The 72,089-nt window shown below is 41.5% G+C and overlaps 1 protein-coding gene across 1 annotated transcript; it reads right to left on the bottom strand.

Annotated features, from left to right (window-relative positions):
- Positions 1-38,190: 38,190 nt before the first annotated feature.
- Positions 38,191-42,944, bottom strand: smtla (somatolactin alpha). Its single transcript, XM_037775919.1, has 5 exons — positions 42,929-42,944; positions 42,623-42,813; positions 40,043-40,156; positions 38,569-38,748; positions 38,191-38,382 (listed from the first exon to the last, which is right to left on the bottom strand). The coding sequence occupies exons 1-5, from the start codon at positions 42,942-42,944 to the stop codon at positions 38,191-38,193; spliced, it is 693 nt and encodes a 230-aa protein (XP_037631847.1).
- Between the last annotated feature and the right edge of the window lie 29,145 nt (positions 42,945-72,089).

The following is a 72,089-nucleotide window of genomic DNA, read 5'->3' as shown; positions in this document are numbered from 1 at the left end:
TCAATACAATGTCCGCGCTGACACAGGACTTTGGTACACAGGGAGGATGTAAATGAAAGACAAATATGTGATTTAAAAATGTCCTCATCTGATAAATTAGGTTTAAACACATGCAAAGATTACACTACTATTTGACTAATGTCTGACTGGAGCTCTTTACTACCAGTGGCTTGTGGCCATGTACCAAATTATTTATATCAACTATAAATGTGTGTTAGAATTAGATGATACTCTTAACGCACACCATCCCTCTCGGAGCAACTACAGTAGACACATATGCATACGAGTGCAGGAGCAGCAGGAGCAGCAGCAGCAGCAGAGATAAGAGTCATCCCTGGGGTCTGCTTGTAGAAGCAGTTTATAAATTACAACATTGAGGCCAGGAAGACATTAATGCAGAGCATCTGTGGGTGTCAGAGGGTAGATCTATGTATTTCTGAGCACGGCCATGTTTTTTTATTTACCTGTGGATGAATAAAGAGATGATTTATCAATTCACCTCTTGTGCTCCCCACTCTCTCTCTTTCTCTCGACCCCCCCTCTCCTCTCCTCTGGGGAATTAATCAGTTGTCTGACACAAGCACCGAGGCAGACAGGGAGGCAGACAGAGGGAGGGAGATAGGAAGAAAGATGATGGCGGGGTTGAGGGGGATAAGGGTGGCAAAATTGGAAACATATCCTTTCAACATGTTCTATCTGAGCATTTTATCTGTGAAAAGAGGCACAAGGGGGACGACCCCCACGGTTCAAGGGCCTAACTCAATTCAGTGGTGAAACCGTGGCCAGTTCCTCGCCAGCCGAAACAACTGCAACGGCTGCTGAGAAATGGAAGCGTGGCGCAAAGCTCCTCTCCCAGCACCTGCAAACTATCCGTAGGACAGAGATGAAGTGTGAGAACACCAAGAGGGAGACAGGGAGAAGGCTTCTTACAGTCTTTTTTTTTTCATTTGAGCAGCCATATAAAATAAAGTGAAAGTAAAAATAGATTATTTGAAAATGAAGAGGATAGTGTGGGTCAGTGTCAAGGACAAACGTGGACCCACACTGCTCTCCTCCCCCTGACACCTTTGAAGAAGAAGGACTGGTGTGCCTATGGCCCATCACGAGGCCTCTATTTTTATCTGGGACCAGGTGGGATTGGATCCAGATGGGGCACCTGATCACCTCTTTTTCTCTCTCTCTCTGCTCCAGGCTGGAGTTTCCTGCGCTCAGATCTAACCCTTTAAATGCCAGTCACACTTCATCCCCTAGAGACTGAGAGAAGAGCTGGGAATTGAATCAAGCGGTGAAATAGTGTCTGCATGTGTGCATCTGAGCGAGTGTGATCTCTATAATGGTATGGAAATTCAATAACTGTTTGACGAGTGAGATTTCTTGATCATTCTTTACCATGCAAACAAGACATTATCCGTTACACCACGGCCAGCCTGGATCGTCCCAATCCACCTTGCAGAGCAACTTCTCTCCAGGTGGTTTATGTTTCTGTTAAAAGCACAGTGCAAAAATACATTAAAATACAGCAGAAAAAAAACCTGTTCAGTGGTGACTTTGCAGCTTGACTGCATTATTGACCCATTCATTTTAAGTGTTAGGGCAAGAGGGGGTCGTGCCTCCTGATCCAATGGCAGGGTAGAATACCCCAGACCCAATGGGTTAACCTAACAGGAAACCTGGAGGATACACCCTATTAGGCCGGTACTTCCTGCTACTTTGAGGCATGTACAATTTATGAGCCCAGAGGTACGGTGCACTGCTGCAGATCTGATGGATTTCCTCTCTCGTTCTCCAAAAAAGACCGAGCCGGAGCATTTTATGAAAGAAAAATGAGAAAGAAAGAGAGAAGGCGAAAAAAAAGGCAGATAAGGTGAATAAAAGAACCATCTGCAGGGCACTCTGCAAAGCTTTGTGCCAAACGGTCTGGAAAGAATCACACATCCTGGCAGTACATCCTATAAATATGCTCTGATCCTTATAATTCAAATGAAACGTAGGAGGATATTAAATAGATCCCATTGCCTGAAAGCCAGTGTACATCAGTGCCAGTGGTGTGAGTACAGTAACTCACCAGGAATAGACGCTTATACTAGAAATAACTCAAAATTGATAACAGATTTACATAGAGGGCTTCAGACAGGTTACAATTTCCTTTGCTACATCCATACTGTGTATCTCACATCTTTGTCGCATTGAACTGACAGACAGTTATGCTATTGAACTGACAGACAGTCATGCTTCTCTGTTTGTCAAATGTACTGTATTTGTCTGTACATTTCCAGGTGGTTTTTGAAGTCTGCGTTCTCTGGAAATGGTTTGAAATGAACAAGCAGGAACGATGACATAACTGCACCTTCACAGTGACGCAGAAATGAAAAACCACAATGTCGTATACAGCAGTGTAAAACCCCATTGGATTATAACACCATACTTACACATTCGCGTGAACCATATCCGTTGTATTACTGGATATTGACATGTTCTACTTCTTCTCATAGCAATCATTCTCTTATAAATGTTTTTTATGATCGGCGGTAGGAGAAGAAAAAAAAGATCATCATGAACCGCTGTGTGTCTGAGGTGAGGCAGGGTTCTTGGTTTGTTTGTGTGTGTGGGTGAAGAGAAGTGGCACTTACGCATTTGCCAAACCATCAAACAATGTCTCTGTGATCTGTCTGCAGGCTTCAGACACTCATCTCATGATGTAATACGTGTTACGGCTTCTCGTCTTCAGACTTCTCGCCTTCGCCTTGCAGAGCTGCAGCCTAGCGTGACAGGCACCTTGTGCCGTGCATTCCAGCAGATGTTATTTTTCCGAACATAGAACAAGTTAAATGTGCTGTGTTTTACGTTCAAACACAGCATGGGTGTGTAGGGATTTGTGACTTGTATGTGTTTGTTCTCTGGGGCAACAAACAGAACCTGTAATTAAAAGCTAATAAAATAATAATAAAATTTAATTAGCTGCAAATATGGGCAATAAAATTAATGTTTCTGTGTAAGAAATGATTATAAATTGTGTTTAATGTCCAACTTAATTTGAGCTCGTTCCATCGCTACACCAGTGTTGGTTCAGGCAGCAGGAGGATGAGGAAAGACAGAGAAAATAGGGATGAGAGGAAGTAGGAAGTGCAGGAGGAATGGGGTTAGGATGAGATAACGGGTGGTTTAGCAGGGGAGGAGGGTTGGATGCAGAATTGGAAGAAGAAGTATATCAGGAAGAAGAGGATGAGACAAGAGATAGGCAAGCAGTCTCCACTGCTGTCAGGGATGATAGAGTAACTCAGCATATTGTAAGAGACTGTCTCCAACTATTATCAAGCTGCAGTAAAACACTGATCCCTGCACTGCTCAGATACAGAGTTTGTAGTTCTCAGTTTTGTTACTGAAGCAGAAGATCAAAGCCTACAGGCCGATCTATGGGGGCGCTTTAAACAGCAATAGTGATTGGTCAAGACAGAAAAATGTATTATTTCATAACCAACTCCATAACACTGGACATGGAATAATATGAATGTTTTAGATTAACAAGTGAGCCACCAATGAAGCTAGAACCTGAAGAAAACAGGCTTACTGTATGGGTGAAAGATCCTATTTCTACTTAGGTGCTCTATAATTTCAATGTGTGCTTACATGTCTTGCATATAGAGGCCTAAACCTGACATTTACCTTCACAGTAGGGTCAGATATCATTTAGATCTGTCCAATTATGATTCTGCTTATCGATCCCATTTCTCTTGAATTATGGTTCAGATTCTTGCCGTATTGTTTGAGTAAGAAAAGCAGCCAAATTATGTTGAAAACACAAACCACATTCATTCTCAGCTCTCAAAGTTAGGCTGCTATAAACAGTGATCTATCATGGACAACAAGATATTTTGTAATTTTTTTGGGAGGGTTACAAAGTAAATGAAAGAAAATATAATATAAATCATCTCTATGTTGCCATAACCAAGTAAAAAGTTCACTGTTTTACAGTTAGTTGTTGAATCTCTATTTTCTTGTTTCTAAGTTGTTTTTACTTACTAATTATAGTTCATTATGACTAAAACTGGGGGCATCAATTATTATGCCATACTGAAGGAGAACTATGTTAGATATACTGCTTGTAGTGCATGAAATTATTTCACATATGGTGATCACATTGTACAGATTATACTGTTGTTTGTGAGGCTTGGCACAACACTACACAGACTAAAGACCATGTGTTGACACATTGCACAATGGGCATAGTAGTTGTAAACACAGAAGGGCCAAACTAAATCAAAAGGCATGTCTCTGAAATCTGTAATAACAATTTTTGGCCACAAGGGGCAGCAGAAACAAGCTGTAATGTTTGCTAATGTGTTAGCAAGCAGTTGGCCTGGTGTAGCCGCTGCAGAGTTGGGTGATAACTATCTGTGGATTCATCACATGCAACACCTTTCACATGCAATCATGTGATCCATTTTCAATAAAAAAATATTGATTTTACCCGCTTTAACAAATCTCCTTATAAATTTGGATTCATCACAATTCTCGACTGGTTCTTGACATTGAAGTCTTAATTCGGACGGTCACATAATGGCCGCTTTCTCGCTGTCCTTAATCAGCGGACCATGTCCAGTGTCTCTCCACACTCATCTAACAAAAATGCTGAAGACGTTATGCTACGGTGACTCACACACGGCTGTGTACGTGTCTACACTCTTGAATGTTTATCACATATTGCATCAGATATAGTGATCGAGTTATTGTTCACATTTCAGTCTGGAAATGCATTTAGCGGAAAGGTGACTCTCTTAAACAAAACAAAGGACATTATTAGGTACTAAAATAAACCGTGAATGGAGTCACGTAGGCCTGAATGACTAAACTGCAGTTGGCTGATTATCACATTTGATTGACTATTTTAACCGGGCCTTAGCCCGGTGGATAGAAAGAGTACAGTTACATAATGTCCTTTGGATAAGAAAGTACTTAGAGAAAAACCCTCCCATTTGCGCCTCTTGAAGGCCAAAGCACTTGCCCTGTATCAAAAATAACTCGCCTCTCCCACAGATGATGACATTTGGAATATGATTTAGCCTTGTCGCCAAGTTACTATCAGTGTGGGGCCTTAGGTAAACACATTTGATGGGACCCAAAGGTCTAGCAGCAACACTGGGCTGAGAGGACAGGCAAGTGCGCATGCAGGCCCTTGGCCCAGCTTAGAATCAGCAGAAGCCAAGCAGGAAACATCTGGAAGACCCAGTGCAAACAGATGTCGGAATGAGATAAGAGCCCATGAGCTGGAGTTCAGCCCCCCATGTCTGTATGATGAGGCTTTGTAACATCCAGGTGGGCCGTAGCCTTGGCTCCAACAGCTCAAAGGTCCAAATAATCAAACTACAGGTTTTTTTTCTCACACTAGCATCTGGTCGAGGCTGTGAATGTTGTCAGTAACTTGTGTTCCATTGTTCCTGGTCTCATTTTGATCCATTGTCAGCCAGACTCTCATGAGACTCCCTTTATACAATGTTTTTGCCTCTCCAGGTCACCATTTACATCATTTCCTGCCATAGTTTTAACTTCGGCCGGGCAACAAAGTGAAGTATGCATCAATGGTCAGCCATTCACTCGCATTGCCCACGCTTCAGCTCAGAGATCGTTTGATATTGAATTGCAGTGTCAACTGTATTGTTTATTTTCAATTGCTCATCTAAACACTTGAGGCCATAGTCTCTGAATAACAAAAGGCTGGCACACAACTGGAAAAACTAAGTATGCATGTGATTATAATTTGGAGTTTAAGCTGTAAAGTATCACTGTGTTCCAGTTTTTAACCCTTCGCCTTCGCCATCACCACAAAAAAACATACTCACTTTTCCCTCATGACTGCTGATTACTTTGCGTGAGGAACATAAAACAGAAGAGAAAATAACGGAGATAAATTATGAAGAAAACTATGTCATTCGCACAGATGAGTAGAAGCCACATGGGAGGGTTGGTTCCTGTTAAACTATAAAAAGGTCTCTCTTGGGACACGAGATCTGAAGTGGAACTCACAGATTGTTCTGCAATCAGAGGCGACTGCACACCACCAGCCTGGATCTTCATAAATTGATGAATAATGGGTCCTTGGTGGCAGGAAAAGTTACAGAAAAGTTAGTCAGAATAAGAATGAGAATAGATAATTTCATATGGATGGTATAAGCAATGCTGTTTAAAAGTTAGCTTCAGCTTGTTTTTGATTCTACCAAACAACACTGATAATGTTTCAAAAAAGAGGACTTTCCAATTTCTGAATTGGGCATTTTAACCCTGTGAGGGTTGAATGAGCAAGTAGATTTCAGCAAAGGTCAGAGGATTTCACACATTCTCATCCCAACTAATACGTTAAGTATATAAGTAATAATACGTTTTTCGTAAGATATCATACGAACCGTTGTATGAGAAAACTTTGGTTTGTTGGGCCCATCCACCTACTGGGTTTATATTGTAGTTAATGGAAAGCCCGGTGCATCTCATACCGCCGCTAAAGGGTGCGTTGTGCGGTGGTATCGAACGGCAACGGCGACGGCCGACCTTATATTTGTTGCTCTAAATAGCACATCAATTTCAGTTAAAGTAGGAATATCTTGGAGTCAATGGTAGGTTTTTTAACCTTTTTTACCCACTGTGTTCGGATTAAATATTGTTTTCAGTGCAAACTATTGAAGAGACTGTTGACATGTCGTCACATAATTTATTTAGGATATGTAATGGAAACAGCCTCATATACCACTATGAAGAAAATATTGCAAAAAGGAGGTTAGGAATAAAGCATAATATATTGGCACACTTATTTTATTGGAAAAGTAACAAAATGACCTTAATTTTTAATATTAATCTTAAGTTATAGCAAGCATGACACAGAACATGCAGTTTTCCTCATGGACTGATCATATCCGACTGCTACAGGAAGCAGTTAGAGCCATTGATCCCAAGGTTGGTGGTTCGATCTTGACCTCTTCCTGTCAATGTTTTGGATGGCCCTTGAGCAAGACACTGAACCCCAAACTGTACCCAATGTATATGTTTGCAGAAAAATAATTAAATACATTTAAAAAATGGACAAAATCATCTTCCAATTGAATGTAATGTAATGTGCAGTACTTCACTTTGGTCCGACAGGATAAGGTGATCATATTAGGACACATCATAGGGGATCCAGACTTCCTCCACTCTATGCAGCCTCCACCACACCCTTTTACCCGCAGTAATTAAGAGGATTTACCAAACTACCCTTGGGATGACCACTGGTCCGCCGCACAAACAGGAAGTAGAGAAGAGGTCAGTGAATGAAAGGAGGAAGTGCTGGCAAACAGCAACAATACAAGAGGAGGAAACCCCCCCATTATAAATAGGAACAGACCCCTGCGGTGGGGCGTTCGGGGTCACGACTGCAGGGATGGGAGACAATAGAGGAGCAAGGCCGCTGGCTGACCAGCGTAGGTGTGATGTGTCTGCGTGTCTGAGATAGTAGAACGTCAAGGGTCATTGGAGACGCAAGCAAGCAGTTGCAAAACAAGACTGAAGCACATGATGATTCAGGACTCCATTGTCGGGAACAGTCAGTAAGAGGAGAGAGCTTATCTTGTGATTGTTCAAACAAAACAATTGTCTATTGCGTCATAATTACAGTATGTTTTGGTTCTAAACAGTCATGTACATATATTAAAAACTAAAAATAAGCTGATGTAGCTAACATTGAATACCACAAATCGTTTAGAATTAGTAAAACATGCCAGAGAGACCACCGATGAATTGTACATTACATCCTGTGTTTGCATGTGTTGAATAGAAGTTGCACACATGGGGCATCACTCATCCAACTGGCCTCTCGCTCTGCATGCGTGTGTGTGTACACCCACCTGTATGTAAGTGTGTCTGAGTGAAGAAGATCATCCTGCTCTTCACCTAGAGCAGCCTGTTGAGCTGTAAAGCGACGGACCTCCACCCAGTTTCAATGGAGCATCATCACAACTGCAGCCAGACACTTCCCAGAGGAAATCCTCAGCAAGGCCAGACACAACAGTGCAGTTACTATCACAATGTACCATCTGCCAATGCTGTTTTGCACAAGTTGAGTCAGATTGAGTGCATGTTTAAAAAAAAAGTTGTTTTAGCAATCGTGACATAAATGAAGAGTGATGTGAGTGTGTGGTTTGTTTATTATGGGCACGGCTGTGGAACAAAATTCTTTGCTGACAAGCCAAGATGACAGTGGCAGTAGTGACATTCTGCTAGCTTTTTAACTTTCTTGATCAGGATAATGGTGATAATCTCCTCTCTGTTTTTGCATTAGAGCTAATTTCCAAATATTGTGATTTTCATAAATGAGCTCTATTATATTCAATCTATTTATCATGGCTAGGATGCCATGAATCACACAATACTTAACTCCAGATGTTTTCCAACAAGAGTTTTCCTGAATATATAGAGCAAATCTTTAAAAACTAATATGATTAACTGAGAGAGGGGGGTGAAGAGTCAAATGGAAATGACAGAGGAGACAAATCACACCTGTGAGAAAAGAACAACTGTTATCTTGAGAGGCATGTCCCCAGATAGAAAATGACAAGTGTAATTTTGACAAAAAGAGCAGAGGGTCTTCAGGCTCGCAACGGATCACACATCAATTACCACGTTCGGATTGATTTTGACAGGTTTAAATGTGGTACATAAGCAGATAATGGTTAGCGAGATAATGGAAAATTTCTCTGAGCTGACACTGTCAAAAAGATAAATTGTCGGGTCGGGAGAAGGGCTGAAACAAAAGCTGAACACTTAGTTGACAAGCATGCATATATTTGAATGATTAGAAGTTCACTTTCTCCCCTGCAATCCATCATTATGTAAGGAGGAAAGAATCTAGATGGCGGCTGGGTGACTTACATGACATGTCAGAATCGAGTAAACACTGCTGACTACTCCCTTCAGACATTCAGGTCAGTGTTAATTATCAGTAGCATAAAGATGTTGAATTATCTATGCATTTGATGCCATACTTTTGAAAAATGTGTCCAATTACATGTTGACATAAAAAAGCTAAATGCCAGTTTTAAATTGTGCACATACAGTAATATAATACCATGGTATCCCTAGAGCTAGGCAGTGCACGCCAACAAGACAACCCCAAGGAGCAAGCTGAGTCTCCCAGGAGTTTGCTAAGCCACGGGAGTATGTAACACGGAGGGCTTAGGGCAGCGTCCGAGGCCTTTCACCTTGGAGCTGTTAACAGTCAGGCCTGTGATCCCAAGGCCCCCGTTAAAGACCCCCTTGGGTTTAGGACTGTAACCAGAGAGTTGGAATAACAGAGGAGGAAAGCACCATGCAGCGGGGCCTCATGTGGCGTGGTGGGCTCAACCCCACTCCCTGCTCAGGGCCTGGCGAGAGGTCACAGGGTAAGAGAACTCTTTCTCTCCCTCCTTCTCTCTTTGCGTCTCCCTCTCTCTCTCAAACATAGATCAGCCAGGCAGGAGGAGGTCAAAGGGAGGTGGACTCCCTGGGGCCTGGGGTGGGTGGACACAGTGGCTAAGGTCAAAAGAGCCCCCCGGTTGCAAGACATTTATCACTGAATGCCTCAGAACCAGCAAGAGTGAGGTATATTTGTGAGTGTACAGTGTCAGTGTGCATCTAGGAGTGTGACTTTATGCCCAAAACAGCTGTCTGGGCGTGTGGTAAACACCACTGCATGGGCCTCCCTGCTACCTCTGGTTTTTGAGTTTGCTGTTTTTACCAGAAGGTTGAATTGTTGTGTGATGATGGAATAATTTAGTATGACCGTCCGTGTTAATATCAGAATAATTCAGCACTTTTAAGAATGTGCAGCACCGTGTAGACAGCTCTGTGGTGGAAACACTGCCCGGCCACTGTCTGCAGCGTCGAGCTGTGCAAAACCCATTAGCCTCTCTTCCAAACAACCATCAGGACCATTGTCCAAGATTATATGTGTCATTGTCAGACTGACTGTGCGTGACTTTCTGATTTGCTCGAAGAATATAGACCCAGTTCCTCTAATGCATTTCTTCACTTTATGTAAAGCACTTTGAATTGCGTGTGTGTGTGAACGGTGATATAAAAAGAAACTTGCGTTGTCTATTCAGCCATGTTCATCAGTTTAAGTCAGAAAAACAGCACGCAATACAGCATCTTAATGCTTATTAAGACCGTAATGGAGCCAGTCCATTGCAAACAAGTCAAATTTCACATAAAGGACAAACAAAAAACATGTATGTTAGTATTCTAAGTAATAATATTATCAATCAATAAGTGAGATGTGCAAAAGTAGATCTACTTTCTAAATTTGCCATTTTGATTGAAATGTTATCAAGCTCTCTGCAAGGTTACTGTAACATCAGCTGAAATGGCAAATTATTAGTTATATTTCACAAGATGTTGATTGTGAAGAGGCTGCGGTGTCTTAACATCTGTCATTTAAATGAATGGTAAGCGGTGACTGCTCTCGGTTTCATATCACAGAGAGAGGGTTGATGTTTGTGAGGTCTAATCACACTGTATCTACTTAGCATAGCTTTCAGCTCAAACCCTGATGCATCAGCTTAGTAAAACAGAGGAATGGAAAAATTGAAAGGTCAAGTCGAGTGGCGGTTGCTTCAGAGCACACAACAACTTTAGTAACCTGATTTTTCTCACCCTAGTGCCTGATTTGCTTGTGTGAACCGAACAGAGGTTTAAAGAACCATTTTTAAAAAAAAATCTCACACCTTCAAGAGGTGGTGGGGGGGTAAACAAATGCTATGGATCCCATGGGTGCGGAGCTCTGCGAACCGCAGTGTCTTATTTGCTCCTGCTTGCCTCAGCTTGCGGCTGTGTATTTCGGTCCCTCTGAAGATGCAAAGGTAGCATGCTAGGACACACATCAGCACACAAACTGCAGACACACACACACACACACACGCACAAACAGAGGCACTTAAACACACAGCACCCTGCAACAAAGCAACCAAAAATAACAGGCACCTGTTGCTCAAACCACAATGTCTACAATGAAGCCAAATTAGAGCGTTTCCTTGGCAACAGTAATTTCAATCACAAGCCGCAGCAGCGGCCTAGAAAATAGCTACACTTAAACAATGCGGCTATGTGAGTCACTGGTAAACAACAAACTAACATGCGTGCGTGCACATGCTCATATTTTCACATTTTATTAAAGTTGATGCACAATCTGATATTGAATGATGTGTGATGGAAGACCTCCAAGACCCCTCGGCTGTTTGAGGGTTAGAGGAGACCACAGGAACCATCAGTGGTTGGAAGATGATTGAAAAGTTGATTGCAAGAATTTCACTGAAGTGTGACAAATAAAAGCCCCCCTGCTACAGACTTCTACACCAGCAACTCTTCTGACTGTTAGTCACCGAATAGAGACGGTGGTGTTCATGTGTCGTAGGGGCTCCTCTAGTGGTGACAACCAGAACTTCACAAAGTTGGTGATTTTGTTAACACCTACAGTGTGACTCTCAGTGGGCTGCAGTGCAGTAACAGCTCCCAAGAGTCAAACACTAATGACTCAGATATAAACATAATCATGTAATTACAGGGAGCCTGATGTATAGAGTCAATTGTCTAGTCAGGCTATTAGCTGTGATGTGACTTAGGATGAATAGATAGTGGTGTATGTAAAGAAATGAAGACATTTTTGACAGTAAACATTATACACTTAAACACTTCCTCATCTGAATCTCCTGTCAAATACAACGATTAAGTAAATCCTCTCATTTGATCCATTACACCTAAATCCTCTTCATCAAACAAACAAAGAATGGGAGGCAGGCGTGGACATTGAAGTAGCGACATGACTGATGACATGAGTTTGAATTGTGCCAAAGTGTGTAACTCAACATTGAAAGGGTGCTCCTAATGTTTTGTACACGTAATGTGTTCATGTGAACTAAAGTGGGGGTGTGTGAATACAAGAAGGAGGCGGTGGTCTGAGGAGCCTCACTTCTTCACAAAAGAAGGCCTAATTGGAAGCACATGTGTTGCACTGTGCAGCATAGGATGGTCGGGGGGTATAGCTATTGTGAATGAGGGTGTTACTGATGGGAGAAAGAGTGGAGGGGGAAAAAAAATCTGTTCGTAGGGGGTGGGAGCTGGGGGTCTGGTGGTTGGGAGGGCATGAGAATGTAAACCTCGACGTAAGTGAGGCGATTTACTGAAGCCTGGGAATACAAAGAGGGGAGAGGGAGGGGGGGGGGATAGTGTGAGTGGACTCAATTTAAACCATATTGTCCAACAAACAAAGTGCTATCATAAATAAAGACATGTCCACCTTCCGTGTCTTTCTCTTCCATGTCACCACGAGCACAGTGATGTACAGCTATCTAGCATCTGACACTCAAAGCAGCCTCGTCAATACGCAGATGGCTCAAATATCAGTTTTACACAAGCCATGCTGTCATGTTTTATTAATGGTCACCATGGGTTTCAATTTGTGTACATGGAGCAAATGTAAAATAAGGGCTCTTTATGTGGGTCTACAGCATGAAAGGGCTGGAATATATAAATCAAAGATGACGGGATTACATGGATTTATGTTGTAATCATGTTCTATAATCATAGTAATCTTGTAACTCCCATTATTCTCCTTAATAAATCGACCGCTAAGGCTCAGACATGCATGAAGTCGACCCTTGTTTTCGGATGACACATTAAGCTACTGTACCATGGGCTCTTCATTTGTGCAGTTTTATTTCAGTCCTCCACCCCCCCGCCACTGCAATAAGAGACCAACATGAGAACAAAAGGCCATGGGACTGAGCATATACCTCCCCTCTGTGGCTCGCTTAGATTTATACACTTTCATAAAAATGGGCCCAAAATGTCTGGGCTTGGGGCCCGATATCCCATCCTCGTGTTTGGATTGCGGCCAGGAAAATTATGTCTGACCAAAAAAAGAGGACAACACTTTTTTTTTTATTTATTCCTATAAATTACAAAGGGCAGGCAGGTGAAAGAGAAGGAGCGGAGAGGCAGTGAAAGAGGCAAGCGACCGGGGCGGGAAGGAGGGGGAAGGAGTGGAAGCAGGAGGAAGACGAGAATAAAAAAGAAGGAAGTGGAGGATGAGGAGGATGGGACTGGGAGTAGAAAGGGAGATAATGTTCTTGGGGATGGACACCCCCCTATAAGGCCGGGAAACAAAGGTTACATGTCTTTTCTCTACCTCCACTTTACCTACAGACGGTCGCTCCCCTCCCTTCACCCCCCACCTCTGCTCTGCTCTGGCAGCACCTGAATCCTGGGTCTCATCAGAGCTACCTGCCGGGGATTAACTAGAACCTGTTACCCCTCAGTGTCAGATGACTGGGCTCTCTCTCTCTCTCTCTCTCTCTCTCTCTCTCTCTCACCCACAGCAACACACACACACACACATACACGCACATGGTGAGAGTCTTTAATAGGAACCAGCTGGGCTCTCAAGGCCATGCAGCAGGCCAGACAGGCCCATTCATAACCCTCTAGTGAGTTTTAATGAAGGTGGGTTCTGGGGCAGCGGCGGTGTGGAGGGAGCAGGGAAATGATGAAAGAGGCGGAGACGGTTGACTCCTTCTTCCTCACTCTCTATCCACTATACCTTCCAACCAATGAATGTACTGTACCCAAGGCTGTATGGGAGAGAAGTTCACCATGAATCCATTTATTTATAGTGAGCTTCTGTACTGTTTTCTAGCTCCCTCAGCTGCTGCCCTTTTGCACAGAGTGGATGGATACCAGCACGGCCTTCATCGTATAGAGATAAGAAATGAGATGTGAGGCTATTTGCTTCTTAAAGTGAGAAAAACAATGAGATGAATGACGCTTTTAGAGTTATACATCATCCCCCACACATAGTTTCCCATCGCTCTACACCCATTAGGTTACTTGTGATGCTAATGCGCATGAGAGGAGGCTAAAAGATCGCCATAGTAATGGGTCGGTTCTGTACCCTGTGCTTCAATAGCTTGTGTGAATCTTTCGAGACGAACATTTCAGTAGACAAGGAGGGTGTCGTGGTGAAGTTCAGAAACCCGACCCATAAATACCGAGTAATATATAGGTGTCAGTAACTTTCACAGTCCTGCAAGGGCCTACAATGTCCATTATTGGGCTGAAACACCACACCACAGGATATCTCTCTAACAACTGCACTTTTGGGGACTGTACTTGCAAGGACGAGCACATGTATTATAGTGTCAAGTATCCCTCTGTCCTAGCTTCTAAGAGGTGATTACAGGTCAGGGGTCAAATGTGAGCTGACAAGATCAATTCCAGATATCTCTTTCTAAGGTCAATACTATATAACTACTACTTACTTAGGCAGCTGTGTGTTCGTTCATGTGTGTATTTATTTGAAAGGCGTGATGGGAGTCTTGAGTGAAGAGTGCATTTGGGATCTACCTTAACTTATATTTGCCCATATATAACAATCCAAAAAGGACGCCAAATGCTATGTGGTGTTGTGGAGATTTGGTGTATTTGCATGTGAGAGACTGCTTCAGGCAGTGGTCACCTCAGTTTTGCTTTCTTCGAGGTTGGATGGTTGATGTGTAACCTGAGCTGGTGAAGTAACGGTGAAGCAACAGCCCTTTACACCCTGAGGTCAGGCTGATGTGAACACCAATAAACCCGGCACTGGCACACATTCCTGTTCTCAAAAACACAGAGATGCACATACAAACAAAAGAACCTTGAAAGTTGACACAAAATGATCCAGATTTGAATTGACTTGGCACAGTCCTGATTTTGATTTAACAATGTAATAATATTGTTTATTTTTATTATGAATACACAACATTTAAAAAACTATTTACCTACATTTCATATGGCCTCACTGAGGATTCCCCCCAGGAGGAGTTTGGCTGCGGGTGTGATGATGCTCCATTGAAATGAACTGGAAGTCCGCTGCAAAACAGCCAAACAACCTCATTAGACGCAGCATGGTGTCCTCTCTCCTCGCCATGCAGACATGCACACAAATACAGTTCATGCATGTTTTTCGGTGGGCAGATGGAGAGAAATCGGGGGTATGTCACAAACCTCCCACGCTCTCCGCTTCAGCCCCGGTGGCCACACAGGCTTTGATATTCCCCACATAATAACCGTGTGGTTTTTCAGCTAACCCCAGGAATGTTCATATGAAACAAATAGCACAACACATGACTGCATTATGCAGCGTCTTGCCAGCGTACAGTAATGATCCAGGAAATATTTCAGTCATGTAGAAGCTTGATTTAATCTGGCCTTCACCTCCGTAGACCATTGCGGAATAAAACCGTAGTTTGTGCAAGCATTAGGCTTCCTCATTATGAGCAACGGTAAAAGAAACCTTTATTGATGCTTACAGAGTAAAAAGATGCAAGCATGAATGGCATAGCAGGGCACTGATGGGTCAGCACAGCAGTTCGTGACATGATCACTAAATTGAATGAATTGATTTGTGTACATAGACACGAATTTCCCTTTTTTTCGTGATGGTCAGCATGAAATAAATTCTTATGTAATCAACATAATTGGGAACCGGGAAGAATAAAGAGCGGTAAATGCCGCATAGGGAGGAGGTCGGGGTGGATGGGTGGGTCATAAAATACCAGACTTTCGCCCAGGAGACCGGTGTTTGTGTTCCGCATGAAACCAGAAGTCAACGTTGATTTATTTGTCACATAAGTTACATACTTAAATTACAGCACGGGAGTTATGTTAAGCCAAACCACGATCTTTTCATAAAGCGAACCAGGTAGTTTTTGTCACGTAATTTCCGTACTTAAGTTACGCCACTTCCGGTGTTATTTTGACCCAAACGGCAATCTTTTCCAAAACCTAACTAAGTGGGCTAGTCTTATTTTGAAAAGACTGGAGCTGAAATTGCCACGTGCGTCACGTGTTGCCGGACATTCGTAGGAAAACGCATGAAAAATACGTTGTATAAGTCATGCTGTGCATCAAAAAATAAAAGGGAAATTCGTGTCTATGTACACAAATCAAACAGATTGAATTTCGTGACAATGTTTTGAATGATGGCATTAGGGTTAGGGTTATTTTTTTAATTAAGATGTTAATTTCTAGTGGGAAAAAAATTATATTGTTTAGCCAAAATGTATGATGATTTGCAACAAGCTTTACTTGGGAATAAACCCATCATATATTGCACAAGCAGAGCAAACTATGTACTGTATGCACAAGCTTGATGGGTGTGGTGATATATATTCCTGGCTGATGGTTTGTGTGTGCCGAGATTTCAGCGGGGTGGAGGTCATCCGCAGTTGAAAGGAAGATGGCTCTCTTGTTCTGTTGGGCTTTCCTCTCTCTGATCACCGTCTGCATACGGGGCTGAATCACCAATCATGGTCCGGTGGCTGCGAGCCAAGAATGCAGGAGCTGCTGGGTGGCGCGCTGGGTGATTTCCTGTCTGAGGGGTCTTCTCGTAGTCGTAACGTGATCCGCCCTCGGTCCAAAAATAACCAGTGTCCCTGCAGGAGATGGCGGTGCAAAGCTTGTGGGGCACTGATGCAGCCTGGCCTGCTTCCTTCCTCAGAGGATGCCCGGAGGATGGAGCTGATAGCGGCTCAGAGTTAGTCGTACTGTCAGCAGCTGGGAGGGCACAGACAAGGCTGTTCGATGTGTGTAAAACAGGTGATACTTCTCAAAGGCCCCAGTCATGTTCCAGTAACATAATAAGCCACACTATTTGTTTTTCTGAAATATTGCTTTCATGTCTTATTACCACGAGTGTTCTGCAGTGGAGTTTCAGAAAGGAAAGGGAGTGAAAATTAAACTCAACACAATCTCTCAAGATTTTAAATGAAACTGACATGCCTCCATGTTTATTTTCACGAGAATGTCAGACTTGGGCGCTGTGGTTTCACAGTTGCTCTGCTCCGTGACCTCAATGTGCACCAGCATCGCAAAGTCAGAATGATAACAAATCAACACTTTTATCGTCGCACAGTGTGCCACAGAGACGCAGAGAGAGAGAGAGAATCAGTGAGGGATGGATTTTATCATAGAGAAGTGCTGCCGCTGGGGGACGGGGCATGGGAATTGTATCAAAGACCGTAAGTGAGGGTAAAGGGGGAAAACAGATAGCACACTTTGAAATATCTGACCCTAATAGGCCGATTATTTCCATGAGGGCTTTGCTTCTCCATAAACAGAGCAGCATATTTGTGCAGGTTCGTCTGTGTTGTTTCAGAGAGCCCCGGCTCTCCTGGTAGGGGACATTTCACTGGGTCATTATGCAGCAATTTTAGGGTGGCTGGGCCAGCGTTTTTCACAGCACCTCACAAACCACAGCACAGGAGATAGCAAAGAGGTGGAGACACAAAAGCCATACACTGGATCCCTTTGAAGAGGATCCACCGGAGAAGCACGGCTGAGGCCCTTTGCTCCACAAGGAGCCAAAAGGAATGAGATGGAGGATTACCTTAGAGAGTTAAAGTGCTGTGAGGGGGAGAAAAAAGAAGTAGAAGGTAGAGGGCAAAAAGCTAAGCGGATGCTAAAAATGAGAGAGACCCAATAATGAAATAAATCTGCCCACAGCTTTTTTGTTTAATGAATGTGGAGCTGATTTATTTTCCGTATGGCTCGGCAGATTTGTCTGGGCGCAGAACAGAGCGTGCTCTGTTCAGTGCCACGCTCAGCGACCAGGTGTGGGACAGACGGGCTGAAACAGTTAAAAGTAAACTGAGTGCAGTGGAAATGGATCTGCTTCAAAATTTTCTGGCCTATTTTTTTTTTTTTTTTACAGGTTTGCCAGGGGAAATAGACTTGCTGCTGCTGCAGTCACAAACAGTCTGGTTTCTGTCTCTATTCACTTCATAGTCACAACAGCCAGCTATGTTTTTGTCAAATATCTGTCATCTTTCTATACAGACCTCCTTTATGTGCATTTGAAATATAAATCAAATATGTCAAACACATATATCAAAGAACAATGAAGAAAATCTTTTCGGGAATGAATTTAGAAAGCGACCGTGCAGAAGAGGGAGATAAAAAGAGTGGGAGGGGAGATGGAGGAGAGCATTAGTTGAGAAGAAAGAACTACAAACAAACAGTGAGGGGGAAAATATCATAAACAGATCTACTGAGACGATCAAGCAATGTAAATATGAAAAATGCCAAGCTCAAGTACACGAACCCTTGCAGAAATGAACCCTCCCCCACACACACTTTGTACCCGAGCAACCTCTGTTTATGAAGACAAGCGAGAACGGGCTCTCGACGGGGCCTTGGGGGACGCCAGCAAGTACGGTCAGTTCTCTGAGTATTTTAATGTCCTGCCCTCCCTCCGTCTTAACCAACAGTGGACACGCACTCAGAATGCGATGTTGATAGATAACGGTTTTCCACCAGGCCACGCCGTGACACATAAAGCCTCACTATCTGTTGTTCCAGTGATCTTGCAGAAGACGCCTTATTTAACTACAGCTAATTTGTCACATTTGTGTTCAGATAACAAGAACTAACACCCATGAGTTCAATTACAGTTCATGCATACACCCTGTCATATCATGCCTCTGTTTCCAGTAAATATGAAACAACTGTTCAAGTTTGAGTGACAGGGTTTTTAACTGTCGGCAGCACTGAGCGGATCGAGCTGTGATCAGAAATGTGCCGTGAGAAGAAGGACACAGAAACCTATTGACTGTCTTTACAGCCTGTCAAAGAGAAGATTACTTTTCACACGGTTGGGTCTATGGGGTGATGTAAACTCTTAAGGGGCACACATAAGGACCATTATTCTTCTTATATGGGAGACTGCAGTTATAAAAAGGTCTCAAGAGGCCAACACAACAATCCGAGAGATTTGAGAGAAAAAAGTGTTATGACAAAAGGTTGATAGTGTCTTTTAACCCCTGTTACTCCCCTTGTCATCCACTCTGTTGCACAATATCAAGATCGCTCCATCAGCATATTTGCTTATTGCTCAAATGAAGCCATGCTCTAAAATGACATATTGTTTCAATGCTGCAATGCGCATGCAACCCCAAATATGGCTGGCAGCCTTTCAAATATGCTTTGGAGATGGAGCGAATGGTGGTTTGGCTCTCCCCAGACAGACAATTTTCAACCAGTGAATCAAACAAGCTTAAATTGGACAAATTAGGCAGAGTGTGATCAACTTAAGTTCATGGCTTGTCTTTGGCATGTGGCTCTGGTTTCAGACCAAAGCGAAGCATGTTTGTTTTTAAATGGCTTACTGCTGCCCTCTGTCAAAAAATGACAGTCACTGCAGCAAGATATGAAAAACAGACACAGTAGCAAAGCTTCCAAACTATTCAAAAAGAAATAAAACCATAACAATGAGATGTCCGTCAAATAATTCCCAGAATACCATTTCAGCCGTGACAGTTATCCCCTGTTTTTCAGCCCGTGGGTCTGCTTCCAGGAATCCGACTGCAGACGCAGCACTTCTGCGTCCCAATGTGTGTTTCATTTGGGCTCTCCGTCTCAAACACACACATGTGGCTCAAATATGTGGCCCAGCGTTCCAACAGAAACAGACCGTGATCCAGAGAGGTTCCTAACGTGCACCTCGCTAGAACGTGCCACACTGACACCAAACTAAGTCAGACAGGGCCACGTGTTAGAAAATTTAACACACATTCTTCAGAAGCTCAGTCACGGCCCTCAGCAGATGAGTCTGCGCTGAATCAGGGCCGTTAAAAAAACAGTCTAATTATTTGGAGGGAAATGTTGACAGCTCAAAGAAGACTGGAAATATTTTAATCCATCTTTATTACATTAGGTGTAAATGCACACTGAATCAAACAGCATACATAACACACATTGAACTGTACAAGCGGACCATTTTTATATAAAAACACAATAAATGATGCACTCAATACCAAGGTAATTTAAAGTTGTTTAATTAAGTTAGAAGAGGGCAGAAATATTCTGTAAAATACAGTTGGAACAGCAGATAAATATATATCAACAATCTGATCTGCTACAAAACATCCTGACAATGCACAGTGGTGGAAGAAGTATTAAGTAGTAGTAGTAGTATTAAGTATTAAGACCTTTTACTTAAGTAAAAGTGTCAATACTACAATGTAAAAATACTCTGTTACAAGTGAAAGTCCTACATTCAAAGTCTTACTTAAGTAAAAGTACAAAAGTATTAGCATCAAAATGTATACTTAAATTTATTTATTTATACTTAATACTTTAAGTATCGAAATTATGCAGATTTATTATGCAGAATCGCCTATTTCGGCATAATAATATATCATATTATTGAATTATAATTAGTGATGCATGTGTTTTTCTATTAATAATCTGAACATGCAAAGTAACTAGTTACTAAAGCTGTCAAATAAATGTAGTGGAGTTAACAGTACATTATTGGCTTTCAAAATGGAGTGGAGTAAAAGTATAAAGTGACATAAAATGTAAATACTGAGGTAAAGTACAAGTACCTCATAATTACAGTACTTGAGTAAATGTACTTAGTTACATTCTACCACTGCCAATGCACTAGTTGTGAACTAGTATTCATTACACATATAGAATACCACTGGGTTATTTATGCTAAAAAAGAGTTGATTTCTTGTCTGATAGGCTCTTATATGGTTTCATATTCTACATCCGTAATGTATCTCTCTTCTAAGGTGTGAATAGATTGCTGCTCTTTCATCTGTTGCTGTCGGAGGCACACTCAGGTCATCTGTAATCTTCCATCCAGAGGGACACATCACAGAGGGAGTGGCGTTCCACAGATGTGGGTGTAGCGTGGCTCTGGGAGGATTCACACAAATCTCCTTGGCCAGATTCACTAGAGAGACAGTCTGTAAATATTAGACCAATTTAGTATGGCATGTTTGCATCTGTGCATGTGTGTGTGTGTGTGTCGTTGTTGCGTGTAATGGCCGGGCTGTTGGAGAGAACAGCACGGCTCTGTAAAGTGACGTGCAAAAGCGGATCCTCTATTTAGATTCGTGGACTCTAAACAAAATTGTGTGTGTGCGAGTGTGTGATATACAACAACCCCCTCAAAAGCAGTTTTTGTTTGTCTTACCTTGTTTACAGCTGCTGGAATGAGAAAAATCATGTTCAAAAGATCCACCCTATCACAGATTATTAACACGTTTCTTCCATAGAGAAAGAAAAAGGGCTACAGCAAAAAAAAAAAAATCTTTGATGTCTTCAATAAACTATGCGATCAACAGTAAGAGACTGAATCCACAAACACAGCATGGGATTTAAGGAACCATGACAACAAACATCCACCCAGCACAAAGGTCTTTGAACAAGCAGCCCAGATCCAGGGGTGCTGTGCTGCGGTTGACCTCAGACTCAGACTTTGTTTTGGACGGAGCAAGCAAAAAGTTTCACTAGTAAAATTAATTATAAAATATTTAATCAAATTATGTCAATACAAATGATACATGGCGCATACAAAGAGTTACAGCTCCTTTGTGTCCGTGTCTGAGAGAAAACTTTTCATACTGTTCCAGGTTAAACTGTCTACCATAGCTACAACATGTGGGAATTCTACTTTTGCATGGAATTTCACTTTAAGGAACTGTATTCCATAAAAAATGTGCTAGGGAGCCATAAGAGAGCTTCCAAACCAACCCTCAAACTGGTCGTATAATTTACAACTTTGACACAGAGTACTGCACATAGCTCTTCAGAGTGTCTGCTCCGATGACAGCACATATACAAGCATTTAAATGTACTTAACATGCTCTTATACACTGATCTGGGAACCAAATAACAGATCATTTTAATATATAGAAAACATTGTAAGCATTTACAGTACAAGATTGGATTGAAGCATGTAATTGCAAAACGTTAGAGCGTATCATCAGTATCACTGTGTTGAAGCATCTATTGCAGCAGGTCAATTGGCCCTATGGCCTTCTGGATAAATCGCAACACTGCTTCACGATCCTTTCTTTTATAAAGCCGATAATCTTTATCCAGGGTGCAGCTACTGGTGTAATCATTGCCAAACTTTACCTTGTTTCCATTTTATATTCAATGAAAACACTTTTGCGAGACAACCAAAGAGAGAGAGAGAGAGAGAGAGCTGGGAAAGAGAGGGAGAGAAAAATGGCTTCCAAGGTAAAGCAGGCTGCTTGCCAGATGCAGTCGCGGCAGCTGGATAACAGATAGAATGAAATTTCAGATCATTCTATAAATACCAGTACCAGCTGCTTCCAGTAAATGTCAGACGATTATTAAAAAAGCGCGACAGATTAACCGTTCGTTATCAGCTATTGAGCAATAATGTTCTTTTCTCTGGACGAACCAGTCATTACTACCCAGGGGGCACAGGGTGACAGAAAGAGGTCTGAGGTAATATATGAGTGTCCTAAACTGATCTGACACAAAATGGATTATGAGGTATTTTGTCTCGGGGGGGCTCCCCTGGGACTCGGCTTTTGTTTTTGTGGTGTCTCTCTTGTTGCATTAGTTTATGTGGAGTTGTACAAGGAATAATATGCGGAGGTCATAGATGTGGGGAGTGACAGCATCTTTCACTGGTCTACCCACCAGCTCCCTCCGCCCGTCCCAAGGGGGCTTCTCCTGTTACCTGCTAATGCCTCCCAGTCTCCCACTTTTTGGGTCGTCTCACAGTTGAACATGCAAACAAATGCAGATGCCTCAACTTCAACCAGGGGGTCACAAAACCAGTGTACAGAACAGCTGCAGACAGAGTAACAGCAACAATTGTACGATATAATGCAATACAGATTGTGCCTTTGTGAAGCTCATAATATAACAATGAATTGTTGTTGAGACAATGTCAGAGAGGCCTCAATGTGGGGTGTTGTAAAATATTTGTATGTTTCTGTTATTTTGTCCAACGTCTCTTCATAAAAAAGTTCATACTGGTTCATACTGTTCACATACTGGTGCAAAACTAACCCCTTGAGCTCTAATATCATTCTCAAGACATCGAATCATTCAGACATGTTGGACCATTCAGCTGAGTTGTGGTTATTTTGTCATTGCATCATGTGTGAATGCTGGAGTTGCCCACAGGCTTGACACAAGTGTCACATTTCACCTTTTACCCGACAGAGCTGACAACAGGCTCTTGGGACTTGCATACCCAAAATGCCACAGCTCTGGCAGGGACAAGCTACAGGTCGAATCGCTCGGAAAACATGGGAATACAAATCAAATGTGCTTCAGGCTGCACTTCGGAAGTGAATGGCGAGCGTCTGCATCAATTTTTTACAAATGCCAGTTAACATTCTGTACAGTTTACTCTCACCCATAGCGATCCATCAGTTTGTAGCATTATGGTTTTCATTAGTGGAAGACATGTTAACTGTCAAGAGCTAAAAGCCACAGAGAAGCCACCCAGTGAATTGTGGTGATGTGGCCGGTTGTGACTAATTTACCCAGAAAGTGACACGTCGTCATTGCAAACCGTGAAGCTCAAAATAGTCCAATGACTGTCGACGTTTCACTCAACTCTTCATTCATCTTATTTTTCACTTTTGCTCCTCATCTGCTTGATATTTTGGTCGCTCGTTCGGGCCGCTTTCATCTTGAAAATGCACATAAATTAATTCTTAAAACCGTGCCAGTTTTCAATCATTGAGATGAAAATACCTCAAGAACCCATGACTGAATATATCGTCACGAGATCCACCTCCATCACGGTGGCCACGTGTTATCCAGCATGACTGACAGTGCGCTGGAGCCTGTGTCTGTGCGAATGTGCTAACATGATGTGGTTTTTCGAGCTCAGTAAAAGCCCAGCTTCGTGCAATTTGATTGATTTTGGCAAACAGCGCACTGTAACCCTCAAACGGCTGTGTGCAGACTTTAACCTCTACCTCACTCTCCACAGCTGTTTCCTGCCCCAAACTGCTAAAACAGTGGTTTAGCAGGACCAGAGGTAGGCCAGCACATACCAAAGCCTCACACATGCACACACATCCATAAGAGCATACCATCCCCATCTCCCTGTGGACTGCTACTGGTCACCTCGCAGCACTTCCTGTTTAAATTGGGTAATTTCCTCTTTCTTTCTGCTGACGGAGGGTTCGGACTTCGCCGATGTTGAAGCTCAGGATGGATGAGGAGAGGACAAGGTTATAGCTTCCTCGCTTCAGTTGCCTTCAACCTGTCTCTCACGCTGTAGAAAGACATGTAGAAAGCTACTTTTTTTTACATCCCAGATGAAGAATCTGTGCTCCGGTAGTGACTTTTAAAAACCGCATACAAGTCCCATGTCACACATTTGGTTAAATTCACATCTGGGCAGAACGAGGCCTTGTGAAACTGTGGGAGTCATATAATTCTAAATAGGGGATCATGGCGGTGTAAAGGGCTGAAAAACAGGCTTGTGACAGGAAGGTTGCTGGTTTGTCCTGGGAGTAGGAAACATTTTTGGGTAATGGCAATGGACCCTTGAGCAAGGAACATACCTGATCCAAGTATGTTAGACGGCTGCGGTTTCACTGGGCAGCTCCCACATGTGCAATTATTCATTGACTGTAAGAATGTGAAGCAATGTGCTGCCCTTTTTGGATGTAGAAAGTGTACATGCAGTTACTGCATTATATGTATAGTAAATGATGAAGATTCACAGTATCCTGGGAAAAGAACATCAAACATAACATTTTGTGTGTCATACTCACTGAATACTCCACTATCTGTGATGACGAATCAAAATAACTCTTAATGGAGGCCGATTATCGCCAGAGACTAAAACAACTGTTTAGAGACAATCCCAAAACGCAGACTGCTTAGGAGAGGGACATTTTCTTGAGAAACACTTCAAAGTGGTCCCAAATGAGCGCACTCATAAATGGTTTTGCCCCTCAAGTGTGCTCAGCGCAATCACTCTCTGGTAGCGAGGGTAAAGAAATGAGGCAGATTGTTTGTGACAATTAGGCCGATGCCAGATACTGCCCGCTATGGCCTGCACAATCACTTGTCCCCATCAGCCAACTCTGTTTATCAGTAATTGCAATTTGGAAAGAACTCGGCTGCGATTAGGCCCAAGGAGTGGTCAGACAGAGAGCTCGCCCAGCCCTAAACAAGAGAGCAGTGTTTGGGTAGAGTCTGCACGAGGTCCCACTGAGAGAGAGAGTGGAGAGGGGTAGGAGAGAGTGTGAAAGGAAGGAAGGAAGGAAAGAAGGAAGGAAGTATCAGGAAGGAAGCAAAGACAGTGACCCCGTCTGCCACACTAAATATTATCTGATCTTTGACACATCCTGTCTGATAAGGAAGCAATATTTTGTCACAATTTGATGTTTTTTTTTAAACCAGGGTAGACTTGCTCCATTTATATTTGTCAGCATTATGCATCCATTAATATTAAAATAAACTTTTCCCTAGATCGCATATGGTCATTTTGATTTTCCTCTAATACCATAAATAATGTGCACATTTAAAGGTTTTGATTAACCCAGAAAATTAGACAAACTTTAAACCACATGTTTTAATAGCAGCACTATGTTCTCCTTTTGACTTTGGAGCCCAAGAAACTTGCATTAACCTCTAAATCACTCCCTTCTACATTCACACACCATCTCACACACACTTCTGTATGACAGACGCAAACAAACACAGACTGGTGATATCATAGGTAGAGGCATCATGTTTGTTACAGTCCCTGTAGTCCTTCTTCCTCCCACGGGGCTCCTTTCTCCTTTCTTATCGATCACAACATGTCCCTTCACAACTCAGTTTCATATTTGAACATTGAAGTTGATATTGTTTAGTGAAACACAACACAAATACTGTGACCTGGCAGAGACAGCGATAGAGAAAAAAGTGTGAGCGAAGGAATGAAAGTAGCATCTGTTGAAGTGATTGAACAGCCATGTGCAAGGGAACGCACCTCTCTCGTGCATCCCTCCATCTGCATATCACATTGAAGACAGCCAAAGTAAAACAGGGCATAGTGTTACCCAAATGTCCCAGATATGTGCATGCGTTTCATTTCTCTACACATGCTTCAAGTCCTTTTGTGAAACCACAGAACATTTAGGGAGCTTGGCTGACATCTAGTGGATGTATTTGGTAGCTGCATGTCACCATAAATATGCTGCATAGTTGTGGTTGGTAGTTGTCATTTCCTGGGATTCACATGGCGTGTTGAGAGATGCTGCAGTGCATTAGCGTACCAGATGGTGTGAAACCTGCTGGATTTGAGGGCTAAGCGCTCACCGTGACAATCTGCTGTTTAATGATTCCAAAACCTGTTTTATTTTTCTCCTCGCACACTCACAGACATCTTTTTCCTCTCTGTTTAACATACACACATAATCACAAAGAGACTACTCCCCATTAGGCTATTCCTTAATGTTTCCTTAACTGTAGTCACACCGGTAACATGCAATTGTGACTGTAATTTTAGTTAATACATTTTGAATATCATTTCGGGCCTGCCTCAATATATGAACTCCTGTATTTATACCATGTAGGCAACAAAAAACAAAGGCTTGACACACCATCTCAGTGTCCAGGTGGCTTTTCAGAATCGTAGCATTAAAAAGAAGAATACAAGTGAAATTCTAAGGAAAATGTCATCTTTAATTGTTTTCAAGGTTCCCAGATGTATTGGTAGAAACCCCCTTCGTTCGTCTTTCGTCTCTTTCCAAAGAAAAGCCAAAAATATGGCACTCATGCTGTTTCATTTTCATTTTTATTACATTTCCTGAGGATGTGGTGTCAGAGTGGGAAGGTGATCATAGGGGTCTGAGTTAGAGTATATTCAATGTAATATGCAGGGGTTATTTAAGGCATTTTGATGACCTTTCTGCCCTTGATGTTCTTATGTAGTAAGCTCAGTCAAAGTGTATCAGTGCGTCAACCTGTGGATCCTTTACTGTAGCAATGTCGCTGCTTTATACTGTTCCTTATGATGGACAACGTATAGGGAAAAGAGAAGACACACATCATGCCAGCAGTCAGAACTGAATCTAACATCCATTATCATTATCATGTTGCAGTTATATGGTGTGCTAGCTGATGCTGTCAAGCTATCGCAGGTAATTATGTTTTCAATTTTGATGTGTTGATACGAGGAGATTCAGCTGGATTGGTTTTTATTTTCATCTGTTTATTACTTTTAAACTAGTTCCACAAGATTGATATGCACCGGTACAAAGTGAGTATTAAAATGTTCCCTGTTGGTGCGGTCTTCTGAATGAGGACCTTATGTTCCCAAACAGCAGTTTTTCATTATATATATATATTTCAATATTGAGCAATAAGTGCTTTGCAGAAAACAATTTGTTCTGAAAGTATTTCAGAAATCACTCTGCACAACAGAACAAATCACAACCAAAATTGGTAATTTAGTGAGGCGCATCAGGTAATTTCAGATAGTTTAGGCAATTCTAATAAAGAGCTATTTCAAAATCAGCACTTTTACCACATAGAAATTGAACCAGAATTATTTCATTTGAAGCAAGAGGCTGGCTCCCTATTTTTAGTACAGTGAACTCTGAAAAATTCATAAACACGTGGCACATTTAAGCCTCCAACCTATAGACAGCTCCCACATTTCATCACTTAGCCTAAACCCAGGAGCTCAGGAGGCTGCAGGCTATATAGCTGCTTCTGACTCAACTTGTGCCAGCTTTGTGTGATTTTGACTTTTTGTACCCAAAACCACAGAGAGAGAGAAAAAATCCTCCCCATAGCCCTTTCTGGAGTTTCGAAGAGATCTCTCCTCATGTTCACACAAACACACACACACACACACACACATACACACACTCACGCACACACAAACAACCAATCAATGTGAAGTTTGAGCTGGAGAAAAACGGTGAACTTTCAATCTTGTTCACACACTAAAAAATCGATTCAATGTCAAGTTATGCTTCAGTGCTAAAGCAAACCAAAACAAACAACAGAAAGACATCAGCAGAGAATTGGGAAGTCAAATAAATCACCCTTATCAGTTTCAAACAGAGGGGAACGGTGAATCATCCTACTGCCAAACAAGGCCTTGTTTTTGTACCTTTAATTAGACATTTGCCTTTTAAAAGTCACCGGTTGGCAGCCATGTGGCCTTGAAACGGCCAAAACAAAAACAAAACAGAGGGATGATGCCCGTAGCTTGGTCCACCACTCCTGACAGAAAATATGGGATTCATTATGTCAAAGCAAGTGGATACAGTGCAGATCTTCGAGGACATTTCGACAGCTAACTACTGTAACGGCAAAGAATAATGCTCCTCTCTGACTGTGTGCCCCTCAGGTCATCCTGTCGACCCTCAGTCCGTTCTCCATCCAATCCTCTTTGTCATTTTTGTCAATACATGCTGCTCAAGAAGAGTCTTAAGCTTCTATTCATCTTCCCAAGATAGCTGGTATGAACATAAAATGTGTTTTCATCTCTTTTCTTTTTTTTCATATTGTACGCTAGTTGATAAAGGCTGGTGAACTGTGTAAACACCAGGGTTAAATATGAGTCTAGGACTTGACTCCGTGACTCAGTCTGATATGTTGCATTTTTATATTTTTAAAAGAAGACAATAAACCAAACCAAACCAGATGTCCTGTGTGCAGCACTTCAACATTTCTTCACCTATACGTCTTCCACCGAGCCCTTTCTTGTATTTACCCCGTCCCTTCCTGTAGCCTTTACCCTCTCCAGCCCTCCCTACGCCCCCCACCTCACCCTCACCCTCACCCTCACCCCACCCTCACTCCTGCATCCTGTCTGCAGGCTGCCAGGCACAGATAAGGTGTCTTGGCAGGGAGTTGGAGTGCTGTCCTTCGCCTCGCTGAGTGGGAATCCAGGAAGCTGTGTTCACGCCACGTCGCTGGAACAATAGGACAGGGAGGGGAAGCAATTGGGATGAAAATGAAAAAAAGAAAAAACGAGTGTGGGACTATCAAAGCCTTGCCCTGCCAGAAGTAGATACCACCAAGCTAACATGGTTTAAGACAACACGCACAGCAACACTTTTCTCCTCTGATTGCATTGTGTTTTATGATGTGTATTCTTAAAAGCGTTTGTCATAAAAGGAAATCCTCAACATTTGCTACACGCTTTCGTTTTTGGTGTTGTAAAATAAAAAATGTAAGTACTACTTTCCAACTTAAATGAATGTTTAATGCAGCCCGTGGCTTATTTTGTGAAGAAGTGGTGTAATTTACTTTTTTTGTTGCCTCTGCTTCTCCTAATCCTCCAGTTTTACTCGTCAATGATTTTCCACTTCTCTCAGAATACATTTGCGCTGTCAACAGCTATGGATTTATATATTATACTTTTTAAAAAATACTTTTTTGTAAATGTTTTATGAGGAAGGAAATGCATTCAACACATTTGTCAAAGTAACACTGAATGTAAACATAACTTTTGTTTGTTTACAAGAAAACTCCACAGGGCACCTTTAAATCAACAACAACTGTATTCTGGTGGATTGAGGCATCTTTGCGTCTTCTTGTGTGATTGCTGAATGTTGGCATGAAATTTCCATATGAGATTTCCAAAGAAACCCCTGCTAGCTGATTCTAAGGGACTGATATCAAACTCTGACATCCACTGTTGATGTTCAGAGTGCTCAAACATGACATACCAGGTATATTTCCATGTGTGTTTCTGGAATGTGCTGCAGTATAGCAACATAAAAAGACATCCAGAAATCCTGAAATAGCCTCAATGTTCTTATGTGTCTGTCTGTGTGTCCGTTACTGTATAAAGCAGCTGCTGAGCTTAGATGTGTAGTGTGGCTACCCAAACTGCCATCACCAGTTCCGCTCTCTGTCTGATTTACAGTCAGACGTTGATCAGGCTCATGTACACAAACACACTGCGGTGTACCTCTTTCACACCCCGTCCACATGCACACACAAAACACTTTCACAATCATAACCCTCCACCCTCCACCTCGCCATGCTGTATTCTCTGTGCCTCTCTTTCCATCCACAGATACCCATTAAGTTCACAATCCAATCAGATGTAAAATGGTTTGAATGCTATCTGAAGGTACTTTTAGTGTTTTTCTTAAAGGATCCAGATGCGTCTTGTGAGTTTTCACACTGCAAGAAACATCTGGCACACTTTCTCTCAGAGGCGCTGTGTCCTTTTATTATTTACATGCCATATGACACCATGAGCCACAAGTGTAGCTGGTAAACACAGGTAGCTTAGATCATGGCGGTAATGACGTGTGTGTGATATGAATTCATTTACAGCTTTTAAATTACTTGTATAAAATGTGCAACCGCAGGTATTTTAATTACCCTTCACCCTTCAGCTACGACCACAAAAATCTTCAACTTTCTCAGTAAATTGTTGATGAAGCCTTGAAAGTTAACATGCACAAACCTTGGCACATCTGCACCCACCAAACTAGTCCACTTCTCACCTTCTTATCCTCAATTTAAATTGTTGTGCTACCCTGACATTCTCAAGCTCTCTCCTCACGAGTAGGACTATCTAGTGACGCAATGTCTCTATTCCTCAGTCTGCTGCCTTCGGACCAAATTTATCACTCTTTTGCTATTATTGTCAAATAGTATCTGACCTCAGTCTTCACCACATGAAAATCGAACCACCCTCATGGGCTGGTCTAAGTGGTTCGGCGCTACATAAACAGTTGGTCAGCAGTAGACGGCATGGGCGGAAGCCACAAATTTGGGGGTAGAGTATAGGGGACCACAGCAAGTAAACATTGTAATTTAAAGCATCATTCGAAGTGGTTGGATGAAGACTGGATGGGTCAATGCCTAAAGCGTGTTAGATACTTTGGGATGTGCTTCAAAATTTGCCCAAAGCCGCCAAACTGAAACTCATCTCAGATAATTAGCAAAGTAATGCTGGAAAGATGGTTATAATCGTTTTAACATCCATGGACTGACATTTGTAAATTGTTATAAATACAGTCTCGTCGCTGGTTACTTCTCTCAAACATTTCACTGTAGTAGAATCAAGCAAATCTGAGCTTCAATATCAGTACTGCTTTCAAACAATAGAGTAAGTTTCATGGTTTTCTCAATTTTACAATGAACAGCTCATACTTTGCATTTACCTTACATCCAGTGGTGGGTAGTAACACGTTACATTTTACATTCTTTTTCTAAGAGTAGTTGTGTCATGGTCTTGGGATTTCGTTTATTCTGTTTCCTGTTCCTATTTTGATTGTTCACTCCTCATGTGTCATGTTTGGTTTCACTTCCTGTCTTTGTGGGTTTTCCCGCCTTTCCTGCCCCGCCCTGATCACCTCACCTGTCCACTTCCCCTGTTAGTCAGTCACTATTAGTGCCACCTCAGTTCCTTTGTTGGTTCGCGTTTTGTCGTTCATGGGTTTAGCTTACCCATTATCTGCCTGCATTTTGGGATTTTCAGTTTGAAAGCTTTTTGTTTATTAAATCATTTTACTGTCAGCCTACTGTTGTCTGCGTTTGGGTCAGCCTGTTCTGCTCTCCAACACGTGTTGGACACGTGTCCAACACAAGTTGTTTTGCGGAATACTTTTTACTCTTACTTGAGTACATTTGCTATTCATTTAGCTATAAATATTTTTTATATTCAGCCGAGCTCACACGCCCGACAGCGATTGTCCGACAGCAAGAGATAAGATAACCTAATAGCTACTAGGTGTGGCCCTATGACCCCCTTCAATTGAGTACAGTTCAAGATCATGGCAGAAGATGAAATGCCTATGTCTCCTTCAGAAGAGGCAAATGCACGTCCCTGCTCCAACATCCAGACCCTGTTTGCCTTTAATGACAAGGACCAACCGTCACATTGATTTTTCAGCCCAAATGATGGACTGACCTTCAAGTATTCCAAATCAAATCTGAGAAAACATGAGAGGACCTGTTTGAACGTAATAAATTGATGTAATAAATTGCATCTAATGAAGTTAACTCAGTATACTTGAGCAGTTTTTTACGAGATATTTAGGTAGTTATTTCTTTGAGTACTTTTACTTCTACTTTAGTCAGTCAATATAATTATAAACTAACTGTGTTTTTACTTGAGCACCATTTTTGTTTACTCGACCCACCACTGCTTCCATCATTATAATGTACTGGTAGCTATTCTTCTGGCAGAGCCTGATGTCAGGAGTTGTGTGAAAACACTGTGACCAAGGGTGCCTCATTCAAATTTAACAGGAGTACAGATTCAGTATCCAAATATTCAATGTCAAACATTTTTAAAAAACACTGGGAAATCTTTATCCAACCACAACAACACCCAAGCGTGATATGTTGAGAATAAAAATCAGAATGCTATCAAACCTCCTCTAACCTTCTCCACTTGCCAGCCTCAACTTTAACACTTTTAATAGTCTTAATGGTGCTACATACTGGTAAAGACGCTCTAAATGAATGACTGAAGTACACTTCAAAGCATTGGTTCACACTAAAATAAATCTCTCATATTCTCATCAACACACTTCAATTTATTTGAAATGCCTTAACACTCATCTAACCTCAGTGTTTCCTCTTTATGTGAGGAGGGAAGGATTCCTCCTGCATACCTTCGACATTCAGGATTGCTGCCACCAAGGAAAGGCAAAACAAACAGGAAAATAGGCTGAAGATGTGAGTGCTGCTTTCCTGGAGCCAAACCAGAGAGGCGGTAAATCATAACCCCTGAGCCGAAACTGAATTCACCACACCTATCAAAACCCATTTAGGATCAGAGGCCAGAGGTCCAACCATTTACTATCTGTGAGCTCCCCCATTTTCTCTCCAATCCTTTTCTTTCAGGGGAAGAAAAACAGATAAATGAAAGCCAAATACACATGGATAATCCCCGGCGTCTTTCCAAAAAGGAAATTATTGTATTTGAAGTTATGAAAGTGCTTCCTGAAGTGAAGGAAATGCACTAGATTTTTTAGGCCTGCGTCTTGATCTAAGAAAAACATAAGCAGACGCACACTGGCAGAAAGACAAATATATAACCTTCCACAACCTTCCTTTTCTCTCACTAGCTCAGCCCCTCCACGTGCATTGTGATTTACAGTATATCTCAAAGCAGAAAGAATTTCTCACAAAAAAGAAAAAGTGGTGGAAAACTCTAAAAGGTCCTTCTGGCCAGAGACGTGAAGGGAGGAAATTGCATTGATTTAAGCTCAGCTTCTTTTGGCATCTGTCCGCCTTCTTCGCTTTTTTCTTTCCTAAAGTGAGGGCGTTTGTTCCACAGCCGCCGGTTTAGATACAGTCATTTAAGATGTTTTTCTTTGTCTGTCATTATATCCACAGTAAGCTGATGAGTGGAAGAGAGTGGCAGCATCTCAACGCTTTATAACAGAAACTATAAACATCAACTACAATCAACTTTTTTTGTGGAGGAGCCAGAATAAACTCACAATAGCTGCTTTCATTCATAAAATGACATACAACATACAAGTGTGTGTTCAAGGCTGAATACCACTCAAAGCTTGTAAAATCATGTGCCATTTGTGATTGAATATTAACAAAGCTGAGTTGAAATATACTATGTTTATAATTGTTTGCACACTTTCATTTACATACATTTGAGAATATTTGGGATGTCCTAACATACAAGAATTGACTGTTGTCATGTCCTGCTCTCCTCTAAGGTTATGTTTTCCTTGTTTCCAGTTTTCAATTATTATTTTCCTGTTTTATTTTGGTATCCTCACCTCTGTCTCTTGTTTCAGGTAGCTTCACTTCCTGCCCTTGTGTGATCACCTGCCCCGCCCTGATTGTTTTCACCTGTCCCTCATTAGCCCTGCTGTCACCTGTCCCTCATCATCAACCTCCTTTCATTGTGGATTTAGTCTGTGTGCACCCCTTTTCCAGCCTTTTCCTAGTATGTTCCTATCAGCATTTAAACATTTCTTTTGTTTTTTTTGACTCCATTTGAGTCTGTTTGTACCAGTGTCACAAATGTGTGTTGCAATGACGTTGTGGTGTTACCAAGGCCTATTGCATGTGTTATACCCCAAAGATATGACGCGTTGATGATGTGTGACATGTCCTGTTACACCCACCTTGGGTGTTACCAGGAAGATGATTTAGGCACACAGGAAGAAAAAGGTGCATACCTAAAACCTAAACATTAAATACACAAAACACCCTCACTGGAAGCAGTTTTGTTGCATACTCCTCCAATTAAATTGTATTATTACTCTAAGTTTTGTATTGAATAAATAAGTACAATGAAACCTAATAATGCTATTGATAAAGGATATGATAAAATCTGTGTATACAGTGTGTGCATATACTGTATATATGTATATTGGCCTGCTGGTGTGAGTAATTCACAATGCTAATTCAAATTATCTAGAAATGCAACTTTTTCTTCAGTGAGCACCATGAGTGCAGCTGTGGGACCGGGGACAGAAGCTGTGACCAAGCTAAGTTTAAAAGAGCATATTTTTAGCTCCTTGTCTGGAGGTTTATTTACAACCCGCTGATGTTTCCCCCTGTTTTCCTCCATGTCGTCACAGCTCTGGAATGCGCTGGACAACAGATCCGTGATTCGCTGCTACAGCGAGGAGCTTCAGTTTGGGACGATTGATGGTCGCTCCCCTGCTGGGTTCACATAGCATGAGCCCTTTTCCCCACAGTCTCCAAGGTAATCGTCTATTTCCCCGGTGGTGTTCAATCGCCACAAACCAAGAGACGCCCCGTAGGGCTTGTTTCACCACGACTAGCGTATTCCCCTATTAATCATAGCTGCATGTTGAGGCATTATCTCTTTTTGTGTCTGCACCACATGCAGGTTACGTAATGGCAACAACCGTGAAAACCACTGTAGGGGGAAGCTGTAAGATAGCAGTGCATTGATTTAACAGTTGGGTAAACAAGGGCACAAAACCAAAGAGTTGTTTCACTTGAGCGCAATTCTGTTTGCTTATCTCTGAGCTCTCTCTAATGTAATTATGAATGTAATGTAATTATCTATCAAAAGAAATATTAATGAATTACTGTAATTTACATTCCGGTATATATGCATCAGCTTTATGGGAATATTTAAGTTTTCACCTTTTTTCAGCTGTCATTCATGGCTTTCTCTTTTGATCTCTATAACATTGTCTGTGTGAAACCTGAGCTAGCTGTTGTTACAACGTGACATCTCCTCACATATTGGAACAGTTAGGATGGCCTTGATCTCCATGACCTCTTGACCCTCACTCACGTCTCGAAGAGATGCCACGTCTGGGGAGCCGAAGGAGAGGTGGAGGGTGAAGTGAGGTTTGACATCCAGAGGTGTGGATGTGTCACTGGTCCACCAGACACGCTGGACTTAAAGATTAGCACACACACACACACACATATGCACACGCTGACAGCTGTGCATGATGTAGCCCCAGGTGTACTGCACTCAGGATTGGTCGGTTGGCTCTATTTGAGACCTTATGCCATTCTTTGATTGCCCAAACAAATTCCCTCTGCTTTGCAGTGGTATGATAGAAACGGCTGTATCGCAAAAGCAGCAGCCTGGCTTGTCAGAAGTTAGGTGCAAAGGAAAAGACCGTCCTCCCCCTCTGCTCATCTCCCCTTTTTCTACTTCTATATAATAAAACATACCAACTCTTTAAGTGACAAGTTCTTTGCTAGAGCCTAAATATGTCATTAAAGCCCAGAAAACGAGGAGGAAGGAAAGGCACCGAGCTACACGGTTTTCAGTGTGGGAGATCATACAGGGGCTGTGAAACTGTTTCAGGTCTTTCCAAGCTGTCGTTTTGAGCCATAAATGAAAGCAAAACAACAGTGTGGGAGCCAGCCGAGTCAGTGGAGGCTCAAGGACTTCGTACTTTGAGTCTCGGTTTCATATCAAGCCAAGACCACTTCCCAACCTAACTCCTCTAGCTCTAGCTGTGTACCTGCCTTCCAGCCATCCATTTTCTCTCCAGATCCAACCTACTTCCCTGCATGTCACACTGAGCTGAGCTGTGCTCTGACTCTTTCGCAGTCATTTTGGTTCTATCTTTTACTCCCTCATTTCTGCTCTAGTTTTTTCTCTCTCTATTTGATTGACAAATTTCACATCACCGCTGAGGAAAAAGAAAAAGGAACAACTGCCCTCTTTACCTCTCTTGGCTTCCATCTCTCAGTCCATTTTCTTTACATTTCCTGCTACTTTCCTCTCCCTCTCCTTTTTCTGTCGGCCTCCTCTGCTCCACTTATGCATCCCAGCAGTCTAGATTTCCTTTCCTCAGGTTATAATAGTTAGACTGTGAAATCACCCGGGCCCCCACACCCCTCCCTTCATCCCCGTGTCCTTCTTTCCCCTTCCACTCCCTAAAATCGTTCTCTCCCTCCTCTGATCCCCTCCCTTCTCTCACTACTTATAGCCAATCTTTAATATTTATGGCCTCAAAGCTTGAGGAGCGGGTGGGGGGGCACAGGGCTTTACCTCGCCTGTGATTACTTGCGTGTTGTCAGGAACCAAACGAGGTATAAGGTGAGGGTTGCACTACAAGGTTGAGGCTGTGAAGCTGCAGTCCTGCGGAGCGGAGCAGAGGCTACCCAATCTCCTCCGAGCCCCCATACTGAAGTGATTAGGCCACAGGAAGCTGAACCTGACATTGCTGACACTAGGCCCCCCTACCACATCCTGCCCCAACATCCACCCACACCGCACGACACCAACACTCCGCGCTGACACCCGACTCACCGTGGCAACCACAGGGCTGATTTACATGTTCTGATATGGTCGCAGAGGATGGAGGAGCAGAGGATGCAGGACACTCGAGAGAGTGAAAAGAAGAAATATGAGATCAGTGTGGGGGAAAAAAGACAGAGAAATGCTTGTGGCGACTGCTTCTTGTATTGTTTCCCTGGCTCATGGTGTGGTGGCAGATATAAACAGGAAAAAGCTGTGCAGCCTGCCAATTTCAAGCCTATTACGTGTAAGTGGGATAACTACTGCAGGTGCTTTGTTTTGGCTGCTGGGATCACATGGATCAAGAGATCTGCGACAGTATGTTCATATGAGACGTTTTATAACAAGGATTTATACGTGGTTACTGCACTCCATTATCCCACCTTTTGTTTCTTATATATCTAAATAAAATAAAGGCGGAATAAACATCATTTAAGTGAAAGCTGCTGGTTGCATTCACCCCAAATGAAGAGGAAAAATGCAAAAATGTTATTCTCTCCTAACATTTGCATCTAATCTGCATTTTAGCTCAGCATTTAGAAATACAAGATGTCTTAAAATGCAGTGAGAGTAGACAATATAGTCATTAAGATAACCTTTGTGAAAGAGCACTACTGCCCTCTTGTGTTTGGGGGTGGAAAGGGCACAATTAAGAACATGGAAATTGCACTTGATTTAATCTCAACTAGAGAAACTCTGCTCCATTTATGGAATCACAAGTAGGATAAAGATGTGGATTTCACTCACTCACTCACCCACTCACTAGAATAAATCACATCAAAACCAATGCTTTTTTCTCTTTTTTCTTGCTTTATTAGCGCCTTAAATCAACAGCGGTTCACTAGAAAGCTTTTCACGGTACATTGGGCTTCTTTTATTTACACATGAGAGTACAAAATAATATAGTTTTCATTCTGCATTACAAATTCATGACATCTAACAATTAAAATGTAAACTGTATCTCCCCTAATCGTTTTAATAACAAACTTCTTCTATTACATTCAGGTTAAGTTAGGCACGTTAAGGCATAGAAATATTCCAGATTCTCTCATGAGCACTCAGCAAATCTAAACCTGTTTCTAACCAAAAACTCCAGATACTTCTTGCTTTTCATTCTAGCTGTTATTTGTTCTCTCTCTCCGTCTCCCTCACTCTCTCTTGCACCAATCAAAATGTGTGTCTTTTTTAAAGTAGTGATTGCTCTCTGTTTGACTCCCGTCTCCGGTGAAAGTGTTTCATTTCACTAATGCAGAAGTGAAACCGTCTCTGGGGGCCGTGGGAATAATCAAAACACTGCGAGAACCGGCGAGGAATACAAACTCCAGTTAAGAACAAAGGAAATGGAAATCAATGGCAGGATATGCAGATTTTTTTGACAGCTCGACACGCAAATAATCTTTTGGGAGTTTGCCCTCTGTTGCCTTTGCCAGGTTAAAATAACAACTGAGCAGGGAAATATAAAATGCAGTATGTTGTAGGAAGGGCACAGCATTACACCTACTTAGTTTTGTGTGAAGGTGTTCCAAAACAATCAATAAAGAATGTGCTGCATCGCAAGTAAGGCTGAATCGCCCAAGGCATGGTCATATCTATAAGTGCACGGCTACCAACCTCATGAATTCATTTAAAGCTGTATTATTTAAAAAACTGCACTACATGTCTTAGGCGCAGTTGTATTTGTCAGTTTGTCGACACTTTAGGAGCTTGAGAAAAGTCTCCATCTTATGGGCATCTTTCTTGAAGCAGCTGAGTAAGGTGTAGTCTCTCATCACAGATTCCAGCATGTCTGGCTGCACATCATACTGGAATAGGCCTTGTTCACTCTGGTTTGCGGTCATCCCCTCATCCAACATCTGCAAAGCAACATTTGGAAACATGACGGAAATATTAAGAAAAAGAAAACAAGAATAAATAGTGTGTATTATATAAGTTTTAAAGTGAAAGAGAGAAGTCAAGTTCTAAAATCTAATATTTTTTACAAGCAGTAAAACGTAATTGTCCTAACAATAACAGTAATCCAGAAATAGGATTTGACCCACCTTCTTGATGAGGACCACCACCCCTTGCTCCAGACTGATCAGTTTCTCAGACACCCACTTGGTCTTGTTAAGCAGCACGTCAGGAGCGGCATCGTAGTGATTCAGTGAGGTCTGCAGGTAGACCAGAGGCTCGAGCCACGACTGGACCAGCATCAGCACAGAGTGGAGCAACCATTTGTCCTGAAAGAAGTGAATGAATGAGTGAATTAAAACACAAGTGACCACAAAGTTGTCCTTTGACACATAAAAAAAATACACTATAATATAAGACAGAGCTACAGTAGATCTGACTTTTCTCTATTCATGTCTCTGTAGGAACATTCATGTATTTAATGAATAGCAGCCATGTGCCCTTCACAATTATTGTAAGATAGTGAATGAACACAAGTGATCAAAAAAGACTTCAATAACATGACATTTGATCTCGGGCTCGCCAGCTACAAAACATCAACAGCAGTGGGTTGAAATGTCACGGCCAAAGCGGTTGAGCCTGCTTAAATTCCCCTAAGCAGAGCAGACTCTAAAGCAGGTGCAAATGACCGCCATACAAATGGCCATTAAACCACGGAGCAGGCAATATTTCAGCAGAAAGGGCAGGAGATAAATTATTAACAGTATATGCAGTATATGCACTTTCAAAGATCACATTTACTATTATGGTGATGACATAATTTTCAACCAGCAGCTTCAATATCGCTAAAATTTAGTCTTTAAAGATATTGCTTTTGCCATATATAGTTGGCCTTTGTTAGTTAAAGGAGGATTATTAGGGAATTTCCCATTAACTAAATTACAGTTCACATCAGCCTTTCTCTTTAAGTGGCTCAATCTAGTTTCCACCCCGATCAAGCTGATATTTGACCTAAAAGGTTATGCCCTGTTGGACAGTAGTCAAAGCCTCAGTACTGTAGGAACAGATAAAAAAAAATGTTTTAAAATGTTATAGAGGCACGTACGTATATTTTTATGAGATTTGAGGATCATTCATTGTAATTAGAGCAAACAAGCCATCATTCAGCAGCTGACAGGGGAAAGCTTTATAAGGAGGGGAGGTTCACTTGCACACTTTAGCGTCGTTATTAAAAAAGAAAGCTCAGGCTCTTAGCACCTCTGCAGCTTCACAGTGATTTGTGAGCAGACCTCTGCATGCAGACAGTCGTGCATTAACACCACCCTAAAGCCTGCACACACACACAAGAGTTATTAACTCCACTCAGATGCACAGAGACAAACAGACACACACACACACAAATCCATAGACACACACAACCATCTATACTTGTATTTTATTTGCTCAGACAAGGAAACTGACTCTGTGCACACACACACACACACACACACACACACACACACACACACATAAACATATAAGCAGAGGTGCACACACACATACTGCTATTGTTAACAGATGAAGATTAAAGCCCTGACAAAGGAAATAAAACAATTGTGTGGTGATCAGCGGCCATGTACTTACAGATATCAGTTGGATTTCACTCCTGGAGCTGGGGATGGGTAAGGCATTGGTGATGCATGCAAAGCCAGCTTGGTTCCTCTGGAGCTGCAATGGGAACGGGATGAACATCTCCTCCTACAAAGCATGATGGACAAAAAATCATATGAAAATACACACACTTATTTATGTTACAATACTTTGACTGACCCATTTATCCTTAAACCTGCAGTAGGCAAAATAGTTTTGGCATCATTGGGCAAAAATTCCATAATAACCTTTCAGCATATTATAATTCAAGTGTTCTGAGAGAAAACTAGACGGGAGACTTTGTCATTTTACAGCTGAACAGTACACTACAAGATGTTTCTGAAAACATTTGAGGCGAGAAATAGACATTACAGTAACAGAAAATTGATTCATATTTGATCAGCGCTCCCTAGTTTGACCGTTTGATTGGAGTTCACGAGTGACTGACAGCTGCTCAGAGACGGCAGACACCAACTCGGCTCTGATTGGTTGGTTTCCTCCAGATGCCATTAGGAGCGCCGGAGGATACAGAGGCACATAATTTTTTTCAGATTACCTGTCTCATACATTACTGTCAGGATATAATGACCGTTTATTAATCATATTTGCTTCAATTCTATGCACTGCTGCTTTAACTCTCCATGTGGAATTAAGACAAGCTTTATTTTTTAGTTTAGTTTATTCTCCATATAAAAACTGAAGGTCGTGAGCGGCAGTATCCTGATTATTGTTTGTTTTTGGAATTCTGTTGTTGTTTTTAAGCAATATGTTAAAATGGTTGCACTCTAGTCCTATAACCATAAAAAAATAGCTTCTTAAAAGAATAGTTGAACAACACTTTAGTGGATTTTTCTAACTGATGTGAAAATCTTCGGTTCTCAAAGGTATAGAATTACAAGAACACATAAAAAGACAGGAAAACAATGACAAGAGCTTCACCGATCTTGGCCACTGGAGACACAGCAGAGGCTCATTTTGTTCCGCAGCATGTTCTCATCACTAGACCTCATGCAGCGTCTTCCCAGTAACAAGTCCTACATCATCCCATTTCAAAGACCATTTTGGATCTCGAGCCGCAGAGTGAAGGGGATTCAACAGGCTGCAAAAACCTGTGCTCTCTCGCTGCTGCAGTGTATCATTATCACATTCGTATTACTCCACTGTAGGCCTGCTTCTTCAATAAAACATCTTTGGCTCCAAGGAGAGATGGAAGATTACTTTGAAGCCTGGCAGCGAGGCGATGATCATGTCAGAATCAAAAGCAAATAACACAGAGTATCTAACAGAAAGTGTCAGTGCTTTTGGTCCAGCGTATTGTGAAAAAGGCCAACAAAAAGTCATTTCGCTCCCATTGTAGAACTCATTCCAAGTGTTGTTAGACTGCATGCTAGATTCAATGATTCAAAATAACATAGCTAGGGAAATGTACGGCTCGCTACTATGACTGATGTATTTTTAATTACTCTTCAGCATTGACATGTGAGAAACAGAAGAATTCCATCGCTCTTTTGATGCCTCAATTTAATGAAATCATTTTTTTGTAGTTCTCTATAAAAAGAATCATGCAGCTTCTCGAACGCAAAATTCTGCATTGCTGTCACTGTAGCCTTCGCCTAAGGCTGCGTTTCTACAGCACTGCTTTTCAAAATGCTGATTTCACATTTCATAACAATATTTTAAAAAATTAACTCATGCCCAACATGAGCGGATAAAAACATCCCTTCCATAGGTGATGGATTTCATTAGATGGCCTTTCAGTCGAATAATCTCTTTCTAGGCACAATGAAATCATTTTCTATTGTCATGTGATGCTCAGTGTGAAGAGGGATTCAGTTTCTCCTGAGGCTATAGACCTTTTCATTGCCTTTTTGTTGCAGCTTTGGTCCAAGTTGACTTCCTGTCAGCTCCAGCACTAACAAACATTGTCTTCGTCCGAAATCACACACTACGCACTGCATACTCAATATGTGTACTATCGTTCAACATACTTTTGTATGAATAAATAGTAGTATGTTTCTTTTCGGACGCGCTGAGCAGTAATTTACGTCGTCACTTCCTGAGAGCCTCCTTGCCGGTTGGAGACATGTAACCACGGTAACCCATGCCAACCTCATGTGACCAAAACAACAGTTTGTGAGAATCAAAGTCTGAATTAATTTTAAAAATATATTACACCTAGCAAAGTGAAATCTTACAGTTAAAATGAAGCGTTATTAATGTTACAAAGCTGTCCGTCAACGTCTGCTATGAACGTTGTCATCCCTACCGCATTGCATTGTGGGATGGGGAGTGTCCAGCGTTGCATACTGTAATATGAAATAGTATTCAATTCACGTACTATTGGTTTCATACTAAGGTTTCAGACATACTAAAATATCTCTCATGCTGTTTTAGCGTACTAAATAGCATGTTAATGTGGAATTTTGGACGCAACCTAAGCAACAGGAAATACAAAGGGGTCCATTTAGAGTGTATATTTAGAGCCTTTACGGTAAATTGTAAGAGCCTGTGGATGCAATATTTTTTCCTAAACAGTGCACAAGTGCAAAGATTTTTGGGGTCATTGTTACTCACAAACAGAGAGCAGGATTCTTCTGAGACACGGTAGATGAGCTCAGCATGCTGGATGACTCGGTCTAGAAGTTTCTCCTGGGAGATGGAGAGGCAGCGGGAGAGGCTACCCGGCTCTTCCCTACAGTCCAGCGGGATGCTTCCGGTAATCAGATAGGGCCAGAGCAATGCTGCCCATATACCCCTCTGCATGACTGGAGACAACCACATACACACAGTTATTATCAGTTACATAAATCAACTCAATTTACATCTGTCAGTACAGTTACAAAACATGCTGTCTTTCTGTCTTCACGTGTGATGCATTACCTGTCACCATGTGCATTCTGTCAGTGGTCTTCAAGTCCTTCCTAACTTCTCCGTCATGCCGACTTCATTTATAAAGCCTGACCAGGCCATGCATAAAGGAAAAGGTCATTTTGGTCTTGCGTAGGTTCTTGGAAAAAGATACTGGGATTCCCAAAGCCATGCATTTCCTTTCTCATGCATATTACCAAGATGGTAACTATAGACAGGCATGCTAGGCCCAAATATCTTTATCCCGGATTTAAAGTCACGAACTGGGATATTTTCCAAAATATATCTGGCAATATGAAATCTGTATCAGCCGATTTAAAAGAAAAAGAAATCCACATAAACCTTTTGTACATCTCTATTCCACCCAGCATCCTGATACCATTGGCCAACAATCCAAGAATGAAGACTGAGACTGATTAGATTTATCGAACAAAAGCTCAAAAAAGGAATGGGCTGAAAAATCCCTCCTTTCAGCGGAGGTAAGTATGTAATGTAGATTTAAACATGCGTGGCAGAGAAGGCTGCAGAGAAGACAGCGTAGAACTGTAACAGACACAACAAAAGGAGGCTGAATGAATGAGATTCAGAAATCACTGAGATCTAACAAAATCTTTTTTTATTTTGACATTCATATTCCATTCTGCTCAGAAAACCACGGGTGTGTGAGAGTAGCTCAACCCAGAAGCTAGGCTTTCCCAATTGTAATAACTGTGTTTAGCTGTCATAGAAGGAAGCACATGTTTAGTAGTAATCCGCGCCTGCTTGAAACAGACTCTATTAAATGCTCCATTTTTCCTCCCGCTGCACTACTTATTTAATCTGTCCTTGTGCGAGTGTAATCAAATTGGAAGATTACCGGAGATGAGTTGTCTGGTAATAAATCCATCCATTCATTTTGGATGCAAATTACAGGACATTTCTGCCTCGCACACATTAAATTGAATAAAATTGTGTGCTATTGTTTAGTATAAACCACAATCCTGTAATCAAACAATTAGAATAAATAAGGATACTAAATAAGACTGTGTCCTTAAATGAATTTATTTTACACAAAAAAACAGGAATAGAGGGATAACATTCAAGAGGTTCAAATGATTCTTCCCTCAGTGAAGCATGTTTAAAGATAAGCTAAAAACAGACAGGGGATCAGAACGTGGCAGCTGATGGGTGTCGTGTTCCTGAAGAGATGGTTTCCACTCATGCATCCTCAAGACACCTGAAGCCTCGTGTCGCGTATGTCAGCCTTTTCCATATGAAACAATGTTCTCTTCTTATAACCTTTCCTTTACTCCTCCACTTTTTCCTCCTCCACCTCCTTGGTGGCCTAGCAGGTTTTCAAAATGTCACCACACCTTTCCAAAAAAAAAAAACATCTTGTTTTCTTCGATTTTCTGATGTTAAATCCTATTAAAGTGTTGTATGTTGCTAAAACATCTCCATGAATGTGATAGATGTGAGGGTATTTTTGCTCAATCTAATCTGATTTTGGATATCGGCCCAAAAGCTATTTGTAGAGTCTTTGTAGCCCAACCTCATACAGGTTTAACCTAATTTCTTGTATAAATTCAGAATTGAGGTAATTAACGTACGTGCAGGCATGATTTGTGCATCCACACTTTGTAAACATTGTTTTTTTTAGCACACATTCATGAAGACATGCACGAAAATAGTGTGCCAACCAGTGTTGTGGTAGTGGCCCAGTGGTAGTGTTAATGAATGTCTCACAGTTTACAGAGGCTGAGAAGGGAAAGGGAAAGTGGTCCATTACAACCAGAGCAGATGTGGTGACAGAACTGTAATTGAGTTATGCTACAGAGATAGAGGCAGATAGATAAAGACCTAAAACAGGACCAATAATACAGGTAATAAATATCAAATAAAACCTTTCAAATAAAACAAAGAAACGAGAAACAAGACCTCACAAATGACGTTGAAAACACAACCTTAGACTAAAGACACCGAACAGGTCATGACCTTCAAACTGATGGTCTGAGCTCCTCCTCTGGTTATTTCTTCCAAAACTGTCTCTGATGAGTTTTGTTATAACCACAACAAACAGGAGACATACCATGATACATTTTTAATACAAGTTATTTTATTGTGCGCAGTTGGCCCTAATGATCCCCCGTCACCAGGTAAAAAGCTTCTTACTGACCTCAATGGAGTTTAACTTCTCAAAAAACAACCTGTGCCTTCCTTAACAGGACATTAACATAATGGTGGGCAGTGGTGGCCTAAAGGTTAGAGAAGCAAGCTTGAGACTGGAAGATCGCTGGTTAAATCCACTGGACTGGCCGGATGGGTGGGGTAAGTGAAATGCAGCGCTTGCCCCTCCCTCATTACCACCACCTTGAGCAACCCTAACCGCTCCAGTGGAGCTGCTCATTGGCCAGCAGATCAGACTGTGGTTTTACTGGGCAGCTTCCAGGTGTTGAATGTGATCAGGGTGTTCCTGAAAAAGAGAGCATTGCTCTCAGTGAACCTCCCCCTGAAATAAAGGTTAAAAAACATACAGTATATGACCAGTTCAGTTGCACATCAGTATGAACACCCAGATATCTGTAGGCAGAGGTGGAGGTAACAAATAACATTTACTCTGACAAAAGAATCCCACATTTTCATCCTTCAGCCCAACACTATTTTCCCATCCCAACCTAATCAAAAGTAACCCAAATGGGGGGAAACCAGCCCAATCTGGCAACATAAGTGATCCAACTCAAACACACCCACAAAAACACACATACAAATGCTAAATGCTGAAATGCACATGGTGTTGTCTCCAGCAGTGGACTGGTTTTACTGGGACTGAGAGGCTGAGTGGACTGATTGAGGAGGCCTTGGCAGTGTTGTCCTTCAGACAGGTGAGTCGCTCAACAACATGCTCAACGTGGCTGTGTGTGTGTGAGTGTGTGCGTGTGACTGCAGTGGTGTTTTGATTGTTTCTAAGCTATATCTGTGTTGTCTGCTTTGTTGATGTTTATTCTGCTGTTGATTCTATTTACATGTGATTTAATTATGTTGCCTAAATATTGCAGAGGTGTCGTCTTGTTATGGCTCATTATTGTTTAGCCTAATTGTCTGAGTTTGTTCCATCCTTTCCTGTTTGATATTCAGTTGGATGCTCAGGCTGCAGAGAGCCATCTATAGAGAAGGAGTAGGCCTATATTGTTGGTTTGGGCAGAAGTTGTCTGTGGTGTGATTGATACATTGACATGGTATTTTGTAGCCTGAAAATATTTTTCAATTTATTAGTTCTACCATATAATATCAACATAATTGTTTCCTTTTCTTATACCTCCATTTAAAAAATGTAAGGCGGTAACGTTTACTCAGAGTACATTTTTCTTTTATCTAAGTACATTTTTACATAAATAATTTTACTTATAATGAGTACCAGTACTTTTACGTCAGTAAAATATTCTAGTAGACCTACAGTACTTTTTCCATCCCTGGCTGTAAGCTCAGGCTGCTCCAGTGCCGTCTATAGAACTTGAATTTACTATTTGGTATACAGTACGGGGTCATGTTGCTGATGTTGTTCCAGTATTGTATATGTTGACATTTAATGCAATGTATTTTGAGGCCAAATGTTCTTTAATTTCAACTGTAGTATCATATATCATCATGATACTACAGTACTGTAAAGTAACAGTGCTTTTACTCGAGAACAACATTCCAGTAGTCTTTCCACTTCTGTTTCCAGGATGAAGCAATCTCAACATGCTGATTTTTCGCATTTTTTATGACAATTGGTAATGGTTCCTCTTTCCAGTTTTTGTAAATCTCTCTAACTAATATTAAGGTTCAGTTAATTATCCCAACGGCTGACAAATCTGTCAACCTCGTCTCTGTATATGAAGTCATCATCACCGTTCAGAATGAGGCCTACAAGGGCAGAATCGTCAGAAAATATTTAAAGACAGCATGACACCTTGCAATGCCTACAGTCAGCTTCTAAAGGATAAATAACAAAAGTGATAAAACTGTCCATAGTTTGCACAAGTGACACTTGGCCTGTGTTCTCCCTGATTGCTGTATTACTTGGCTCTGTTTTTGTAAATGCAGTGTTTCTTCAATTTGTTTTGCCAGCTTTGACGGCATCTGAGTTTTCCAGAGGGTCATTTTCACCCTAAATAGCTCCTCACGTTGAATCCCGTAGGCTACTCAAAGCGCATGCAACTGTCTAGACTATTTCCTTTGCAGGATATAATAATGTCCTTAGACTGCTTTCAGTCTGGTGTCCATGGTGACTAAAGCTCAAAGTGTCTTTTGAATTTGTCACACCAACATGTCCATTTATTCGGAAGTCTTTTTGGAAACCTCTGACAGGAGCACAGTAGCTGTTGGTAATGAAGTCTCTGCCTCTGAGCTGACAGAAGCCCTGCACTGTCTCCGCCTCGCCCTGTGGGTTAGCTTATTGCACCTATTTCTTATCATGTCAGATGTCATGTGTATAATTTAGCTCCAAAACCTCAGACACACCTTTGGCTTCTCTCTGCAACAAGTCATCACACTCACACAACTGTAGAATGTGCTTTACAAGAAAGTTTAATGCCCTCATAATGGGTCTCTGCAGTTTTACAGTACTTACAATCTTTGTGCTATTAAAGCAACTTCAGTTCAATTTCCAAGAACAACTTTTCTCAGTTTTCTGACATCTAGTTTTGCTCCACAACATTTGAAAATAATTATACAGGTGTTGTATTAGCTAGTTAACAACTGCTCACCTAACATTGTCTACTGCGCTTGTGCATGTGTTACACGTTTTCTGTTTTCCTTCAAGTTTTGAAGCCGAAAAGTTTTTTTTTATATATTTATATATATATATATATATGCATATATATATATATACATATCTTTGTAGAAACTTCTGGAAGCTTATTATGTCATTTTATCGGCAAGTCTTGCGCCCCATCTATGCAGCGCTAACAAGCTTATTCTATTACCATTTTCTCACATTTTGTTCATTCTATACTGTATGATTCTAATTTCAAGAGGTTACAATTAGCGACAATTCATGTCAGTGTTACCTTTTCATGTTTCATTTACACATACAAGGTGGATTCACAAGAGGGCACAGCCACGTTGCTGTTTTGGAACCTCATTTGATTTCTGAAGCAATTTCTAGTCCCGAATCTGAGGTGAGAATTGCATTCACCGAAGTGACTTGCAAATATATGCATTAATGAAAATACATGAAGTGGAGAAACGGTGTTAGATGGCGTATTGGCACCGTATCTTTGTTTCTATTTGCAACTCCCCATGTAATATCTTGTCTGGCACCCATAGTACGTAGTGTGTTATCTTAATTTCAAAGCAGTCCATCTGGGTAAGAAACGGGGAGTTGGTGCATGAAATGAGATGAATATGTTCAAATAGGAAACCATATTTATTTATGTCTTAAATCTGAAATAACAAGGACTGTTGATACAGCATGGAATCCCATTACTACATTACATTTGTTTTGTTTCCTTCCGAACAAAAGTGATTGCCATTGCATTAAACTGTGCTCTAGATTCCACAGACGATAAAGTGTTGCAATATTGATATGGCTTTTGCTATTATTCCAAATGGCTCACCATACATTATACTGTACCACAGCCCCTCACATGCCTATTCTGATTTTCTTTCAACTTCCACCAAGGAAGGGTTTTGCTGTGAACACTGTGTGTGCTCTTTGTCTGCAGCAGCCTGCAGAGTTTCACACTTTCACAATCGTAAAGGAGCTATTCATGTCCACTGTACAATTTCTCTAAGGCATCTTACTATACAAAACCAGTCCCCGAAACCTTGAAACTGCTGCTACTTGCTCCTACTATACCTTGTGGCATAGGACAATAGTACCACATTGTCGTAGAATGTCTGTTATTCTCTCTCCAGGGGTCCTTGAGATGCACGCTTAATTGCATTTAAATGGAAAGCCATGCCTCACACAGATTCTTTTTGTTGGCAAACTCTATACACAAAGTATACCATAGTACATGGCTTGTATTAAGTGAAACTTTTGATTGTCCATGTCACACTTATTGTACATAACTTGTGATTTCAACCATAAGGTAAAAAAAAAACTGTTATTTTTTGTTCTGAACAATACCTTGAGAGAAAACATCAGTATGCCGTAGCGGTTGGAAAGAGATTCCCTCCCCATGTTAAGACCATGATTGCATGCCATGTCTGCCATGCTATATTAATGCCTGCAAGAGTAAATGCACTCTATCCCCTCACGCAGTGTACTGGGAAGAGTACACACATGCATATGAATCACTTCGGTCCTGACAGTCCTCTCGTGCTTGCTGATGGTTGATTGGCAGCTCCTGAATTGGGACATACTGCTCCCTTCTTGGATGATAGAAAGAGTTTGAGTACTGTATGTGTGTGTGGGTGTTTATGTGTGCTTGAGATGAGAAGGAAGATGGCGGTTCATAGCTTAGAATGGCTCAGTGAAGACAAGGCAAACGTAATGTCAGGGGTATAATTGTAGTTGCATAAAAGGATGTATTTCCTTAAGATGATGCAAAGAGCCATATCTGTAGGCAGGATGGAGTGGAAGACAACTGAATTAAGAAAACAGGAATAACATCACAGGTTATTTGCCAAATACAATATAAATCCTGGAATTTATTTTAGTATTGTTTCAGACAGTTACATACTAAATTACACTTTTAAAATGCTCAACCAAGTATATTCTATTTCATGTTCTTCTTTCCATCATGTTTTTATTCATATTCCAATGTTGTTTTTCAGTATCTTGTATGAATGAACGTGTACTCAGCTCTCCCTTGGAAATTAGATTTTAATCTCAATGGGATTCACTTGATTAAATAAAGGTGATTTATTTGCAAGACTTCCAGACATGCACAATATTACAGACGCCCTCCTGACTACAGCTTGTTTTGCACAACATAATTTTGTGTCAAAACTCCAGGGGCCTGTACGACGAAGCGAGTTTAACATACCCAGGGTATCTTCTCGTTATCTGGCTTAACTAACCCTAACAAACGTGGTCCCGCTAAGCGGTGCTACGATGCTGGTTATCAACTCGGTAAATCCACCCAGGGTTTCTCAGTCTGGCTATGAGCGTGTTCACATGAAAGGGGCGGTGTTTGCAACATATGACCAATCACAAGCAGAGTGACATATTTTATAAAGCAAGAGCAAACTATATTATTAGACAAATACAAAGAAGATAAACATACAATCCAGACTAAAAGGAACAGTTGAAGCTGCCAATTGCAGGAAGGACAGCTGGCAAAAACCTAAATTGACAATGTGTGAATGCATAACTTAACAGACTTAATTAATTTAACGGAACACTCAAATGTCAGGTATAGCCTAGTCGTCTAGATGGGGCAGTGATATTTATATAAATAGAAAGATATAAATATATGTACAGGTCTATAAATCACACTTCATTTTATGCCCTTTGGTAAAAGTGTGGCATGCATGACTATTTCAGCCTTCTTTCAGCTGCATTCATCTCCAGCGGTGTAAAACGGACTTGGGAGCAAGTAAAAATATAAATATAAAAACATAATTCAAAGCGATAAGCATACAGCCAGCTGTCCTTCCTGCATTTGTCAGTTTAAACTGTTGTTTTTATCCTGGATTATGACTTTAACTTTTTCGTATTGGTGAGATATTATCGCGCCGAGCTCTGGTTGGTCATTAGGTGGTGCTTTCATACGAGTTGATCTCGTATCTGGAACATAACCTGCTCCGGAGCAGGTTAGGTGTTCAGCATCAGTTACCATGGCGATCTACCCCATTAAGAAGTGAACCACCGTCGTAGGACGGAAAACCCAGGGTTAACCCTGAAGTTACCTCGCTAACCCTAAATCCTGCTTCGTAGTACAGGCCTCTGTTTGCCTATATCTCCTTCTGTATGGCAGGGTATATACAATACAAGTTTAATAAGGGCACTTCCAAAGATAATAGCTTTTAACTGGATTCACCTCATCGTCGTATTTCACGCGTGTCCCACAATCTATGTGCAACAGTCAGTAGACTGTAAAACAGTGGGTGTGCATGATAAGTACTGAATGTGTGATTCAGTGTTTAAGATTGACAAGAACTCAGCAGTTTGGAGCAGCATGGTGTACAGCTGATGCCAGCTTTTCTAACCAGCTGTCTTGTTTTTTGATGTGCAACAATGGAACCACTCGTGGCATTAAAACACACAATACTGTTGTCGTCTTTTCAGGCTTCAAAGGAACAGACAGGAAAGTTACTTGTTACTTGTTCAGTCAGCTCTCACCCACACTGTAGCTACCAGCTGAATTGTCCTCATTTGTCTGGGTTGATGAATTATTATCATATCATTTTATATGAGCGAAATCATGAAAAAAACAAACAGTTGGATGATTAGCCTCAGGTCTGTTCCCTGGCTATCTTATTCGAGACGACTGAAATGGAGAAAACAGGATTTTTTTTTTAATGAGAACTTTGAGATACAAAGAGACACTCAATTTTGTAGTGCAATACCAACAGTCCTGGGGCAACGGAGAAAACTCCACATTTGTGTTTTATGCCTCTTCATAACTGTTGCAATCGGGTCATTGTGTGTAAGTGTGTGTTGGTTTGTGTGCTTGCGGGTTTGTATGTGCATACTGACAAGCATGTGTGCATGATTAGTTTATACCCTCTGCATGGAGAAGATACATACAATGTGATAATTATGTGCTTAAAAATATTAACAATTTCTCATAATTTTTAATTAAATATCAGTAATTGCGCAGAAGAAATGTACTTTAATTACCTAATGAACTTATGACTAATGAACAGTAATTCTATCACTTATTTTGTTTGAGGTATTCCACAAATATGACTCATTAGTCAAAGTAGACAAGGTGAAGAACTTGTGAAACGATAATTTTATGTCAATGTGTATAAAGCAGATATTGTATCGTTTTCATAGCAACGCCTACAACAAAAGCTATTTTCTAATCACCTATTGGGATATGAACAAGGACCAGGGACTCGCTCAATTGTTACTCACATTGAAGAGTTGAAAAATGCAGAGCCAGCATCCTGAAAATAGTGCAGTTGATAAGGCAAAGAAAGTCTTTTTAATGCTAATTTCTAGTTTATACCAATTTAGTTTATAATTAGTGTGAAATGTGTGTGTGTGTGTGTGGGTGTTTGCATTTGATTGAGCCTTTAGGCACACTACAACCACTTTTGGGTGAGAAAAGAATGATGAAATTGCCAAATCCTTGTATTTCTCTTGGATTGTAAATTCAGATCAATTGTAATATGCATAAACATCAAAATCCACCTGTTTAGAATATAAATAATTAGGGCTGTGTATTTGCAAGAATCTGGCGATACGATACGTATCATGATACAGGGGTTACGATTCAAGATATTGCGATAAGGCGATATATTTTTTTACATTTTTTTTTAATGTAATTTTAGGAAAACTGTCATCGTGTAAAGAACACACCACCATGTGCATAAAAAAAGTTGACTTTTTTATGCAATCAGAACAGTGGGATCTGCATTTGCATTTATCACAGTCCCTGTAACATCATAGCACTACTTTAAGAGGGCACATACACTGAGATGGCACATCTCTTTGTAAATGAAAAAAAGTATTGACTCAGTCAATATTTGCAGGTTAACTATTAATTAAAAATCAATACAGTGTTTTTGAGAATTGATACAGCATCACAAAACATAATATTGCGATGTTCTATTTTTTTCAATAACCAGACAACAACCAACCAAACAAGAATAAACATCCTCTGTTATAAAGATGTTTTTGACATAGCATGCATGTATCCCCCCCTTATTATGACTTTGCACCACACCAAATGTCATTTTGACCCATGCCAACTAATAGTTGAAGTCCACATTCATTTTTTCCACTTTGATTTCCGTGGGTTGACAGAAAACGGCTCGCCCATCAGAAGGCAGGCCACTGGAGAGTTGCGGATGACAGTTCTGGGCTGATCCATTACCACATTGCCCCGGGCTTAATTACCATCTCCCTCCAGTAACATGCAACACTCTCTCCTTCGAACGCAATCTTGCACTAACTTCTCAATCTGGTTGCAGCAGGAGCAGCACTTGTGTTTTCCTTTGCATTTACAGCCCCCTCCCTCTGGGGCCTGTGGCGAAGCACACCTGCATGCATAAAAACAACAATTAGAGAGTGATCACGATGATCAGTGGTGATGAATTCAGCTTTTGGAGTTTGTTATTTCCCAGTGGGATTTGGTGGCGGTGCAGAAGGAGAAGCGGTAGAAGAAGAAGCATGCCTGTCTTGCCACGATGCCACGTGTCATTTTTTGACAAGTCTCGGGGATAAAGAAAGCAGGCACAAAGCTTTAAATCAAATTGGTCACACAGCCTTGCCAATCACTGTGGACAACATATGCAGGCTCACAACCAAGGTGAAGCTGCTGTTATGTGTCTCGGCGGTGAGCAATCTCCCCGTGCTCTAAAATGGAAATGAAACTGTTACACACCCACAGCTATTGAGGAAGGGATTTGCGTGGGCCGAGGTACAACTATACTCGATCGCCACTGTGGGAGAAGCTTTAGCTTTGCCCTTCTTCAAAGTGAGATTTACAAAAAGGAAATGCTTGGCTAGGTTTATTCAAAAGAAGCTCCTGATGGTGGGAAGACAAAAGGTACTTCACACTATCCTCCCTGGGGCACATGTACTCCAAAGCTCCACTTCTCCGCTTTACTCCTTATTCTAAGTACATGTTCCCCCCTAGAGTGCACTGCACTCTCTCCTGCTCCTGTCTCTCTTGCTCAATCTCTTACCTTTTTTCTTTTTTTCTTCATTCTCTCTGTACCTACCCATATTTTCTCACTTAATTTCACTTGTCCTCTCCCCGTACACCCTGCTGTCTCTCTTGCTCTGCCTCTGCATCTCTCTCTCTCCTCGACTCCTTCTCGTCCCCGCTCTCACCTTTAAGTTTCTCTCTCTTACCTCCTGCTTTCCCCCCTCTCTCTCTCTCTCTCTCTCCGTCTGTCTGTCTCCAGCCACGTGTTGGCTAGCTGAGAGCAAAACCCTCTATTAACAGACGCCGAGGCCAGATGGCGGCTCAGAGATGGATCATATCAACTCTGAAGGTCTCTGTGAGTTCCAGACTTTTTTTTTTTTCTTCTTTCTGGGCATCTCAAAAATAACTTGCACTTTACCATTTCACCTACAAACCCAGTGTGGGACTTAAATTACCATTTCCTATCCGCTCAGGAGAGATCAGAGGAAGCAAATGTAGTTGTAATGTAATGTTGCTGTCATTCATTAGTAATATTATGAAAACTTTGTTCAGGAAACAATCTTGGCCATGTTATCTAGCTTACTGAGCCAAAAGCAAATTCCAGTAATGGGAATGTTTTGTGTCGTTTTGTGGACATCTCTTTTCATTACACACTTGTTACGAATTCTGTTGTGTACCCTCACTAAAGGCTGTCAAACTGTGATGGGTCTTGTTAACACACAGACTTCAAATCCCCCGGCGACACTATTTATTCCTAAAGGCAACTTGTGGCTGTAGAATGAGAAATGTAACACGTCTGCGAATCCCGAAAGAAGAGAAGCAGGTAGGATATATCCACAGGGAGAAAACCCTGCAGTTTGCCTAATGAGGCATAGCCAGACTATACACTTTGGTCAGTTCAGGAGATGAGCGTGAAATTCCCCATTAAATAATGTGAATCTCACATTAAGAGGCCCTCCTGAGGCAAAGTGTCTGTAGTAGGGATGACTAACTCAATTAATTCCCACTCCCTCCGAAAGTTTCTTACCAAAATCAAGGACCTGTTTTATGGTATTGTGTGTCAAAAATGCCCATTTGTCCCGTCTGTGTTGTCACTGTGTGTGTCTGTTTCTGTGGGTATCGCTGGCATACGAGACTGGCTGACTGAACCGGTGGGCTGCCCTCAATACCAAAACAAGTCATCTGTTTCCTGTTTTGTGAATCCAGGCTTTTGCCTGCAGTGCAGAGGTGATTGTCAGGTAACATTTGGAACCCCCCTGCTTTCTCTTTCTACCTGTTTGCCATGCCAAAGCTTCACTCTTTCCATTTTTCTTCCCCCTCCTCCGTCCGTTTCCTTTACTGCGGAGAAACAAGTTCATTGTGATTCGGAATGCAGTTCCACGGCTCAATGGGTTCTGCTTGAAATGAGATTTGAGAGAGTGAGCATGAGAGAGAAAGACAAGAGAACCTCCAGCTGCCTAGCGTCTTGATGAATAAAAGATGGAGGCACCAGCGTCTTATAAACAACAACAGAGCATAATTAGTTCAGTTCTTTTTATTTTAGGAACACTTTATGTGACATTTCCTTTGTGTGGCTGCTTTCATCACGCACGTCCTGCCTGCGTTACATGTTGTGTGGACTTCCTCTCTCTCTTCCTTGTAAGTCAACAGTAAAGCTGGAATAATATTTGCATTCTATGCAAATGTGAATGCTGACATACATTTCTGTATACTGTCTGCACTTTGTTTACCGTTGTAATTTGGCCTGCCTATATGTATGCAGTAAATTGCACAACTTATCACTGGAAATTATGATAATTATTCATGTTATATACCGTTGCAAAATCATGCAGTACAGCTTAAATGTGCTGTGTTCATGATATTTACATATCAGGCCTGAGTTAAGCAGGATTTGGAAATCATTAAATTGATTGAGCATAGAGCTTTCCATATGCAAAGGTAGGAAAAACAAATGCAAAATGCAAAATTCCATGATATCAAAATGAGCTATACTATCATGGAAAACACTACTGCAAAAAACAGGTCATAAAGTAGCAATATTTTTGCATTTGTCTTAGCTGTTTTAACTTTTGAACACTGTTCCTTTTTGCCAATGCAGTTTCTTTATATGAAAGACTCTCATACAGTACAGCTTTTAATAATCCTACTTTTTTTATGGAAAATCCACCTGTAATTTTGGCACAGATGATTTGTTCTCTTTGAATCTCAGTTAGCTATTTAATTTTTCCTTAAAAAATCACTTTAATGGGCAATTTGTCATACTTCTTTTGCAGCGGACTACTAATTGGCTTTTAACGTATTATGGCCTACTTGTATTTATGATTGCGGTAAGGCTACATCAAAGTTCTTTCCCATTAAGCAGTAACATCATTTTGTCTACCTCGTGTCAAAAGCAAAGTCACTATATGTATGTTTCAGTGATAGACAACTTACCCGACATTATAAAGACTTTAGCGAGACAGTGAAGTCCCACATATTCTGAGCACCAGGGAACGTGAAACAAATCCTAAAACTGCCAGATCATTTTGACTCGGGTCTGTGCTGCTGTCTGTTGACGCTCTGCAGTCTCACCACATATCGTCTGCTCTGCTGAATGTGGCCCAGTCTAATGGCATCTGTGATATCCCTGGAGCACCCTAAGAGAGGCTGATGACAGCATGTGTTTGTCTTCCTTTCTTTTGCTTGCTTTCCCATACACACACACGCACGCAAACACACACACACACACCGTGCACCTTCCTAATCTTCAATTCGGCTCCCCCGCCCACTGTTGGCGCTTCAGAGTCGGAGCCCTGTGAAGTCTTTAGCCCCCGGTGCTGCCTCGGGGTCTGAGCGGTGGTGACGGCAGGCATGGGGTAGCAGAATCAAAGGATGATTGTGGCGAACATATGTGTATTAACGCGTGTTTGTTAGGGGTGTTTGTCAAATACTTTCCGTGCCCCTCTCACCTTCCAAGCCCTGCTACCTGCTCAACCTTTCTGCTGCCTGTTCTTGCCCATCAGACGCCCCGAGAGTGCACTGAGTGGATTCAATTAGCGCGGTAGCTGAAGCGAACGGGCTGGTCCGCACCACACAGAGCTCCCGACATGACAACCGACACACACTCATAGCCCTGCATACTGATGTGAGTGGGTGTCTGAAGGTAATTTGGTCTACAACAAAGGTCACCTCGGTTGTCAAAAATCTTTCATGCCATTTGAGTCTGCCGTCGGATGAAAATGTTGATTCCTAGTCATGTACAGCAGGAGCATTTTAATACCTTAATCATGGCTGATTCCCGCTGAAACATTCAAAAGATTAAAATACCAGTAGTTAATATTGGTGGGCCTAATGACAATAACTCAGTTTTTTAAGCAGCCTTTTCTCGAATCATGGACGTCAAGTAGGGACGAAATAGTGGGATGAGTTTTTAACACAGTCCTCTATTCAAAACGAGAACGTTTAAACACTGGGAACAATTACAGATGATGGCATTCATGGTGAGTCGGTGAATGGACGATCTCGTTCCCATTGATTGTTGGTGAACTATCGACATAGCATTCATTATTTCTTTAGAAGCTCCAACGTATTATGTCTTAATCAGAAACTATTGTAGCCAAAATGAATAACCCTGAACTCCATATCCATCCATTATCATTTCAGAAACCCAGACCAATAAGCCTCAATTTAATACACAGAACTGACACAATCCCACCACCCCACTTTTAACAGACAAAGAGTTTAACAACACCTTTTACGGAGAGAGGACATTTATTTCGAAAAAGATGACTCCCCAGAAATATCACCATCTGTGCTATTGGAAACAGCAAATGTAGTTCTCAGAGGATATCTTCTTTCATAATCCACTGGAAACAGAACAGCAACAATGCATCATACTCCCCCACAGAGCAAACCCAAAAATCAGATACAGAAAATCTAAAATCCAACTTAAAGGTAAACGACACAATGGTACCGAAATATTTCAGCTACTTTACAAAACAGAACAGAAATTCTGTGTAAACCAGGTAAACACAAAAATCAGAGCAGTCATAGATTCACAGTATTGACGAGAATCCCAGGTAAGTGCAGGACTATCCACAAGAAGAACCTTAACTTGCTCCTTGTTACCAACTCAAGCATGGTTATGGGCCATAACTGTTGCAAATTTAGGCAGCAATTTTGAATACCATAACACTACGACCTGAAACGACCAGCCAACATTAGACAGAGGAGTTGTTTGACTGACAACATTGCCTTGCCTGCACAACAAAAAGTTGTGCAGGCAAGGTGCAGACGCAGTATTGGTCGTGACAGGATCAGTTGAGATACTGGACGGTGGAAGGGCAGTATTGTCTTTAGTGCAGATTTGTAAAGCATCCGTAAAACCTTTCCTGCAGAGGAGTGCCCTTCTTCACCACAGATAATGTGGTCAAGGCATTAATATTAACTCTACTCACTAGCCATTCCAGCGTGGGAATACTTCTTTCCTGTTGCATGTCCCCAGGTGAAAAACTGGCAAAAACAGCGCAGTGTACACAACATTGTCTAAAAGTAAAAATAAAATCTCAAAAATAAAATTTCAACCAACTCTTCAACTGCCGTTACCAATTTTCTTTCTCACCCAGAAAGAGAAATGAAGATCATGCTATCACCAATCTTGAAAGGAAATTTGCACTTTCTCTAGGTTCGAATGCTATAATACAATTCATGCATTCTAAAATTCAGCCCAGCGTACATCTCAATACAAACTACACAAAATGGGATTCCTAGACAGTGACACTTGCTCACACAGCACTGCAAATGACTACTTGCATGCCACTTAGCTCTGCCCAGCTATTTAAACATTACGAACACAAATTACATACAAGTGATCCTTATCCATCTGTATGCCTGCTCAGAGATCTTCCCTCAGTTGAACCAATAATGAAATATGAGCATCAATTGAGAAGGAAAAAAAAAAAAAAGACTCAGTTGTAAAACCATACACATGTGCACATGCTCATAACTCTCCCACTGTGGGATAGACAGCTCCTTAGCTTTGGGCTTCTGCTCTTTTAATCTGGACAGTTGATCAGACTCCTGGGGCTGAGAGGCTCTAATATTGTTTTAGAAATAAGAAATAGTCCTTTATTTCAGCATTATAGATAGAAACTAAATTTTAATTCCAGAGCCCTCCTCATGTTGGGGGCCTGGGGACTTAGTTTCACTTTTCACTTTTTCACTATGCATATTCTATAGTAGGCTTATAATACTCCAATACTATTCCAACTGGAACATTATAGGGTTAAGGTGGGGTGCTTGTACATTTACCCATATTGTTAATAGTTAATGTGCTTTCCTGTGTTATTTGTAGCCTATAGTTGGGTATCATTAAGGTTTTAGGAGTAGTGTTCCAGTCAGGATACTCCTACATATCATACAGCAGGATAAAGAGACACATTGTGAATTTCGACAGTGAATAAAACATACTAGGAGATATTGGATTTAGGGGTCCTCCCCCAGGACAATTTGAAGGTTTTGGACTTAAAACTATGCAATTTTACATCATTTTGGACAATTATTATTACTTGTTAAATTATTATTTTATTATTTAAACATATCACAGCCTATGTCTGCACATTTAATTCTTGTTTGCCCTAAAAGAACAGATTCAGAAAACTTTTGTATAATGTTTCATTAATTATATATGTTCACAAATATAAATGTTATGATGAACAGTTCACTAATTATTTCACAAAACGGAAGTGAACATTGTATTGATAAATTACAGCACCCTCGTTCTCACTCCCCTCCCCCATGCTGAGCGCTGGCTCATCCAGTTGCTCCCCACATAGTTTTTATGTTCATACGGCTTATGAGGTGCAGCGCAAAAACGCTGGCGCTGCGCCGTTATGAATCGCCATTATGAATCTCCCAGAGAACCTGATATAGAGAGGGCAGAGAAGAGTAGTGCCGGTGCGCACAAAAAGTCACGGTACGCCAAGGAGTAAAATGTAGAAGTGTCGGTACTGAGTACCGGTGAGTACCGGCCCACTTTGAGCACTGATTACGCACACTGCTCTAATGACAAAATGTATATAAAAAAACTACTGTATAGTCATTACGGGGGTTGTAATACTAATCATTCATATTTATCTAATATAATATCTTCAAATCAGTATTGTCTTGTTACACTACTCATATCTGATTTATTATGTTTAGTGTTTAGTGTAGGTTTGCCTTCAGTGTCTGTCATTCAGCGGAATGCTGTTGTGCTTTGCCATTATCAACAATACAAAGAACAAAGAAAAGAAAAAAAGCCGGTCATTATAATGCAGCTCACCCTCTGAAAAGGACTTGACCTTTCACACGAGGTGATCAAAACGGTCCACCTCAATAGAAAATGTGTGCACATCAGACATACAATTATACAGGCTCCTGGCTGCTGTTGTCTCTGACCTTCTTCCCAGCCCGAGGCATGCTCACATTTCCTCCACCACCTCGGGGACAATAAACACAAATGAGAGAGAGCATTAGGGAGAGAAGAGAGAATTAAAAAGGAGGAGAGAACGATATATTGCAAAAGGGACAGTCATGATTGTTTGCTAATGATGAACTTGTTCCAAAATTAAATACACCATCCATCCTCTCTCTGTGCTTATACTCGCCCCAGCCTTGAGTCTGTTTTGATCGACAGTTTGGGTCCACGATAGCCATTCATAATGTGGACAGGTTTGAGCAAAGACAGCTGCGTGGGGACATGTCCATGGGCAGCATGACACATGACAGCCTTCAAATAGCCAAGGCTTTGTTTTCTTAGCCGAGACCCACCCACCGCTACCTATCTCACCAGATTCTCTCCCTCTCCCTGTCTAACCTCATAATGGGCATTAACGAGTGATCTTTCTGGAACCATGGGCTTGGCCATAATGAATAGCCAGAGTGGTACCACTAGCCTTTGAAAGCCTTATTATTACAGAGAGCGAGAGGCATACCTCGCTGAGAGAGGGACGGGAGAGACAAAAAGGAGAGGCTACCCTTGGGTGAGGTAGGGGGGAGGAGGGGAAGGCAGTTAGTTGAAGATAGGCGTGGGAGGATCCAGAGATAGAGGGCAGAGGGGAGGTTGATATAGAGGATTTATGAGGGGCAGTGCGTGTGCTTGCCTGAATATGTGTGCGTATAGTGTATAAAAGTGTGGCAGATTTTGTTAGTTAAGAATAATCTCGAATGTACAGAAGCAGGGAATGAGTGAGGAGGAGGAGAACAGAGGGCTGTTTGTTTGGTAGATAGGTAGAATTTAAAATAGCTCATAAATATAAAGAGCGATGACTCATGCTGAAAGTTGGCCAGTGACCACGAGATATCAACTGCAAAACTTTGAAATTTGAAAGAAAAATGACCCCAACCCTGATCCGCATCGTGGCTGAATCTGAATTGGCAAAAGGAAGAAAGAGTAGAGACGCAGAATGTGGTGGTGCAGGACTTAGTCTGGGACAGGCTACCACTGTCAAAACACATCCTTTAATCTCTTTTCCCCGTGCCCAGCCCCCTTCTTTCTCTAAAAAAAATCTAGGACATTCTTTTTCATCATCAGTGTGTTCCCCGGTCTCTGTGGTACGCTGAGCCCCAATGCCAAAATGAAACTCCATAGTTAAGGAGTCTCTTTCTTTCTGCCAGTGTCTTTGGTCGCAGGCACTGTCCGGGGATACGTTGTGTTTGGATGTGCTTCCCTTTGCCCTTTTAATCTATTCATAGACAAATAAAATACGGCAGAATAAGCAGAATAGATGAGATGTTGTTTCATCACAATGCCATTACAAGGTTGGATTTATAGCAAAGACGTACAAAAGACATTAACAAGACGGAAACGCATAAAAGCAAAGAGTGAAAGAATTGTTTGTGGGTGCGTGCGTATGTGAAACGACACTTCATTAGAACGGATTTGATAACGATGGACTTGTACTGTAGGAAGTGTGCACCATTAGTAATGGCACCGGATTAGTTTTGTTTGCTTTCAAATCGTCATTAAGGACGTATAAAATATAATTGAATGAAAAATAAGACATTATTAGGATGCAACATTTCTGGTTTGATGATATAGCCTGGAGAAATGCCATTCACATCAAGCAACTATGATGCGATATTGTCTCCTGTTATCATTTCCATTGCCCATTGGCTTTTCTTGCCATCATTTCTCTAATGACAGTTTCATATCACACCATTTGGCTTATGAGCCATTGTGCTGTTTCCCTAATGCCGCTGAAAGTAACAAACGGTAATGGCAGAGCAGATAGTCCCCTCTCTTCAACACTGTCAGCTTCTCCTTACTGTTTCTGATGATGATCTCTAAAAGTAAAAGCAGTATTACCTCTGTGTGCAAACTGTAAGATGACAGCAGGGAATAGGGGCTTGGACCTGGCTCCCTTGTTTGGCATAAATGGGGAGATATCTTTAAGGGATGCAGTTTAAACCCATCTCACAAACAATGTTTCAGAGGCTGCCACTAGGTGGTGATGAAATCCTGTCCTCCTCCCTATTCTATCGACCCCCATGGGCTTCCTTAAATGGGGCTGAGTGTGTTGTTGTTGAAGGAGTTTGGCAGGCACAAGGCAAGAGTTACAGTCCCAGGTTTAATTGCGTTCTAAAGAAAAAACAGCTATAATGACACAGGAAATACAATAAAGCTATAATGGGCTCCAGAAATTCCAGTTTAAACACTTAGCAGCCCACTGTTCGGTACCAGCGGTATGAGGATAAGAACTGATAGGGAGCTTTCTGCACTGGTAGCCTGTGTTCAGATTGAGTCTTGTGATCTATTATTCATTCTGCTGATATTTCTCATTGCAGCTGGTTTGCATAAACCCACAGCATCATTAAATACAATAAGCTAATTGATTAGTTTTACTGTAGCACACTTCTGGTGTTCACTAGTACAAAATAGGAAGAAGTTCAGCTATTTCCATGATCCTTAATGGTTATTTTCCCACATTAAGACAATTTCAGTCACGACCAAGAGGAGGCAAGCTCGATAAGCATTTCCAAGCCTCGAGACTATTGAGATATCGACGTAGCAAAAATGGATTCAAATCAATAGTTGGAGGGCCCACCTATTATTTTATACACAGATCCTACACTACATGGTAAAACAAAGAGATTTTCAGAAAGAAAACGTCTCTCGGCTCACAGCTATGTGGGAGAGAGAGAGAGAGAGAGAGAGAGAGAGAGAGAGGAAGACAGATTGCATCTGGCAAGAGGCTATGATCTATAAAAAGGAGCTGAGGGAAGGGATAGACAAATCTGACTCTGCAAAAGCAAACAGATATATTGGTCTCCACCACTAAACCTCACCTAAGGCTGGGGTATCAGCGATATTTGCTCTTCCGCTCCTTCCTGGCAATGCCACCCTATGCAATGCCGAAGCCAGCGAGGACAGATTACCTGGGATGTTCCTCCGTGGTCCAACACCTAGTGGCATATGACTGCCGGTGGAAAAATTAATTAGCGAATGGGACAAGGTTACAGACACATAATGAAAGTTATTGGCCATGTCACTTCATCATTTCCCCAGCCCCCCTATTACTTTCCACCAGGTTAGTCAGCCGTGAAATGGGGGTTTCATGATGATGCAAGGAGGAATGTGCCACCACACCTTCGCCACCGACACCTCCCACCCTATTCTCCCAGAGGGTTCGCACATGGATGATCAAGGCACTTAGGCTAATGTGGATGGTGCAGAGTGATGAGGAGGGATTGGGAGTGTTAACTCATCCTTTTACATCATTACAGCACATTTAGGGATCATTCTATCAAATGGCAGCTTTCACAACCAGCTCTAGTCTGTATTCATCGAATTAACCTGTATTCAGCTGGGGCTCAGAAAGTGCCTGAAGGACAGACAGTCGGCCGGTAGCACGTTTGGATCAAGTTGTTCCCATTGAGGAAGAAAAAAGATGTCGAGATGGTGGAATTGCTTATCCTTGTTGGTCCTGAATGACTTGAATGATACAGGTGGCATCTCTTTCACAAATGGCTACAGATAGCTGTCTCTTGTTTTTAGATGGAAGCATATGGTACCAATATTAAGTTATGATCATGACGATACCAGCCAATAGATATTGCTACATGCTATAGGAGGCATGTTGTGTAGTGACACCTGTAACACTGATGCAGTACAGTGTGTCCTTGTTCAGCAAAGCCAATGACCTCCGCAGTCCCAACAACTGTTGTTTATCTTTCACATTAATAGAAAGCTGCAGTGAAGCAGCAAATACACCAACACAATAGAGTTCTTTTGTGCATACAGTTAAAGGCTCTTCCGTTTTTCTTGCTTCACTGACTATATTGTATACTGTATGCGTGCATTGTCAGTTAATTTTCTGTGTATGTTGTATGCAAATTTTGATATTTACACGCATCTAAGTTAGCACTTCACCAGCTCCTCTTATGCAGGTCGACTCCAATCAGACCGGCCCGCCACAGATATACAGCTGGTGGAGTAAGCGAGCTTTCCTTGCAGAGCAAATCATTTGCTCATTTTTTTTTTTCAACTAACATTGCTGGATCTATTTTTTTTCTGACAGAATACACAGTGATGGAACATAATAATGAGGGTTCGCTCGCACCCTCTATTAAACTAACGAGTCATATTTTTGTGCCGGGTGTGCGTCGATGGGCTTAATTTTGCCGCCTTGTGTCTGCAGACGTTTTCTGAAACACTGACTAAAATAAACCCTTGAGCAAACAAAAACTTAGAAAACTAGCTATGAGCTGCCTGATTGTGTGTGTGGTTTATGTTGGATATGAGCACACGCGTCACATACACAATATAAAAAACATGCATATAACAGCTAGGTGTTTTGTCTTTGATGATACCATAGTCTTATGGGGACAGTGTTCTTATTATTTTTTAGTTTCACATATTGTTGCAGGAAAAGAAGCAAATTAGAGAAGGCTTGTCAAGTGACAGCTTTCCAATGCCAGACAATAATGAAAGGACATAACAACAGATCATTAGATGGTATTTGTGCAACACATCCACAGACATGCAGTACAAACACATACATTCTGTCACTTTCTCTGCTCAAATGGCCACCTTTGATGTGAAATATGTTTGAAATCAGCAAAAATGGTTCGAGACCTTTTCATTGTTGAAAAGCTAAAGGGAGAGGATTCTGCAATAATTTCAGTGTATTAGATAAAGACGGATAAAAAAACAAAGGCACCATCAAAGGAAAACCTGGCCGTGGAAGCACTTACTATGAAATGGCTGTGTGGGCAATTTATAAAGTTTCAAAACTACTATGTATCATACTTTTACTTGTTTTGTTATTACAGGGTGTTTTTTTTTTTACCCTCTGTTTAAGATGGGGCCCATCCATCACATAGCCATCTCAGACATCAGCACGGTTTTCCAAATCAATGGCTCATTGACTGCCCCAGCAGCAGACATGGACACACGTCTGTCTCCCTGACAGTTACAAAAAAGAAACAAGAATACAAATTGGGCTTCACTGTCTGACTGAGAGGGCAAGAGAATAGATCATTGACAATCATGACACAAATCCATCTCTGATTCTTGAAAACCCCATTTCTATTGTTACCTCTGGTTCCCCCAAGTCCCCTTGCTTAGTGTCTGTCGATATAGACATGCTTGGAATAGTCATTTTGTTTAGCTGTCTCTACAGGAGTTTGGGCTTAGGTGCTTTAGAGGACATTTTGACAATGGAAGAGGGATTGAGGCGAAAGCCTGTCAGTGGCTTTGCTGTTTATTGATTGCAAATGTGGTGAGAGCTTAATTGATTCACACTTTGAGATCAACACGATAATCTCTTAGCCTTGGGACTACAGTGGGCTGTGCAGGTAGGAAGCAGACAGCTGGGAAGGGCATGGAAACTGCGAATCAGCTGAGTGGAAAGTTAAGTTTGTTGTTTGCCTCCGGTCAGTGTGCGCACAAAAATCAGACGCATTGATGCTGCTCCGGGGCCTTGTAATTAAGGAGACCTTCGAGTAACTGAAAGTGAACGGAAAGTGAAGTGAACAGCTGATTTGTGTTTGTAAACAGTTGTGTGTTTGTGCATAAAATGGATCCTTATATTTTTTTTTAGAAGTTAAGTTTAACCTGTTTTCTTCACTCAGGATTTAGACCATCTAACCTTAGGTGAATAGTAATAATAATGTTTGTTTGTGTTGCTCTAATTTGCCGGGCTATTTACGCTAAAACAAACAACAAATGTACCGTACTTTCATATAACAGAAAAAATATATATTGTATTGGGATATGCCAATACTGACTACCAATCCTCCTTATGTAATGTAACATGACATTGTAACTTCACATCACCTTAAAGGACCAGTGTGTTACAATTAGGGGGATCTATTGGCAGAAATGGAATAGAATATTAATAAGTATGTTTTCTTTAGTGTATAATCACTTGAAAATAAGAATCGCCATGTTGCACCGCCATGTTTCTACAGTAGCCAAGAACGGACAAACCAAACTAACTTTTCCTGCTTGGGCTGGAATTACTAACGTTACTCGCTCCCGTCGACGCCGCTCTTTCTCTCTTGCTTCACCACTCACTTCCCACACTGACTCTGCTCCAAATGACTTACGCTACTCTTACAACAGCTGGCTCTAGAGAGGGCCATTCGCGTTTTTGCGTCGGCCATCATAGCTCTCCAACACGCTTGGAACACGGGAGAGGATTCAGTTGGTTGCAATCTGCATCTCACCACTAGATACCATCAGATCCTATACAATGGACCAGAAAGACACATCCATACCACTGCCTTCACCTTAAAATTCATTCATTGTGAAAAACAAGCAGGAAGTGGTTCATAGTAACTTTGCTACTTTACTGATTTGAATGAAATAATGTCACTGATAACCAAAACACCAAATGTATTAATGGCATTCATGACAAAAACTGTAATAATGCGGATCTGTTATGTCTTGCTGATACTCTGTCTGCTTAATAAGGTCAGTATTTGGGCCAGTACAGTTCAAACAAATTGCATCAGTGCAGACCTTGGCTTCTGTCAGTCATAGGTTCACAGACATACAAGCACATCTTCCACTGATATCACACGTTTTGTTGCAAAGTGCATGAAAGCAACATGCTTTTGTAGTTTGTTTTTGTCTGTTATCTTTTACCTGACCCATTTAACAAACGGCAAACACACCCACACAACAGCTTTCATCCTGTCCAATCAGTGGTCACTGACTGTGTGCACAAACTGGCTCCTCAGAGGAAACAACTGCAAGTCAAATTATTTGTCAAATTCAAGTGTTCTTTCCCTTACTTGAAGTTACAAAAGTGCCTGATTCACATGGCTTGGGCTGGGTTTTAAATAGGGTCCTACTACAATGGCCAAGCAGGTTGTACATCCACATTTCCATTCATTCCTCAATCAATCATTCTATCTCATCCTTTACTTTGCTCCTTGTCTTACATCTTATCCCGTACACCTTTTTACTTTAACAACCCTTAAAAACGCCAGTTTCAGTCCCTTCTCTTCTTATCATAAATCATCCAGCAGTTTCTCTCTCCACCATCAAACCAAAGGGCCGGTCGTTCCCCCATCAATATGACTTCCCAGGGTGAAGCCTTGAATCTGACAAGAGACAGAAGTCGCTGATGAGATTGCTGCTAGACCCGCAGGCGGCTGGCCAGGCAGGCTAACGAGTAAGTAGATGGACACCTAAAAGAGTTTGTCAAAACGAAGCTGCCTTTTCACTGGTGTTCTGGGGCTTCAAATGGGAAAGGCAGGGTGAAAACGAGGCTACATGGGACCACAGCCATTTCTCTGTGTTCTGCAGATGAAGAAAGGCCGCCTGATCAAGCGCAGCAGGGGAAGAAGGCAGGCTGGGAGGCCAGAGGGATTTGTGCCTCTGTTTGTGTGTGTGTGTGTGTGTGTGTGTGTGTGTGTGTGTGTACGACCGGGTGTGTATGTCTGGGCATAGCAGTCATAAGATTTTGCTGTTTTTGGACTGAAAAAAAGCTTTGCAAGAGGATGCACACTGCCTTTAGGCCAAATGTGCAGAGTCCAGGAAAAGTTTTTCTCTGTTAACCAAAGTGAATATACTGTAATTATTAAGCTGCTTCTGAGATGAAAGGCAAAGTTGTCCAGTGTGTGATTGATACTTTATGTAGGACACCAGAGTGTTATATGTATGAATCATCCTGCGGTACAGGAAATGTACAGAACATGTTTTATTGTGCTTTCTAAGGATGCCATTCCCTTTTAAAGTGTCCTAAAGTTTTATAATTAAAATTGAGATTCATTTTTTGCAGTGTTGACACCATTGCAAGAGCTCGAGCACAGAATTGAGCCTGCACTCGAAATCACCTGTCGACCTTCCTTGAAACTTGAGTTTTAATCGAATCGAGGCGAACTTCGGGAAATACAATAATCAAAGCAACATTGCATACACGTGAATCTTGCCAGTAGCTACATACATCAATAGACACTGATCAATATGTTGTCTCGAAGGCCTTAGCCGACTTCAGTGAAATACATTCATTTTTTAAAAACCGTATAACTGTATCCCTGAAGGAAGGTATTGGCTATAAAGCCGAGATGCTATGTGGAGGGGTAGCAGGTACGCAACAATTGGCCGAATCTGGCTGATGAAATATGTTGACAGTGAAAGTTTTGTAGATCGGTTCAGGATAAACATTTTGTGTTGGCCATGAACACTCTGCAGATACGTTCAATTTATATGTTTTCTTGTTGTGATGGAAAATATAATTTTGGAAACATTAAGTTTTCCTGCAAAACATAGCTGCTGTTGCAAATTAGTTGTTTAAATAACAGGGATGGATTCAGATAATGCTGCCCCCTCTTTGTCGATAAGTCGACTTATAGGTCGTTTTGGTCTTACAGTAGTTGACTAAGATTTTTTTTTAGTCGATTTGTTATTTTTTATGCTTTTTCATACTGAATAACTTACTTCCAAGTAACTTATGAGTACATCTCTGGTAAACACAAGATTTAAAGTGGTGGTTTTTGTGTGATTGTGGAGAAACTCAGTTTTACAGATCTGTTGATTAAATCAACAAATCGAATCGAGTGTTGACCTAAAATGTCTTTGCTCGAGGACAGCCCTAGATTCAGATAGCCAATTCCATTTTGGATCTGGTCCCAAGTTGAAAAAAATTACCCAGACTGCTTAAGCTCGGCGGCCAGTTAGTCCATTATTGAATCGTTCATTCACAATCTGTCTGCAGATAGTCTCATTTGTTCTGAAACAGGCATCTACAAAGAAAAAAAACAAAACAACTGGTGACATATACAAACACATGCTAACTCTGTGACACAGTTGTGACTAACTGAACATGGCAAATTGCCTAACTTCCAAAGTGTGGATACACTTCTCCAAAGCCGACTGAACAACTGTGAAATGCAATGTGTGCGGGAGGGTAATCATAACAGAGGGGGAAAAGCCTCTCTAGCTTAAAGGTACTATATGTAACAATTTACATGTATTAATAGCTTTGTATTGCCAATGTGTGAACGGATTGTAACGCAAGTTAAAAACTGAGACCTTCCCCAACTGTCTCTGTTGCCTGTAACAGCCTGTGGACTGATTTCTATTTAAAGGACTCGGGACGGTTTTGCTGTGAAAATCCAAAGGATTTCTTCAGCTCCCTTAAGTGCTCATGTCCGTTCGGAAAGTATAACCGAGGCTTTACAGCGCCAACAGTGTGTACCTAACGTAGCAAAATACTGTATTGAATGGATAACATCAGCTAATTCATCCAGTGTCTGTGTACGTTTGGTTGATTAAATCCAAAGTGGCAGAAATGAGAAAACCATTTATATTTCTGTTAAGGATAATTGTTCTGTAGTCGTTTCGTCCTCTCCACCGCTGGGAGACTACTTTGCCTGGCATAGAGCGAGCAGCAGCTTTGGAGATGGACCTTAAGTCAGTGGCTGTAGCAACTCCAATTCAGCCAGCGCAAACACTGCCCCAAATCTCCGCCGGAGCAGCAAACCTTTTGTTGGTGGTGTTCCACAGGTTAGACCCAGCGCTGCTGCTGGCCACCAGCCCGTTGTGACCCCCGGCGCTGCCGTTTTTGATAATTTGAGAAGGAAGAGTGCTGCCGGTGTTGATCCGTATTCTGTGTCCCATCAGATTCTGTGACCTGTAGCAGTGCAACAACCAATTCGGCCTTGGGTAATGCTAAGTGCTTCGTGCATGCAAAAAAAAAAAATGCAATTTATGACAAGTGATGAGAAAGGTAACAGGGATAATGAATGTCACAGAGCAGTGACTGAATGTGTGGTGAAATCACAACACCTTAAACCCAGGAGAAAACTGAACTGTCACCTCAGACAAACAGCAAGCCAAAGGATCAGCAGGAAAGGAGCAGTGAAATAGGCTATAATCATCGCAATTTGTTGGGAGCACAAAGAAGTACTGTAGGTGGACTGGTGAAGTGCCAGCTGCGTAAGAGGGCATACGGTACGTTTAGGAGGAAAAAAAGCAATCCTCTCTCTCAAAGCCCAATTTTTCTAAACTTCAATCATTTGCTTTTTATAACTGTAGAAAAAAAAAGATTATCCAGACCTTTTCCATTCAGAATGAGAATTCAGTGAGGTAACCCGAACCTCAGGCAAAGACGGAGCGACAGGTCTGAATGTTGCACAGTACCTTTAATAAAAACTGACTTTGGATTTAGCGCTTCACTGTGTAATGCACCTGAGGTCTTGTCAAGAATGAGAAATGCATTTTCCTGTTGTTCTGACATGGAAAATATGTTTCATCCTCAACAACGCGCCCTCCTTTTCTCTTCGTCTGCTGCTGCCCGATCACTCTTCTGCTCTCCAGATCCAGTCAGGCGAAAGTAGCATGTTACCCTCAGGTGAGACATCCCAGCATCCTGATGCTTCCCATGCATCAGGAATATAGCATGATGTCTGTCTTGGCTGCTACAAGTACTACAAGAGTCAACTGTACTCTCACAGCTTCTCGACTGCCAGAATGCATTAACCAACTGTAAATAATTAAATATCTGGGTGACATGGCTTGGCAAGAACACCACATTGCTCGATTAAAACTTTATCACCAGACACTGTGAAAACTTTCCAAAACAATTAATTACCAGGGTATTAGTGGTGGCTTGGCCTATGTAAAACACGATAAAGTGGGGTACTTAATTAAAAAACTCATTATACATCCGTTTTCAGAATTTCAGAGTTTTCAAATGAATATGGCACAATTTTCTCCCAACTGTCTCCCTCTCTCTCTTCTTTCTTCCTCTCATTCTTACACACAAACTGACACACACTTTTCCTTCAGCGGATATTCATGCGCCACCTCTGTGGATCCAGAGTGGGTGTGTGTGAACTTTTGCATTCATTATCACAATTATACATTTAAATCCCGGCTCGTTTTTTTTTTTTCGGTCCGATTCACTTTTTTTTTTTTTTCTCAAAGCGGAGAAATTGAGAAATTAATTTCCGTTCTCCTCTGGTACAGACGGGGATCCACAAGAGAAAGCTGCTCAGTCTTGTCAGTGAGGACATGCGGGAGAGGAACACCGCGGTGGCAGGTGTCGCGCTGCTCTTTTCTTCTCTACACCTTCACATGCCCTCACTCACGCTTGCGCAGACCCAGTCCTCATCTTTTATGGAGTAAAACTGCATCAGCATAGTCTCTGAAAAAAGACCTTTTATTGCACCTGACCTCTGACATGCTCGGTCCAAGGCTCTGGCCTGCATTTAAATATCAAGACAGAAGCGAAACAATAGCTTAAGCACTCCATGCACAAAAAAACCCTCTCTTCACTCAGTACGCCCTGTCATAACAAAACTCATCCTAGGGTCCTCAGCCACACAAAAGGGCTCTTACCTATGCTAAACAATTTGACAAAGACATGAATAGAGATTGCTGGTGGGTCACTGAGCTCCCATAAGACCCAGTATGAAGCGGCACTAAAGGGACATGTACCTGAAAGGCTGAGCAAACAAGCTCACTCTGTAAAAAGAAAAAAAGAATGTAATTGGGAGGTCGCATTGAGGTCGGCCCGTACTCACACACAAACATAGATACACACATGATGACTCAGAAACACACTTGGCCTTATTAGTCACAGCTGCTTTGGCATAAATACAGACACATCCAAGGACATACAGGTCAAGTTCCGCACACACTCAGAGCAAACACACAAACAATGACTTTGAGAAGAGGACGGTTTTTCTACGCTGCCGCCGTGCTTGCTCACTTTCGCATCTGGGGTCAACCACGGTACTTGAGACGGCGGTGTGAGGCACTTGATATGTTTAGTTGTTAATGAAAGGAGAGGTGGTGTTTCGCCGATGCACCTGATGCAATTGGATAGTTTTTGTCTTAACTCCTTGCGTATTGTTATTGGTGGGTTTAGGGACAAAGCGTAGAGCGGGTGGCCGTGGCAAAAAAACTGGAAACGGATGATCTCATTTCACATCCCTTAGAATTTTAACTAGATGAGCTT

This window comes from Sebastes umbrosus, chromosome 7, assembly GCF_015220745.1.
Source record: "Sebastes umbrosus isolate fSebUmb1 chromosome 7, fSebUmb1.pri, whole genome shotgun sequence".
In the NCBI taxonomy this organism is placed as follows: domain Eukaryota; kingdom Metazoa; phylum Chordata; class Actinopteri; order Perciformes; family Sebastidae; genus Sebastes; species Sebastes umbrosus.
This window is presented reverse-complemented; position numbering and strand designations above follow the sequence as displayed.

Coding starts and splice junctions, on each gene's coding strand:
- smtla (XM_037775919.1), bottom strand. Junction 38,749..40,042: donor GTGAAATCCAACTGATATCT/GTAAGTACATGG, acceptor CACTTCTTTCAG/GACAAATGGTTGCTCCACTC. Junction 38,383..38,568: donor TGGTGGTCCTCATCAAGAAG/GTGGGTCAAATC, acceptor GTTGCTTTGCAG/ATGTTGGATGAGGGGATGAC.